This window comes from Rhinatrema bivittatum, chromosome 9 (genome assembly GCF_901001135.1).
Source record: "Rhinatrema bivittatum chromosome 9, aRhiBiv1.1, whole genome shotgun sequence".
In the NCBI taxonomy this organism is placed as follows: domain Eukaryota; kingdom Metazoa; phylum Chordata; class Amphibia; order Gymnophiona; family Rhinatrematidae; genus Rhinatrema; species Rhinatrema bivittatum.
Genome location: NC_042623.1, coordinates 37,132,756 through 37,193,703, shown reverse-complemented (window position 1 = coordinate 37,193,703; position 60,948 = coordinate 37,132,756). Strand labels below are relative to the sequence as shown.

Here is a 60,948-nt window from a genome sequence, read left to right as displayed (position 1 = left end):
TATTTAAAAACTTTTATATACCGGTATTAGTATGCATACATCATACCGGTTTACAATGTAACTTTAAAGGTAGAAATTACAATGAACAGGGAGGGCGAACAAGGAGGAGTATACAAAGAGCAGGAGGTGGAGGAATTAAAGCAATAAATAAAAACTGCAACGGACTATTTACAGGAATATACAAGGCGTAGGCAAGATCTTGCAGAAGTCGGTGTACTTAATCAGGGTAGGCTTGTATGAGCTTAATCAGGGTAGGCTTAATCAGGGTAGGCTTGTATGAGCCTTATATGGTCTCAAAGAAGAATAACAAAATTATCTGTATATTATGGGGCGGATTTTCAGGGCCCTGCGCGCCGGTGAGCCTATTTTACATAGGCTCACCGGCGCGCGCAGAACCCCGGGACTCGCGTAAGTCCCGGGGTTTTCGGAGTGGGCGTGTCGGGAGGCGTGTCGGGGGGCGGGGCCGGAGCGCGCGGCGTTGCGGGGCGTGTCGGCAGCGTTTTGGGGGCGGGTACGGGGGCGTGGCTACGGCCCGGGGCGGTCCGGGGGCGTGGCCGCGCCCTCCGTACCCGCCCCCAGGTCGCGGCCCGGCGCGCAGGAGTCCCGCTCGCGCACGGGGATTTACGCCTCCCAGAGGGAGGCGTAAATCCCCCGACAAAGGTAGGATGGGGGTTTAGACAGGGCCGGGCGGGTGGGTTAGGTAGGGGAAGGGAGGGGAAGGTGAGGGGAGGGCAAAGGAAAGTTCCCTTCTAGGCCGCTCCGATTTCGGAGCGGCCTAGGAGGGACGGGGGTAGGCTGCGCGGCTCGGCACGCGCAGGCTATACGAAATCGATAGCCTTGCGCGCGCCGATCCAGGATTTTAGCCGATACGCGCGACTACGCGCGTATCTACTAAAATCCAGCGTACTTTTGTTTGCGCCTGGAGCGCAAACAAAAGTAGGCTATTCGCGCTCGTCTGAAAATCTACCCCTATAGGTATAATTGGGGAGCAAATACATTCAAGCAGATTATGCGGAAATATTTCAATATTGATATGCACTACATAGCCCATATCATGCACCTATCTCAAATAGCCAACACCTTCTTGAGGTCTCTTAGGAGTGTGAATCCAAATACTGCCTCAACTGCTCCAACTCTGAAAAAACATATCTATCATTTTGATACACTATTATGCATCTACAGGGGAATCTCAGATAAAACTTGGCTCCTCTTGTAATTACTTCATTTTTCATCTGAAGAAAGGCTTTTCTCTTTTCTTGCATCCTTTTAGTAATATCTGGAAATATTCTAATTTGTTTTCCATAAAATTGGAGCTGTTGTTTCCGAAAATACAATTGGAGTATCAAGTCTCTATCAGACACCTGCGTAAATGAAACTAACAGTGTTGCTCTCATTCCTATATTTGTTTCAAAAGATTTTTCTATTATGTCTGATAAATTATCAGTCGGTTTCTCCTCCTGTTCTTTTGATTCCTGTTTTGATGGTAGATATAGAATTTTTGATACCACAGGGATTGTTGTTTTTGAAAAATCCAGTATATTAATTACATAGCTTTTAAGCAAATCTTTGGAAGACATCCATCTTGTCTTTGGAAAATTAAGGAACCTTAAATTAGATCTTCTCAACTCATTCTCAAAAAAGTCCAACTTCCATGCCATAATAGTATCAGATTTTATCAGATTACACTGAACTTCATTGACTTTTTTTTTTTACCTCTAGGTCAATTTCTTTTACTTTCATGTCTATCTCTGTAATCGTTTTTTCTTGGGACTGAACTTTACTCAAATTTTCTTTCACTGTGGTAGTCAAATCAGTTACTGCTTTATTCAGAGTTATTATTGCCTTCCAGATTACCTCCAGAGTAATTTTTACCGGCATATCCATATTCGGAGACAGGAGGTCTTGTATTTCAGATTTGTCCACCCCTACCTCAGAAGGGCATCTTTCCGCCTCCGAACGCTGTTCCTCCTTGCACTGGCCCGTGGAGCCCTGAAGTAACGGGCTCTCCGAAGCACTCGGCCATCTACCGTTGCTTCTTGGGGCTATCGGGGTCCTTAGAGACGATCATTCCTTCAGCGCTCTCAGCTGTACTTCTCCCACTCCTTCTGGGGGTCCCGAAGGCGGAGCTGGCATAGTTGGCGCTCCGGGGCTGAGGGATATTTCAACAGCCCTGGCGTCCTGCGGCTGCTCTCCGCTGGTCTCGCCCGCAGCTCCTCCCTTCGGATCAGGCTGCATGGATCTCCCGAAGGCCTCCTCAGTCCTTGGTTGTGTCTCACAGATAAATTTGGTGTCGAAGTAACATTTTCATGGACCTTAGCCTTATGTTTCGTGTGCGGCATATTTAGAGGTAAATGTTCAGTCTGAAAAAGGCAATTTTTGAGACTTCCTCGGAGCTAGGAGACCTGCGTGTACGCTAGGCAGTGACCAACCATGCCCCTTTTTCTTATCGCGGGTGTTAGGCTTGCAAACTTTATAGCAAAATGATGAATCTAGGGGAATGTCTGGTGGTATGAATCCATAGCCCAAAGATTTAATAGGAACACTCAGTGGGTTCAGTGGCAGGCAAAACAAGAGTGGCAAAAAGGAGTCTTCCCAAAATATTCCTCACTGGATTTTGATATTAGGAACTTCAAATGAAGTGTAGTCTGCCACATTCTCCTGGTAAACTTGGTGTACTCAATCAGTCCAGGATTTGCTCTGGTCCAAGAAAACAAACCGGTAGCCGATCCAAGGTGGCTGTCAGCAAAAAAACGTAGATGGATCGGTGTGAAAAGAAGTTTATTGAAGCTTGCCCGACTCTGGCCGAGTTTCGCTCAAAGAGCTGCCTCAGGGGCTTACAAGCCACTCGATTTGGCTTGAAACATCACAGGGTTAACAAATACCAGAGTCAAAGAAGATAACACAGCAAATTCCTCTGAACTAGTGTTCAAATCAAGTCCAAATGAACGCCCTGCGTTTATCAGCAAATAAATGTGAGTAATTTTTCATTATATCATTTTTTAAATGTACATAAAAACAAATATTACATCTCAATCACAGATGCCTGCGATATTAGGCCAGAACAATCCCAACGTAATCATGTCTTGACAAAGCCGCTGTGTCAGGAATGCAAGTCAGGTGTTTTGCAGACCATCTTCATCACCCTGGATGTTCGTCTCAAACGGATGAGTTGTACGAGACTGAAAGAACATTGGACTGCTTGACAACTGGTAAAACTGACATTTTTCTTGTTGAACATTTTATTCAATATCAATACGGTTTTGATGAGATTCGTTGCTTAATCCTGGAGCAGGTTTATTTGGGATCTCAAGGAGGCAATATTTATTTGTTTACAGTTTTTCTAGCCTGCCTATTTAAACTTTGAGCAGTTTACATAAGAGTAATACATTCATAAAAGAATAAAACAATGAAGAAATCAAATTACAAATTTTGCAAAACATGCAATAAATCTCATAGCATAAAACAATTATGTCTTAAAAATGTAAAACAAAAAACATTAAACCCAAATTGTAAAACAAAAAAAGCATAGCATAAGAACATAAGACATAAATGTAATCATAAAACCTGCTTATACTAATAGACTGTTATGATTAGTACAGCAGGAACAATTAAATCTTGATAATGATTGGTCTGTGTGATTTTAACTTGATGACACATACATATTTTCTATACGTATATGTATGACACATACATATACGTATAGAAAAAAAAAAAGTGTTAAATAAATAAATAAAATAAATATTGAGGATTGCCTGCATTCTTAATTGTGATTGGTCATAATAGCCTATAAATTTCCCTGTGTGTTATCCATTTGATTCGGACATCCAGGGTGATGAAGATGGTCTGCAGCGAGCTTATTAACTTGTGCACATGACACAGTGGATTTGTCACAAAACATGATCATGTTGGGATTGCTCTGGCCTAACATTGAAGGCGTGTATATGTTCTCGTATTTTATAACCTGTGCACATCCAGTCTGCACAGGTTATAAAATACTGTTGCAACTTTGAGTGTACAATATATATGCTTATATGGGCATATGTGAACAGATATTAAAGTTTTCCTAAGGACATAAGACATAAGATATGCCATAGTGGGTCAGAACAAGGGTCCATCAAGCCCAGTATCCTGTTTCCAAAGTAGCCAATCCAAGTCACAAGTACCTGGCAAGTACCCAAACATTAGATAAATCACAAGCTACTATTACTTATTAAATACCATAATAGCAGTTTATGGATTTTTCCTCTAGGAACTTATCCAATCCTTTTTTAAACCCAGTTAATAGCAGGTAATGGACTTCTCCTCCAAGAACTTATCCAAACCTTTTTTAAACCCAGTTACACTAACTGCTGTAACCACATCCTCTGGCAATGAATTACAGAGCTTAACTATGCATTGAGTGAAAAAGAATTGACTTTGGACATATGGTTATAATTTTGCCTACAGATTATGGTTTTAATTAGTTAAGCCATTAGTGGTTGTGATAATGCGGTCCTAAGCTACTGTTTTATGATGGTCCTCCTTATTTCAATTGTGCTGCACAGGGTAAAAAAAAAATTATGTATTTATTCTTTGGGAATGCTAGTATTTTCTGTAAGTATATCCCACAGATTCTGGGGGAAAAAAGGCAGAATTTACTTTATTTGGTTCATCCTGGTGTATATTGCCCTTCTGTGCAGGACATGGCCCAAATGGGTTAAATTGGGTCCCTAACGCTTTGTAGTAAGGAAGATTGAGGAATGGCTCTTAGGTATCAGAAAGCACTGAGTGGTGATGCTTGTTACTAGAAGTTTTGCTGAGGGAAGCTGCCCTCTGATGCTGCCGCTCTGGGTGGGATGGAGCTGACCCTCTGCTGCAGCTCTGCCCCCAGAACTCTGAGGGGACCCTCCACCCCCAGGCTGGGAAGAGAGGGGGTGGGCAGAAGGTTAAGGGACTGTTTTCTGGTGAGGAGGGAGAAAGGCAGGAGAGTGAGAACACTGGGTGGCTAACTCGAGGTAAGATTGCTAGCAGGCTCCAGACTTGCCTGACAGGGTTTACCCCATTTTATGCAGGGACTTGTAGTCTTCCTTTTTCTAGGGAATATTTCAGTCTGGGAAATCAGAACTACGAATTCCTGTATGCAATGGGGTAAACCCTGGACTGGAATAACCCAGTCAGGCAAATCTGGAGCCGTTGACAACTTTAACTGTGAGTCAGGAGAATTTTTATTTTTTTTAAAGAGAATATTGGTGGGGGGGGTGTGTGGGGGAGGGGTGGCTGGACGACTATGGAGAGGGCTTTTTTTTTTTTTTTTTTTAAAGACCAACTTTTTAGAAAATATATTCTTTTAATTGGCTAACTACCTTCTTAAAATGATGTGGACCAGCTTTAGGAGGTCTGACCCATGAGACTGAAAAGGAGATAGAGGGGAAGGGGAAAACGTCTTCCACACTTCTTCATCCCCTCCCTTCCCCATCTTCAAAAATATTCGGGGGGGGGGGGGGGAGGCGAATCCTCCCCTCCCCCTCCCCCGCCACGGAGCCCTGCAGCCGGTCCATGTGATATAAGGAAGGTAGCCAGCCAGCCAGTCCCTGGCATACAAAAGGTTGAGCAACACTGAGCTAGAGGACGTCATCAGCACTCCTGCCATAACACCCTGGGAGCTGAAACCCCAAAGCTTCGGGAGACCGTCGAGGGAAGAGGACGCGCGCTCCGCGGATGTGCGGCACAGCCACCCTTTTCCAGCGCACTCGGATGCTCCGGGGGCAGCGGGCGGCGTGAAGCCTGCGGGTGGCGAGGTTAGGACGAGCCGCGCTCCAGCTGCTCGGGCCAGCGCCTCTCTCTCTCCCCCTCTCCCCCCCGGCCGCCGCGGGATCCGCGCCGCATGTGCCGCCCCAGGATCTGCTTTGCAGTCGGTTGAAGGCATAGCTGGGAGAAGATGGCGGAGCGAGCCGAGATGTTTTCCCTCTCCACCTTCCATTCTCTTTCTCCGCCAGGATGCAGGTAAGACGCCCCCTCCCCCACTGCACGCCCCCCCCCCCCCTCCTCCTCGAGGAAGGTCGGGGGCGGCTGCGCCGTAATCCTCCCTTCCCAGTGCGGTCTCTCCTCCGCATTCTCTCTCTCTCTCTGCGGGGGGGGGGGAGGGGAGCTTTGCTTACAATGAAGCAGCACCGGTTCTTTGCTGGGAGCTCCAGTTGCTGATTTTTTTTTCTTTATCTTTATTAACTGCTGGTTTGTTTGTGTTCGGGAGATGGGGGGGGGGGTGCAGGGAGATCGCATTGCTCTGACCTTGCCCTGCTCCGTTTATTATGGGAGTGGAGGGCTGGAGAGGGGGGAGGACAAGGAACGGAGATTTCCCTCTCTAGCGAGGCAAATGAAGAGAAAAGCACCGCAGGAAGGGGTTTTGTCGTCCTTTTTATTTAAGAGGGGGGGGGGGAAAGGGGCTGGGTTCACTTGCTTGCCTATCTGTAATGGAAAGAAGATCGTGTGCGAGGCCCACGCCCTGCTGTAGCCCCATCCTTAACCCTTTCACCTCTGCTGCTGGCAGGGGGCACAGAAGGGAGGTGGCGGAGATAAATAAGAGGATGCCTGCCTTCTGCCTTCCTGCCTTTTCCCCGTGCACACAAAATGTCATTTTTTTTTTCCTGTTTAGTTCCCAGTCCAGGGTCTGGAAACGTATTCTAATGGAGGGCCGGATACACAAGATGGGGAAAAGCTCTTTAGCACATCTGGCCCATAGATCGATCGTTTCTGCAGGCTGCGAGGAGAGTGCCAGGCTAAGAGCTCTGTCCCGATCAGCTTTCTTGGAGGGAGGGGGAAAGCACATTAACTGCGTGTCTTATCCTGGAAGAGTGCCTGTGTGTATAGCACTCTGCCTTATTTGTGAGTTTATTTACAGGTGAAAAATGTAGAGTTTTGATTCTCAGAAGACACCGAAGGCTAGAATTATTAAAGAACCCTCTCAGTAAGGAAGGCCCAACCCCCCCAGACCAGCTGTGGGGCTGGCATCTGAAAGCACCCAAAGACCCCATTTTCCAAGGCTTTTATCCTTGGTGACAGGATGCTGGAAAAAACAACTGTGAGGACTGGGTCCTAAGGAACAGAAGGGATGGGTGTTTCTGAAATGCTGGAGGAAAAGCAGGCAGATGATGTTGATGTTCGGTGTCTATCTGGCAGTGCAGTGTTCTAGCAGCCATGTTGGTCCTGCAGATCACTACATGCTTTGCAGGCTGTGATACCGTTTATGGGGGCGAAATACGAATTATCCAGAGAGATGTCATCTCAGCTTTCCAAAATCGCACAGATCTATTCTTCAGATGTGTTTTATCAGAGTAAAAGTGTAAAAACAAACAAACAAACAAACCCCCTCCAACCCAGACCCTTGGCATTGTTTCAGCTTTTTCAAGACAGGTTCAAACCTGGCGGTCCTTGAAATCCACCCTCAAGCAGTAAAAGTTTATATCCTGGAATTTTACTTCAGGGGTGGCATATTCTAGATCAGTGTTTCTCAGATGCCAGGGACATCTTCCTTTTCCCTCCACCCTCCCCTGCATTTCAGTCTCATGGTTCAGGCCTCCTGCAGTTGGTCCATATCATTTTAAAGAAGGTAATTAGCCAATTAGAAAATATAGAAACACCGTAATTGATGGCAGATAAAGAATAAAAAGCCCTTCTGGTCTGCCTAGCAGTGATTTTATGTGCATTTATCCAAAGTAGATCCAAATTCCCACATGGATCCCACCCCCAATCCCAGTGTGTCCTATGCAGAAATGCAACTACAGCTCCATGCAAGTTTCCTCATGTCAACGCCACCTCTTCCAGGAGGGCATTCCAAGGCAATCACCACCCTCTGTGTGAAAAATTACCTCCTGCCATTGATCCTGAATCTACCCCCTTGGAGTTTCATATCGTGACCCCCTTAGTTCTGCAGCTTCCTGTGCAGTAATACCTTTCAAGGATTTAAATATCTGTATCTTCTCCCCCCTTGTCTTGCCTCTCTTCCAAAGTATACATATGAAGTTCCTTCAGTCTCATCTCATTGGGCTTCCGATGCAAGCCCCACACTGTTTTAGTTGTCCTTCCCTGGACCATCTACAGTCTTTCTATAGCCTTTGAGGTGCAGCCTCCAGAAATGAGCACAGAACTCCAGGTGGGGACCTCACGAACAGCAAAGAGGCAAAATTACTTCTGTTCTTCTACTGGTCAGTCCTCCTCCTGTACATCCAGGCATCCTTCTGGCTCTGGCCACCACCTTATCACACTGTTACACTAAAAAATATTTTCTAAGAATTTGACATAAAAAATAAAATAAGCCCTCCCCCAGCCACCCACCCACCAATATTCTCTTTAACAAAACTCAAACAAACAAATCCTTATTGCACAGCTAAGATTGCCAACTGGCTCCAGATTTGCCTGACTGGGTTGTTCCAGTCCAGGGTTTACCCCATTGCATGCAGGGACTTGTAGTTCTGATTTCCCAGATTGAAATATTCCCTAAAAAAAAAATGGAAGACTACAAGACCCTGCATATAATGGGGGTAAACCCTGTCAGGCAAGTCTGGAGCCTGCTAGCAATCTTACCTCCAGTTAGCCACCAGTGTCCTCACTCTCCTTCCTTTCTCCCTCCTCACCAGAATACCTTCTGCCCACCCCCTCTCTTCCCAGCCTGGAGGTGTGGGACATATTTACAGACCACAATACTGTTGGATGAGTCCCAATATTCCTTATCCTGGTTAATGAATATTCTCTTTCAGAAAATAAATTAACTTTCCCATGTTTTTTTTATTTTCTGTTCTGCTTATTCCCCTTTACTTCTCCACTTCTCTCTTCCTGTCTTTTCTCGTCTCACTCTGATGTCTCTTTGTTCTCTTGCCTTTTTATTTTCCATTTCAGTTCTTGCTTCATCTCTTCATTCCTTTCCCTCTCTCTGCTCCTGACTCTTCCTTGTTCTCTCCCCCCCCCCCCCGTTTCTTCTTCTCCCTCCAGTCCACCTCTTCTTCTTTCATCTCATGGAGGCAGGAGGGCCGCAGCAAGAGAACTGGAAGGGGAAGTGAGAGTGAGAGGGGGAGACAGAGGGGCTGATTGTAATAAAACACGCGCTAAAGCTGGAGTTACATTTTAGCGCTGGCTTTATCTAACGCACACGTTAAAAACTGGGGTCACCACGGGATGCAGAAAGCTAATGAGAGGCGAATCCAACAGGAGTTAAAAATCCACACTAAATGAAAAATGTACACGGAAATGCAAGTTAAACTGAGAAATTTACATAAATGCAGAAAAGTGCTTTAAAAGAGCGTTGGGGAGTTGAGTGCTTGAAGTGAGCAGAATGATCTGACAGGCAAGGTTGGCACTGGGCATCCCACCTCGGGCATAATCTCATATGCAAGACTATTTGAACAAGGCATGCCAAGTGGCATCGAATGGTAAGCTGCCTAGGGAGGGCACCTACAGCTGAGCAGTGCGGACTTCGATGCTGTGCTTCTCAAATGGCCGTAGTTCCCTGCTCCAGAGAGCTTCCCCTTTCATTTCACTTGACAAAATGGCCTTGCATGAGACATTTGCACAGTCTTGCACGCAAGTCTATTTTGGTGAGACTCCCAACTTCAAGTGCATTTCTCCATACTCCTGGTTTAATGCTCTTAAGTGGATTTTCAGGTTAACTCCTTGACCTGAGATGGAGTAAAAGTTAACTCACATTTCTGGTGGCCATGATACTCTATTGCTCTGCCCATGTGGTAGCGTCTTTCTACCAAGCTGGGCGCAGCGATAGAATAACTTTGGCATCCTGTTCAGTTTTAGGTGCCCGCCCCTCCCCAGAGAGTTTATGCTTTGTTAAGCTACCTGTGGTTGCCCACCCCAGAGAGCTTATGCTTTGATTTTACTTGCTGTTCTCTGCCAAAAGGGCCTTGGATGTAAGAATTTGCTCTCTGGAGGAGGCACTTACAACTCGCTGAACAACGTGTAAGCTCCCCGGGGTGGGCATCTACAATTAAAGTCGGATACATGTTTAGCTGAAGGTGCCCTCCCTGAGAGCACCGGAAATTAAACTCCTGGCTCCGAGGTGGAGTAAACTCACATTTCTGGTGGCCAAAGTTATTCTAGTGCTGTGCTCAGTGTGGTAGAAGCAGCTAGACAGTATCACCCTGGGAACAGCACTAGTATAATATGGCAACCAGAAATGTGAGTTAACTTTTACCTCTGCTCTGACCCAGGAGTTACATTTCCAGCAAATTGTTGAGTAGTTAAATCACAAGCAGATTGTGATAAATTGCAGGAAGACCTTGTGAGCTGGAAAATTGGGCATCGAAATGGCAGATGAAATTTAATGGGATAAGTGCAAGGTGATGCATATAGGGAAAAATAACCCATGCTATAGTTACACAATGTTGGGTTCCATATTAGGTGCTACAACCCAAGAAGGAGATCTAGGCGTCATAGTGGATAACACATTGAAATCGTCGGTGCAGTGTGCTGCGGCAGTCAAAAAAGCAAACAGAATGTTGGGAATTATTAGAAAGGGAATGGTGAATAAAACGGAAAATGTCATAATGCCTCTGTATCGCTCCATGGTGAGACCGCACCTTGAATACTGTGTACAATTCTGGCCACCGCATCTCAAAAAAGATATAATTGCGATGGAGAAGGTACAGAGAAAGGCTACCAAAATGATAAGGGGAATGGAACAGCTCCCCTATGAGGAAAGACTAAAGAGGTTAGGACTTTTCAGCTTGGAGAAGAGACGGCTGAGGGGGGATATGATAGAGGTGTTTAAAATCATGAGAGGTCTAGAACGGGTTGATGTGAATCGGTTATTTACTCTTTCGGATAGTAGAAAGACTAGGGGGCACTCCATGAAGTTAGCATGGGGCACATTTAAAACTAATCGGAGAAAGTTCTTTTTTACTCAACGCACAATTAAACTCTGGAATTTGTTGCCAGAGGATGTGGTTAGTGCAGTTAATGTAGCTGGGTTTAAACAAAGGTTTGGATAAGTTCTTGGAGAAGTCCATTACCTACTGTTAATTATGCTGACTTAGAAAATAAACACTGCTATTACTAGCAACGGTAACATGGAATAGACTTAGTTTTTGGGTACTTGCCAGGTTCTAATGGCCTGGATTGGCCACTGTTGGAAACAGGATGCTGGGCTTGATGGACCCTTGGTCTGACCCAGTATGGCATGTTCTTAGCATTGTGCTTTAAACTGTCTTCCCGTTAACGCACCTCCTTACATTGCTGAGGAATAGCTAATGCCTTCTTTTACTTGGGATTTGCATAGACCTGTGCTAATCTTAGTGCAGGTTGTTAAGTCTGTTTTAACATGCATGTTTTAGGAGTTAAAACCCCTGTTATATACCAGAATTAGCTTTAGCTTTCTTCTGCATGCTAACACAGGAGTAAAAACCTGTGCTAACGTTAGTGCCCCAGAGTGAGGGGAGGGAGAGAGGGAGAGGCTGCATCTGGAGAGAAGGGGGCAAAGCACGTGTCGTCCAGATAAGAGGTGGCAAGAGACACCGTTGGTTCCGCGGCAGCAACATGGATTACACGGGCAGGAGGCAGTACCAAGCAGTGCCAGGACCAGGTTTCCAACTCTCACCCCTTCCTCAGCCCTCCTATTCCTCCCACCTCTCGTTCTTTCACCAGCCCCTCCCATTCCCCCTCTGTCTCTCACGCCAGCGTCCCTGTTGTCAAATTTTAGCTCCCTCTTCCCTGTCATGCCTTACCTCCATCACTCTCTCTTGTCCCGATGCATATCCCTTACCCATTCTCTTTGCTCCTGAGTCCTCACTTTTCTATGTCCATACTGCCCCCTCTTTTCTGAATCTCCACTCCACGCCTCGCTCTCAAATCCCAACAGTCCTCCAGTTCCTGAGTCCCTCTTCTCCCTCTTCTCCCCCTCCACCAACTCAATCCTAGAATCTCCCCACTCTCTGCCTGTCTCCTCCAGCTCCCCTTAACCGAGTTTCCTCTCACTGACTACCCACCCTGTTCCCTCCCCCCCTCTCTACCTACACTCCTTCTGCCTGCTTCCCAGGCCTCTCTAACTCAGCTTGGCCAGCAGAAGCAGGGGATGGGCGATGGCCTGCTTAAGTCTGTTTGAACCATGCAGGAGGTGCAGGTTAGATTGAAGCACCCCACTGCCTGCCGCATATCCCTTCTGACTAGGGAGGGAGGGAGTTAGGGGGACAACAGCTCTGCTGCCATGTTAGGCCCCAGTCGCTTGAAACCTCTGGGGGGTGAGCAGGGAGCAGCAGCAGCAGTTTTTTTTTTCAGCAGGCCTTGCTGGAGGGCAGTGACTTTCTTCGGGAGTGAAGAGCAGTGGCTACCTTTTTTTTTTTTTCCTTCCGCTGAGCTTGGGCCACATGTCAAGCACCAACCCCTCCCCCTCCCCTTTCCTCTCTTAAAGAAGGCAGCCGGAGACCGTCTCTGCCTCTGTGTGGAAGGCAGGTGGGGCAGGGCCTTAAAGTGGACACACGCTGACAGAATCCGGCTGCCTTCCTTAGGATTCTCTCCTCGTCTTCCTGCTTTGAGTCTTGAGACCAGCCCCAACTTTTAAACAAAGGTCAGCAGGGAGGACAGGGGGTGGGGATTAAGGGGACTGTCTTCTGCTGGGTGGCTGACCGGGAGGGAAAAAGAGAGGCAGGGAACATTTTTCTTTCGTTGTCTCCATTCTGCCGTTACCGCCGCCCCGCGGAGCAGCCCAGATTCTGCTGCGGACTGGTGCCGCCCCGCGGGCCGGTGGTTGGGAAACAATGCTCCAGAGGACAGCGGTAGGAATAAGACTGAGGATTTGCAATATTGCAAGCCATGCACCCTTCACTCCCAGGAGGGTAGAGGCAAATGGCGAGGTGATAAGATGACAAGAAGGGGCAGATAAAGGAAACACCACTTTATTTTATTTATTTATTTAACACTTTTTTATACCGACCTTCATAGTAATAACCATATCGGATCGGTTTACATATAACAAGGGTATAACTGAAGCAAAACATAAAGTAGATAACAATAGAGGTGAATAAGGCAAAGTTACATTTAACAAGGAGTAAAAACTTGGACGCTTGATAGCTGGAAGAAGGTAAAGGCAGGAAGTAATTGTAACATAATACAGAAAGAATATGGGTTACAGCTTAAGGTGCTTTAACCTGGAAGTGCCTGAGTCCATCGTTCGAAGGATAGAAGACCATTCGTCCATGTGAGCATAATGACGACTAGTGATTGTCTGGAGGATCAGAGAAGGCTTGATGAAAGAGCCACGTCTTGAGTTTCTTCCTGAACGTAATGAGGCAGGGTTCTAATCTGAGGCTTGACGGGATGTTATTCCAAATAGATGGACCTGCTATTGAAAAAGCTCGGTCTTTTGTCGAGGAAAGGCGTGTGGCCTTAGTTGGGGGGAAATTCAGAGTGCCTTTGTGAATATCTCTAATTGGTCTGTTGGAGGAGTATAGTTTAAAGGGGATTTCAAGGTCGAGTTGGAGTTGATGATGGATAGATTTGTGTATTAGGGTGATTGATTTGTAAAGGATTCTAAAATACACTGGTAACCAATGTAGATTTCTGAGGATGGGTGAAATGTGATCGCCGCGGCTTGTGTTGGTCAGTAATCTTGCTGCGGCATTTTGTATCATCTGCAGTGGTTTGGTGGTAGATTTGGGGAGGCCAAGGAGTAGGGCACTGCAGTAGTCTATCTTGGCAAATAGCAGCGCTTGGAGGACTGTCCTGAAGTCTTGGAAAAATAGTAGTGGTTTGAGTCGTCTTAGAACCTGGAGTCTAAAAAAGCAGTCTTTAGATGTGGTGTTGACCATTTTCTTTAGGTTTAGTCGATTATCAAGAAGAACCCCAAGGTCTCTCACATGCTTATGGGTGATGTAGGGGTTGTGAGGGGATGATGATGGAATATTTTCTTCGTTTGAAGAGATGAGAAGGAGCTCCGTCTTCGAGGCATTAAGGACCAAATTTAATTTATTGAGGAGGCTGGTGATAGATAAAAGGCAGTTATTCCAGTGGTTGAGCGCTTTTGAGATAGATTCTGTAATAGGGATTAGAATCTGCACATCGTCTGCGTACAGATAATGAATTAAATTAAGATCAGTTAGCAATTGGCAGAGGGGGAGGAGGTAAATATTAAAAAGGGTTGGAGATAAGGAGGATCCTTGTGGTACCCCAAGGGTTGATTTTGTTAAGGGCGATTCTTGATTATTAATTTTAACTTTGAAAGATCTGTTGCAGAGGAAAGACTTGAACCAACTGTGGGCTGATCCGGAGATACCGATATCTGTTAGGCGATCCAGAAGGATGGCGTGGTTGACGGTGTCAAATGCCGCCGAAATGTCTAACAAGACTAATAAAAAGGAGTAGCCTTTGTCTAGACCCATTATGATATGATCTGTAAGTGAAATGAGGAGGGTTTCCGTGCTGCGTGATTTGCGGAAGCCGTATTGTGAAGGGTGAAGGATATTGTGGTATTCTAGGAACTCTGAGAGCTGGGTGTTTACCAGCTTCTCCGTTAGTTTAGCTAAGAAAGGGAGATTGGAGATGGGTCTGAAATTGGCTGGTTCATTAGGGTCTAAATTGTGTTTTTTTAGGAGGGGTTTGAGTTCCGCTGTTTTTAGACTGTCGGGGTAACTCCCTTGAGTTAAAAGGCAATTTATGATACTTGTCAGAGGTCCTGAGATTGTGTTTGGAATGAGGAGCAAGAGTTTCGATGGTATGTTGTCTGCTGGATGGCTAGATGGTTTCTGTCTTTTTAATAGGGATTCAATCTCTTTGTTGGATATTGCTTCGAAGCTGTTGAGCTTTGCTCCAATGGAGGATTGAAGATTCTCGTCTGAGGTGAGAGGTATAGTATTTGGAGGTAGAAGGGCGAGTGTATTCAGGATCTTCTGTTGAAAAAATGAAGCAAGTTCATTAGCCTTGGATAGAGCTTGTTCGTTTGGAATAGACGGAGGGGTTGATTTCGTGATTTGAGTGACGTATGAGAGCAGGGCCTGAGCATCATACTGGAGATGATGTATTTTGTTGGCATAGAATTCCCTTTTTGTTAGTAGAATAGAGGTCCTGTAGTGATGTAAAAAGCCTTTGTACGTTGACAGAGTAGCTGTGTTAGGGGTTTTACGCCATTTATTTTCCTTGTGACGAAGCTCCTGTTTCATCTGTTTTAGTTTAGGGGTGAACCAGGGTTGATTTCCTTTTTTTGTAGGATTGATTGTTTTGGAAACTATTGGGCACCATTTGTTAGCCACTGTTTCTGTGATCTTGTGCCATGAAGATAGGGCTGCATCAGGATTGGACAGGTTTAGGTTCATGAGTTCCTTGGAGAGCTGATCACTAAGTATATCGGAAGGGCATGATTTCCTAAATTGAATGGTAGAAAGGTGAGGAGAGGTGTGTGTCTGTTTATCTATGGAGAAGGAGGATTCTATCAGGAAATGGTCTGACCAGGGGATTGGTGTGCAAGAGGGTTCTGATGTGCAAGAAAAATTAGAGTTGATGAAAATTAGGTCCAGGGTGTGCCCTGCTTTATGTGTAGGGCTATTAATGATCTGCGTGAATCCCATAGCACTGAGGATGGTGAGGAGCGCTTCACAGTTTGAGGAGCGAGGTATGGTGTCAGTGTGAAGGTTGAAATCACCTAAGATCATAGTTGGGAGGTCTAAGTTTATATGTTTCACGATGGACTCTGTGAGTGATGAGGGGTCTGTTTCTAGAACTCCAGGAGGAGCATATACAAGCAGAATTTGTAGCTGTTTTGACCTGACTAGACCTAATTCCAATTTGGACTTGGTCTTGATAGTGTGTGAGGAAAGCTTGAGTTCTTTCTTGGTAGCTAGAAGAAGGCCGCCTCCTCTTTTTTTGTGTCTGTGGAAGGTGAAGAAGTCATATACATGAATAGGAAGCTGGTTGATTAGGGCTATATCAGCATTTTTTAGCCAGGTTTCTGTGATTGCACAGATATCTGGTTTTGTATCCTGGAGGTAGTCGTTGAGGATGTGTGTCTTTTTAGTTAGAGATTGTGCATTGAAAAGGGTTACGGAGAGAAGTGTAAGGCCTAGTAGTTGGTTCAATGGTGAGGTCATGATTGGTATAATTCTTTTTTGTATGATGTTGGTGGAGTTGATTATGGAGATTCTCCTTCGGTATTGAATGATTGGGATGTTGTAGGTATGCATGAGGAAAGGAAAGGGGTTCTGGAAGATAATTAGGATCTGATAATTTATAAGACTTTTTATCACACTCTGTGCCTATGGGGAAACAGCTCAGTAAATCAAGCCCCTGCTGGCGCTGCAAACTGTAGTGTAGCCAAGTTGGTACCAGCAAACTAAATCTGCTCAGAAACCAACCACGTTGACACCAGTAGATTGGCGATAGCCAGGCACAGTCTAGCAAAGTCTTGGGACCTCTGTGAAGATGTTCATTTAGGGAACAGATTTGCTGGGTTTTTGCGGTAGTTCAAACTGTCTCTCTAAGCGTGGGGGGGCAGGGGGGCTGCTGGGTATTTATATTAAGTGTGGGAACTTGTCTGCTCATCTATCTGGGACGTGGATAAGAAGTGCTGTTCTGCGAGCAGTCAGGCTTCTCCTGCTGGCATCTGGAATATATAACCTTAATGGCCTAGACTAGAATAATTGGCTGGGCGAACAGATCTTTATCTATCAGATACTATTTTACGATGGCTGGATGTTCGGTCTTAGAAAGAACATAAATCCCTTCCTGCCAAAGTGAGTTAAAAACTTGACTGCCACGAGCAAAAATGAAATGAGGCTCTTGACCAAGGACCAGATGTAAATGGTTTACCCTGCTTTGGGATTACAGCGAAAATGTTTAGTACATCTGGTGCTAAGGCAGTAATATAATCTCTCTGTAATAAGCAACACTCTTTTTTTTTCACTGTCACAGTGGACAGGCACGCTGGCAGACCCCATTCTCTAGAGATCATGAGGTGTGTTTTATGATATGGTAGGAGTGGAAGATCCTCAAGGAACTCTGTGGATGAGCAGCATGGGAAGACAGAGAAAAGTATTCAGAGATCCCCATCGCATGGATATAAAGTGGCAGCTGGTTGGGGAGGGCAGGTGGCTTCCTAGGGGGAACCTCTTATCCTGGGCCTGTTTACTAAAGGAGTTCTCCAATTTTTGTGTCTGGGCAGAAAAGTGCTTTGAACTTCCATGTATCGTCATTTTAATGCAAATAACAATGTGCTTTTTATTAAGCTTTATCAATTATGTTGGGTGGGCTTGCTTGTTTGTTTTTTGAAATAATGAGATTGATTTGTTGCCGAAATTCTCAAAGGTTGGAAGACTTTTCATTCCAGGATTGGGGAGATTCTACTCTTGAAGTGGAAGATCATTGTTCTGGTTTTATCTGCTTTTTTGCCTCTAGGCCACCTCAGGATATCAGTCTAGAAGAGTTTGATGACGAGGATCTGTCAGAAATCACAGATGACTGCGGAATTGGTCTTAACTATGACTCTGATCATTATGAGAAGGTAAATATCCAGGAAGTGATTGATAGCTATGCAATAACAGGTGCTTGCATCAGTTAAAATAAGCAATTCTTTTAAATAAGATCCTTTTAGGTAGTCCGTATTTCTGTCCATTCATGTGAATTCAGTGTCGTAGCATTCATTACCTATACCATAAGTGCAGTAGACACTCTGAAGAGTTGAGTTATGTACTTTCTCCATATGCCCTCAAGACTAAAATTCCTTAAAGGGCTGTTAAGAAATCTTGGTTGATTGCTAATAAAACAAAGAAGAGGGGCACCATCCTATAAATTCACTAATTCATTAGGAGTTTTGTTTTTTTTCTTACATTCAGTGCCTATAGGAAATGCTTTGATGAATAAGGCCCTTAGTGTGTTTCTTTTCTGGCCTGGGTTTTGTGCTCTGCTGATGTCTCTCCCATACTTCTTTCCCTCATAACCCTAGCTCTTTGTTTGGCTCTTATCTGGTCCTTTGCTCAGCTTCTCTCTCCCCTGTACTGCTTCCGCTTGACCCAGGGTCTTTGTTCTGTTGCTGTCTATGCTGATGCCTCTCCTGTATTCCCCAGCCATTTATTCTGCATCTGCTGATATCTCTTCGGTGCTCCCGCCTCCCATCCTTGACTTCTTTGCCCCTGCTAACGTCCCTTGTGCTTCTTCCCTCGGCAGGATTACTTGGTTCTGGAACGGTGTGAGAAGCCTCATCCTATCTGCACCTTCCAGGATGATTTCCAGGAATTTGAAATGATAGATGACAATGATGATGAGGAAGAGGATGATGAGGGCAATGAGATGGAAGCTCCGCCTTCGCCCTCAGTCTCTCCCATCCCATCTCCCTCCTGTGAAGAGACGCAGAAAATCCGTCCAACAACTCTAAATCTGACTGCACCAGGATCCCAGGTGATACTCAAGAATGTATATGTATAGAGCCAGACAGTCTGTGAATGAGAGAGAGAGAGAACGTGTATTAGCAGCTGCTTGTGCAAGACAGTGTGTTAAGGGACTCACTTGTGTGTTTGGCTGGATGTGAGAGAAATGGTATGTTTAGACATAGACTGTATGCTAAAGCATTGTGTGAGGAAGTATATGTTAGACACATTGTGTGTGTGTGTGTGTGTGTGTGTGTGTAAGAGACAAAAAGTGTGTGTCAGAGACTGTGCATGTCTTTGCATGTTAGATGTGACAGAAAGCAGAGACGGGCCTGGTGAAGAGAGACGGAGAGAAGAGGGAATGGAGAAATAGATTGGGTTGGAGAAAAAGAGAAAGGCATGAAAGAAGAATAATGAGGCGAGAGGGAATTTGGGGAAAAGAGAAAAATTAGGGAGTTACATTTTTTTTTAAAGAGGAGGTTTAATCTTTCTGCTTTGCCCTTGTTTATAACATTATGGTCCTCTCAGTGGGGGTGTGTAGAAGAGTGTTAATCCCTCATGTGGTACAGATTCTCAATCTCAGCCAAAGGCTAAGAGGGGGACCTGTCTTCAGCCCATGACTCACTCAGCCCTTATATTTCATCTGAGTCAAAAAGAGGCTGAGAAGTGATTTGAGAAAAAGGAGGGAAGAGATACAGGGAGCTGAGAAGAAGTCAGAGTAGATTAGAGAGAAATTGATGGCGTGAGGGAGAAACACCGGGACAGACACAGTCTGATGAGAGAGAGGAACCTACAGATGGCTGAAACAAATGGAATAAGATTGCCCAAAAGAAAAGAAGAAAGGGCTTAAGTTAAATGAGAAAAGAGAAAATCAAGGAATGGACAAACAGTAGGAGATGAGTGCAAAAGACAGCAGCCAGGAAGCAGGGCTGGAATAAACAGCGCGTACCTTTTATAACCAGAGACACATGCAGGCTGAAAAAGTGACTTTATTTTTTTACAAACAATATTGTGTCACTAGGGTGGCCAACCTTTCAAGTTAATGAAGAACATTTTGGAACCTGTGGAGATCTGTCGTGAGGCTCCACGAAAAAGCAGGGAATTGGATGAAAAGCTTTTGCAGGGCCAAGCTAAGGATTTGGTCTTTTCTTTTTACCAACAGGGGCACCGTTCCTCTGAATGCAGGACAATTGATGCCCTTAGGAATCATTCATGATATCCAAATGAGCTCCAGACTGCAGGAAACGACTTATTTTGCAGCTAAAATGTTTAAAGGCTTTGAAGAGGAGAGCCTACAAATCCTTTATAAATTGCTTTCATGGCTATGTACTTTTTATTTTGACAATTCTACTTTTGATCTGCAGCACAGGGATGTAGCAACTAAACCTTAAAAAAGTCATATAGACATGCTTAGAAATTCATAGAGAAGTGTGCTTATGAAGCATTGCTCTTCATAGTTACTTGATTGCTATTATATAATTCTTTGCTGGTAATTACATACAACTGGGGTGAAACAACTTTATTAGCTATGAAGCTGTCCAGAAATTTGCTGAGATTGCATCTTGGAGCTAGGCCCACAGACCCCTGGCCTTTTTACATCCTCTCCAAAACCAAATCAAACCAATGCAAATCCTGCAACTGGATATGCTATGACAGCCTCCCAATTACATATTCAATTTATCCAAAGACTAAAACAAACCACAGAGCAAGTTTTAGGTGGCAAAGATGCCAGTCAGAATAAAAGCTGTATTCATCAATGGATTTCTTCCCATTTTATCCTTTATGGCAAAAATGAATCCTTGCAGCCCTGAGTCCATAGTCTAGATTTTGGGTGGCATTCAGCATTTACAACACTCGTGGTTTGCCGAGCTGCTCAGCAGGTCAGTCAAGCACTCTGATGGTTTGCTTAAGGTGTCAGAATCCCCAGCAAATTCAATGAAAATATCCCACAGAATTGTGAGAAGCCTTGGCAAGCCTGGATCTGTCCTTAGTAATGGATTTCTGCCGTAGACATCAATAACATTAACCCTACCTGTGTTTGGTCTACAACGCACTGCAACAACTTCCTGATTACATCCTTAGAAGCATCCGCCTCTAATCATTGGTGTGCAATGATAGGTGAACCGCTGCTGACCTTTTTCAAAACAACGGGGCATCATCGAAGATTAAAGGGTAATAGATTTCACCATCTTCAGAAGTAGGGACGTATCATTCAGAGCAGTGCTATTGGGGGCAATTTTCAAACTGTGTACATTGGGTCAAAGCAAACATGTACTCTTTATCCACAGGTTTTGCATCAGTTTTCCAAGTGAAAGTACACGTGCACTCTTGTGTACAATCTTGTTGTGTGCACAAAGTATGCACAGTTACCTGCAGATGCTGCTTCTGCAGGGAGGTTTTTGCAGGAAAGGTGCATGCCAATATTTGACAATGCTGTCTGTATGCATACTTTTCCTTCCCCTGAACTAAACAAGCCTCCTATCAGTGCAGCTAAAAGTCTGCCTGTTGGGAGTTGAATTTCGAAACCCATTTTACGTTCATAAAACCAAGTTTTTATGTGCATAAAGGACTCCTACAAAATAGATCCAGGCTATCTATGCATAAAAATATGCACATAAGCCCGTTATGCAAATTGCAAGCAAGCATTTGGGGGGTGGTGCTGGAAGTTGCACACATGCTGTAAATTTTAAGCAAGTTAATCTGTGCATGTACCGGGCCAATGACCTGAGCAATAGAAAGGCACATTTATGAGCAGAAATTTGCTCTGAAAATGCTGGCTACATTTTTGCATTTGCAAGTTATGGGCTGACTTTAGTCCTGCTCGCCCAGTTTTAAAATTACGCTCCCTGAGGGCAACTTTCAAGCTATGTGCAAAAGTATAACGTCTGCGGGTCCTTTTCCCAGTGGAATTACCCATGTTCATGGATGTGCGTCACCATGGGTGCACGTGTGTGCTGGCACTGTGCGCAGAGAGGGTCAGCAGTTTTCAAAGAGCCCATCTCCATGCATCCAACACTGTTTTATCCAAGGAAATGCAGTTCAGGGAGCACAAAACAGCCGATTAATGTGGGTAAAATGCTTTTTTCACCCAAGTGCATCACTTTGAAATTTATCCATCCCAGGCATTCTTTTGTGGCATTGGCTACACCACTCAATAAATTCAAAAGTAAGTTGGACAAGATTTTAGAGGGAGTAGAAACTGATAGGTGAGAGGTTATAGGGAAACGTGCCAGCCTGATACTTCTCAACCCATTGCCTTATTTAGGGTTGGAAAAGAATTATTTCCATTGTTGCAGCATTGGGTATGAATTCACACTGCTTTTTGTCTTCCTCTGGAATACCACATAGGTGTGATCGGAAGAACGTTAGACTTATTGACCTCTGGTCTCCTTTCAGCCTAAACCTGCTATGTAATTATGTTTCTGCCATCTTTGGTATGAAGCTAATACCATAGATCAGGGGTGGCCTCCTCCGGTCCTCGAGAGCAACGAGCAGGCCAGGTTTTAAGGATATCCGCAATGAGGGAGATCCAAGATGGCATCTTAGAGGAAAGTTGTGTGGAGCTCCAAACGCTGCATTTCTTTTTTTTTTTTTCCTCTGATCTTTGCTATGCCGCATACAGAGTGGAAGGGAAGGGTAAGGGAAGGCCCCTCAGCATCTTCCCTACCCATTCCGATACAACAGCGCTTCGATGGCTTCTTCACGCCAGCAGACGTTAAATCACCGGGTGAAGCGTTCTCCTGCGCTCATGGACAGTCCAACCTCCTTGAGCCCCAGAGCTCCAGTAACTCCTTCCCCTCCTCTTTGTGCTGCGATTTTGGGACCAGGCTATTTACCACGGCGGCTGGAAGGCAGTCGGATTTTGCAGCAGCTGAGGCCGGCTCCATTTTGTAAAGCCCGAATGTTGAAGAAGGACGCTCTGCAGGTGTTTTGTGTGTCAACAAAGTTCGGCGGTCGAAGCGGGTCAGCAGGATTCTCCTTTTGCCTCCACCCCTGCAGGAAGAGAAGAACCGGTCGGTTTTCATGGTGCCATGACTTCTAACCCCCCTGGAAGATGCGACAAGCGCCATCTTCAGACCTGAACTGGTTAAACCAGCAGAAATTACTTGGATTGAGTTCGGAGTGGCCTTGTTTCTTTAGAAAAATCGATCACCACTTTGGTCTGAGTTACTACGGATATATATCATCGCATACAGGTTTCAGACCTTTTGGTCTCCTCTCAAAATTCATAGTTAGAAGATTTAGATCAAAAGACGAAACAGCTTCAGTGGGTTCAGAATAATTTGGTTCAAGGAGACATTGTTAAAACTAAAAAGCTGGAAAATCTGGAAAATGCTCTCAAATATTTAAATTTGAGAGTTTTTTGAATTTCCCTAGAATGAATCTCATTTCACCGCGAGACCAGTTTAAAAAGTATCTTACTGATGTTCTGAAAATTGCCTCTGAAACATTCCCTCCTATTTCTAAGATTTATTTTACTTCTGTTGGAAAGAAAGAAGATTCTGGTCAGGGTATCAAGCCCTCATTACAGTGCCTTCAGATAGTTCTGCTTTTCTGGAGTTTTCTGGAGATGTCCAGATAATTGCCCGTGGAACTCTTATTAGTTAGTTTCATTTTTCTTTCTGACCGTGATATGATTCTCAGATTATTTCTTTGTAACAGAAAGTTTTTGTATTTTGGTCAAAAGATTTGGATGTACCCAGACATTGCTAGATCTACTCAACAACGGAGAAAAAATGTCTTAGCTTTGAGTTAAGAAGTTAGGCAAATAGGGGCACAGATGATAATACGATATCCCTGTAAATGCATCCTGAAATGTAATAGTGCAAGATATGTACTCTTTGAATCTTTACAGCTGAGAGTATTTTTAGATTCTCATGTGTCTGTAGATGCTGCTTCCTGATGTAGTTATTGAGGAATAGTCTGTTTTTTTTCTTTTCTCTTAGTTTTGCCTTTTACCATTGCCTGTTAAATAATATGCTCCATAGAGCCTTAGATCTCCCATATTACTGGGTACTAGGGCCTAGGGTAACTTTGTTAATTTTCCTTTTTGATTTTGATAATGTAATTTTTTCTTTATTGCTTTTGACCCTTATTTCAGTGACAAGTGTATTGCTGTCTAAATATTTTGATGTTTAATAAAATATAAATAAAAAAAAGGATATCTGCAATGAATATGCATGAGATAAATTTGCATGCACTGCCTCCATTGTATGCAAATCTCTTTCTTGCATATTCATTGTGGATATCCTGTTTGTTGCTCCTGAGGACCAACCTTGCCATAGATCATATCAAAGCTGTTTGAAGTATTTTGTGACTCTGGAGAATTTGTTGGGATGAAGTGGGGGAGAGAGTGTAATAGTTAACATTTTGTCAATTACAAATTCAACTTCTAATTTGTAATCATTAAAATCCTTTAAACTGACCCTATCCCTAGTGCACTGGGCAGGGTGAGGAATATCGCTGAGGTGGGCATGAGGTGACAGACAGTATCTCTAAAATGTGAATAAGAGAAGGAGTGGAGTGGAGCATCTTTCTGAGCTGAGGATGGGACGAGGAGACTCTTTGAGCTGTGGATTGGACAAGGCATGGCCTGAATAGGACAAGCATGTCAGCAGTAAGCATGGGATGGGAAGGGGCATATCACTTTAAGATGAGAGCAACATTGGAGTGTGTCCCTCTGAGCTGACAACAGGAGGGGGGATCTCTCTAATCTGAGAAATGCTGAGAATGGACTGAGGATTGTCTGTGAGCTGAAAACGGGATAGGGAGTGGCATCACATGAGACTGGGGTGAAGAGCGATTCCAAATTTAGAATGGGATGAGGAGCCTCTCTCCAAGCTGAGAATGGAACGAGTTGTCTAATGAAGATTGTCTTGATGACTTTCCCTAGGATACGCTGAATAACAATGGCGGATTTGTCCCTCAGAGAGCGACCTGGCAGGAAACGCTCCTTCACTCTTCATCATCCTCTTCTTCCTCACATAATGGTGAGTACTCTGGGTCGTGGGATTCCAGCTGGACAGTAGGAGAGGAAGAGAGAGTGGACCATTACTCACTCATTGCTTCAAAAACCAAGACAAAGAACAGAACAATTGAACTGACAAATGAGTCATGGGCCAGAAAGACTAAAGGAACAGATTAGAGCAGAGGATCCCAAACCTGTCCTGGGGGACTCCCAGCCTCTCAGGTTTTCAGGACATCCACCATGAATATGCATTAGGTAAAATTTGCATGCCATGGAGGCAGGGCATGCAAATTTGTCATGCATATTCATGGTGGATATCCTGAAAACCTGACTGGTTGGAGGTCCTCCAGGACAGGTTTGCAACCTCTGGTTTAGAGAACAGTGAGCTGGAGTCTAGGGGTTTTTACTAGGTCCCATCAAAAAACAAGCATTGAAGTATGAGAATGAACTGAAGGGCAAGTCATTGAGGGGATATTCCAGCATCCAGGTGTCCATTTACCTTGCCCCAAATAATGGCATGGATGAAAGATGTATGGTCATTCCAAGGTTTTCCATGCCCTTTGCTAGTATTGTAGCCTACTGGGGAAGGTACAAGAGGTCACAGCATGAGGCGCCATGGTGCTAGACTCAGGTACAACATAAAAAATATTTATTTATGGAAAATGTGATAGATGCATGGGATGTCCTCCTGGTGTAGGTGGATGAAAGAAAACCAATAATGGAATTCAAAGAAGCAAGGGACACACACACACACACACACACACACGATCTTTGGTTGCTAAGACGTGAAGGGAATGCCATAGATTGTGTAGGATCTACGGCATTGCAGCAGGTGGACATCTGTTGTCATATTCTTTGTATCTATGTAATAGGCTTTTTTATAGCCTGGGTCACTGTGAGGGCAATTCTGAATAGGCAGCATGCTTTGCAATATCCATCCGCATTTATAGCCTGTACCCATTGCAGCCAGTTTTTAGTGGCGGATTTATTATTTTGCTCTGTTGGTGCTACTGCACCCCCCATTCCCCACCCTCCAGAAGGTCAGACTACAGGGAGCAAAACATCTAAGGCACAGACCCCCAGTTTCCTGCAGCAGTATTCAGAAAATTCTGAAGCATATTGACAAACATTTCCTTCTTTTATATCACACTATATAAAAAAAAGGTTTTCCAAACTTGCTAGTGTCTGTAGAATTTATTTTGTTTTCATTACATGAGGAAAAAGGATCTCAAGTTATCGGGGATAGGGTAAGGAGAAGGAAAGGATAAGAGGACTGGGGATGGGGAGAGGAGAGTGAGAAGAGAAACTGGGATGGGGAAGGTCAAAGAAGAGGAGAGGAAGATAAGTGGGAGAAGACTGGGGGGAGGGGGAATCGGAGAAGGAAGGATCGGGGATTAGGAGCTGGAAGGAGGAAGTCCAGGATCGGGAAAAGGGAGTTTTCAGGATATTGGAAATAGAATCCGAGAATTCAGATTTCAGTGGGGGAAGAGGGAGGGTCCCTGCCATGCTCCGGTCCTGCTCCCAGCCCCTCTCCTCATCTCCTGTTAGCCTCCTCACAATGACCCCTTTGCAGCTGGATCAGGAAGCAGAGAGCTGTTCTCTGACGAGTGAGATTCCGCACAGCTGGAAGGCAGCAATTCTTCAGCCAGATGTTTGCTGCTGACAAATCCAGGCCTGCCAACTTTCAAACCACCTGCACTGTTTCTCTTCGAAAAGCAGTAGTCACATAGAGATCAATATTCAGTGGCCGCAGTGCGGCTAAAGATAACCTTTACCCGGTTATCTTTATATACTCAGTGGAACTTCTCTGGTTAAAAGGTGCTACAGAATATCCACCCAAATCTAACAGGTCCAAATTTAACTAGCTAGATTTACAAGCTTTGTCAGTCAGCTCTGAAAATGAGCGCTAGCCAATTAAGTAAAACCAAACCAACCAACCTTAAACTCTGCAGTCCCCCTTCCATCCTTGCATTTACAGAAGGAAGTGCTGTGGCCCTGAAGACCTCCCCCCCCCAAACCTCTTCTTTGTTTAAAAAGTACTGCAGCTCAAAGACCCCTTTCCCTTCCTCAGTTCTTTAAAAAAAAAAAAAGTGTTGAAATCCCATGTCCCAGAAGTCTAACCCAAGTCGGGTGAGAGGAGGACATAGCCTTACCTCTCCCCTTCTCAACTGAATAACAAGTGCCGGTAGCACTGAAAACCTACCAGCACTTAGTGTTCATTTATTCATTGCACTGTCAGAAAGGAACCAATCCCTGTTCAGTACTCAGTTTTTTTTTGGTTTTTTTTTTTTTAATATACAAGTTGGGAGAGAGGGAGAGGAGATTAGGGAACAGGAGACTTTTATTTATTTATTTTTTTAATGTCAATAGGGAGTGTGGCTGGCCAGACTTAGGACTGCTTTTTCAGCACTTAGATTTGTCTTGCCTAGGTGGCTAGTGCTGAAAATCAGTGCTAGCCGCTTAACTTTCTCCACCCCTGGCCCAGCCCTGCTCCCAGGCCAGCCAGAAATTGGCTAAATGTAGCCTCCTATTGAAATTTAGGAGGCTACATTTAGCCTGTTAGCTCTGCCAGTTTTTAAAGGCAATGATTTAGCTGGCTATGGAAGGACTTAGCTGGTTAGATCCTTTTGAATACTGACCTCAGGGTATGCATGCTGAAAGCGCCTCCATACTTTACAACTGCTGTTTTTGTGGGAAGCCAAGCAGGGGCAAAACAGCATTCGCATACTTGTAAATCAAATGTACTTCCCTTCGCTAAGCACACCTATGGGAATACCTCTAACAGGCCTAAACCTACGTACGCTGTGGAAGCCCACCCACACGCTTTTAGCTGAGCAGAAGAAGGCTAAATGGCTTTGTAGATTCCCCTTTCTGTTTGTATATTAATATACATGAGATAAGCAGACTGAGTGCACCCTGAGATATTGTATCCATGTGAGAGCATGCCTGGAAGGCCCAGGCTGATTTGGGTTTGAGGCCCTGTCTGTATTCTTGGAAGGGACAGCTGGCCGGAGCCTGAGTCACTGGATCTATAGGGTAACCTCTCTGGCAGAAACAGGCTGGTTAGGATTTACATCAGTTCAAGCCTCGAATTTTTAAAGGTATGCAGTTGTCCATCCAAATATACAGTTATTTGTGTAATTTTAAATGCACAAAAGTGGTCTGAATTTTCAAAGATCTCACGATATCATTATGGGAGCATGCCTGGAAGAAAGAAGCTGGTAGGTGCCTAGGTCACGATCTATATGGTGGCATATCTGGGAGGCTCAGGCTGGTTGGGGCATGGGTCACTACCATATCTGTAGCATGCCTGGGAGGGGCGCATGGTTTAGAGGCCTACATCATTGTATTCATATGGGAGCACACCTGGGAGGGACATCAGGTTGAGGCCTGGGTCACTAAATTCCTGTGGCATCATTCTTGGAAGGGCAAATCTATGGATTTCTGTATTTTGCTTATCTTGAGATTTAAAAAGCAAGCATTCAATAAAGAGAGTGAGAGGAATGCCCTAAAAAAGACCATTTCAAAATATAACATTTCCTGGATTCTTCACTATAAAGAAATCATTACTTTTGATTAACAAACTTCAGTTTTCCGTAACAGCTTGACATTGTACATGGACTTAAATGATGGGTTTCATGAAGAAACCCACATGGGTGGTTGTTCGCATCAAATCCAGATGCATCTTGTTACAGTCTACAACTCAAACTTCTTAAATATATTTGAAGTTGTCACACACTGGGGTCCAAATAGCAAAGGCATTCCTCTCCTGCTCCCTTACACTCCTAAGCCCCTCTCTTCCCCAGTGTTTGAAATTGACAGGGGAACCATTTTTTCATCTTCCCTTTGTTTCTTTCTTATTCCTTTCTCCTAGTCTTCCTTGCATTGCTTTCATTCTTTTATTTGTTCTAGAATTTTATGAATTTTCTTCATTCTTTCTTTGTTCTATTTCTATTTATTCCTGCATTTTTTCTATTTGCTATGCTTTACTGTTGTGCTATTTGTTTCTCTTTCTCTGTTTTTCTCTTCCTCGTTCTTTATTTTCCTTTGTTTCCTTCTTTCACTATTGCCCCATTTTAAAATCTTTTCTTTGGGCATCTCCATGTTTATCTCCCTTTTTACCATTACTGTATTTCCTCCTTTCTCGTTCTCTTCTCTTTATACAGTCATTTTCCTCCACTTTTTTCTCTCCTATTTTCTGTCTCCTCTTTCTTCTCTGTTTTTTTTTGTCCCTCACCTCTCCCTCTCCCTTCCCTGAGAACATAGGTGTTGACTCCGAGGGGTTGGATGTCCAGAGAGGGGATGGCTGCTGGAGAAAAAGTTGGGTCTGTAAATCTGGAAGCTCCTGGTCAAATGTGGTCATTTCCTGTTGTTCTACCCACACTGAGATCTTCAAGTCTTCATTCTACACTCCCTGTGTTTTACGCCACAGTCCCACTTTCCAGTTTTACATACTCTAATTAATCTGTATTTCTCATGACCTGCTCATATGGACCCCTTCCAGTTTTATGCACTGGATGCTAGGCAAGGTTTGATAACTTTTATTGGATCAACAATGGTGGTGTTGTACGTGAGCTTTCAAGGCTAGACAGGCCCCTTCTTCAGAGACCTTCTCTTCTCTCATAAATTCATGAACAGCATCATCTTTGGGTAAGTCTTACATTGACCCAATAGAATGGATCACAACCTGCGGAGAATCTAGTTTTATCCAGGGCCTATATGGCTACTAGTCTTGCACAGTTCAGGTCTTCTGTTCTTTGTGACATAGCCCCTCAGTGGAACTTTCCAGCCTTATACACTTCTCAGACTTTCCCACCAAGTATATCCCCATTTCTAACAGTTGTATTGCTAAGGATCCTATCCCCAGTCATACCCTTCCAATTCTACCTCTTTAGTGGGCAAACTTCTGTACTACTTCTGTTCTTTGCAGACACACCCTTCTCTGGCTGCTCAATGCAGGGAATTTTCCCAGTGCATAGTCCTTTCTCTACTGCACTGGGAAATTTCTATGCTTTCTTTCTAATTTTGTGAAACTTCAGTGTACTCCTATTTCAAGCACTCCAGCAGGCAATATTTTCAAAGATGGCTCTCCTAATGTCTGAACTAAGTGATGTTAAAAGTCTTGGCACACAAAGTCAACACTTGAGTTACAGGAAAATCTCCATTAACCAATGTTTATTTTGAAAAGAGAGTAGTAGAGATCAAGGAATATGACTTGAAAATCTTCAGGTTGTGGTAATATTGCTGGTGCTTGTGTGACATGAGATCAGCAATCAAATTACTTGTTTTCCTCTTTTCCTTGGTGCTCAGTGCTCTCTGGCACTGAGAATCATCTGACTGTATACAATGCTCTCCTGGGGCAGAACCAGAAGAGAGACCCACCCCTTCTGGAGGTCTAACCATGCTCTTTGTTTTCTATTTCTCAGGGCATTTCTCCCCATCTCATTCTTGTGTCCAAGATGGAACCCACTCAGAAAGTCAGAAAGCTCTGGCGCTGAATACTGGATCAAATGCCAAAGGGGATGCAGGGCAGACCCTGGCACCACTAAAACCCATCTTCTTTCACTTGGAAAGCAACAGACATGGTTCCTTAGAACAGAGTAACCAAGAGCAAGAGAGTGCTGGGGAAGATTATAATATGAATATCATCTCTTCACCATCCTCACCACATTCCCCATCTCATCCCAGCCAGGTGTCTCCTAAACCATGTCTCTTTCCAACAGGGTCTTTCACTCACCATAACATGTCTACCAGATCTGAAGTCATCAAGGATCTCCAGCACACTGATGCCCACCATGTGCCACCAGACCCAGCCCAACTTGAAACTTCTGAAAGACAAACAGAGCGAGATCATGCCTGCAATACAAAGGAGAACTTGAGGAAGCAAACAAAAGAAAATCATGCAACAAATCCGCAAGCCTCAGAAAGTAATGTGGGTCTGGATCACAATCTCTGTAAAAACTCTGACACTAGCTCTCCTGTGGGCCTTGTATGTCAGAGAAGTTCTTCTCTGTCTGAGGAAGAGCCTGAGATACAACTTGGAGGAAGTTCTGAACACAGCAAAGTAAAAATGCTCTTGGAGAAGAATACTGAAGAAAGTTCATCACAGAGGGGATATATGTGCCTACAAGGGCTTACAGAGGAGTTTAGTTCAGAAGGAGAAGTACCTCACTTTAGTGGAGGTGCCAGTATGCGTGGACATCCCTCAGGTTCTTCCAATGATACCTCTTCTCCTTCTTCTGATCCAGGCATTGAGGCAGATCTCACCAGCAGAAATTCCAAACGGTTCTTGCCATCCTGCCATCACAGTGAAGACCTGAGCTCTCCTGGTTCTGATTCAGACATAGAGGGAGAAATTGAGGCTGCATTTGCCAGCAGTGACCATTTGGTAAGCAATATGATATCGTCAATCTCTGAGACAGAGCTAGACCTCAGCAGTGACAGCAGCAGTGGACGGTCTTCTCATCTCACTAACTCTATTGAGGAGGCCAGTTCTCCAACATCTGAACCAGAACTGGAAGCTGAGCTGGAGGCTGAAGGTTTCATATGTATCAAAGACTCATTGCTTTTGGCAAACTGCAAAGATAAAGAAAATTCAGATATGGAAGGGGAGGTCCCAGAGATTGGTATTGCAGATATAAGTATGGTGAAAAGAGACAGTTTGTCGGAAATAAAAATTGAGGATTACTACAACAGTATGAACGCCGATGATGCTTCGATGCCAATTGATCAAACGGACACATCTGTTCCCTGCCCACTAGATGTGAAAATAGATCCAGATCACAGCCTGGAGAGCATCCGCAGGTCTTTCTACCTTCCCATTGGGCCCAAACTCATGCCAGATGTGGATGATGATGGAAACAGTGAATATGATTCTGATTCAGAGTCAGAGGCAGACTTGAGTGAGGACTCAGACTCACCGTGGCTACTTAGCAATCTGGTCAACAAGATGATTTCAGAGGGTTCTTATCCCATTAAGTGTCCGGATGAATGCTTTCAGCAGTCCAACTCTCTTTGTGACACCATATCACCTGCTTCAGACTTGGAGACAGAAATTATCACTGAAGACCTGGATCAGGATCCAGACCTGAGAGATTCACCAGTAAATGAAGAGGCACCCATCTCAGTATGCCAGGATTATATCAAGGAATCAGGATGCTGTCACAGCATAGAGCTAGTAGATATGGAGACTCTTCGTAGCTCTATCCAGACAGCAGATAATGACAATCTAACTTGTATAGATCCCATAGTGAAGTTACCCACTCCCACTGATGATCAAGAGCCCTATTTGTACATGAGCAATCCAACCCATGACACCATCATACCTGTGTTTTCTGAACTCTCCATCTCTGACAAGTCTGGTGACTCAAGAGGACTAGTGAACTTTGGGTGTTGTACTGAGCCTGTCAAGAATTTTTCCTTCAGGAGTATGATGTCCAGCACAGAAAGTTTAGAGATCAAGTCCAGAGAACCTGCTGCCCAGGTACAACCAACACATGGTGCAGATGAGTGGACCATTGATAAAGATCTTGACTCTGGTATTCTGGAAGACAATGACTTTATAGATGACATGCGGATAGAAACTGTAGGCCGAGAAATGGCCAAATCTCAACTGACTCTTGATGTTTCCACAGCTAAAACAAACAGGTGTTTCAATTTGACCTATTCAACTGATGAAGATGATGTCCCCTACTTTGGTAGCCTTAAGAACTCTCCATTTGATGAGAACTGTTTGAATGATCCTCATAACTTTGAAGAGGACTTGCAAGATCTGCCCCCACCCATCATGCTGGGATCTAGGCAGCTGGATGAGTCCCTGGCATATGACTCCATCAAGTATACACTGGTAGTAGATGAGAACACACAGCTAGAGCTCGTGAGCCTGAAAAGATGCACATCAGTGCTGAGTGATGACAGTGAGATTTTACCAGCCTGTGACTTCGAGGAGGATGAGTTTGGGGAGGGTGTAGATGTGCAAGATGGGCGATCCTCATCAGAAGACTCTTCCCCAGAGGCCAACATGCAGTTCTCCAAGAAATTCCTCAATGTATTTGTTAACAGTACATCCCGATCATCCAGTAAGTTTCAATTCTAACATTCTCTCATATAATTATGACCTCTTATTTTTGTGCCAATAAGGTGAACATGTCTCATTTAAATGTAATAGTCTGTGACTACTGACATCTTGGAAAAAGCAGGGACTTGCACTAACAGCTGTAAGATGTAGCAGTGGTTAAGATTGATAGAAATGGGGTCAATGCAATAACATGTGGGTTAAAACCATGTGCTGAAATTCTTAATGCAAAAGTTAACATTTTTTAACTCCTGATACAGTAAAATAATGTTATGCTAATGCACTGACTGGAAAATGTGCACACAAACCCGAGTTAAAAATGTTTGCTCAGCACAGGCTGACCGCACTTTTTAAACTCTGGAAACGGAAGAGTCGGACGTGATTTCTGTGAGCAAAACTTGGGTTTTATGCACACAAAACTTATGTGCACAAAACATGATTTGTACGCATAAACTATTTGTACGCAGAAACTATTGTTTTGTGCATGTAATTCTTATTTATGCACTGAAAACATGCTTTGTGTGTGCAAAGCATGTTTTGGATGCATAAATCCCAATTACACGTCTCAATACCAGAACTTCAGCTTCTGCTATAGATTGACACAAGCACTGGAAACTTTACTCCACCTCTGACCAGGAGTAAAATTTCCAACACTAGGAAAACCTGAGTTAAACCAGCGCTCCTCTCTGCATTTGGAGGGGTAATTGTTAATGTCTTCATTTGATTGGGATTTGCATGCAAAGGCGCTATGCAGGATGCAGTTTTACACACACATTTTTTGTACACAAAACTCCTTGCTGCATCTGGAATAACATTTGCACACACACACACAATGTGCATACAACTGCTGGTAAAACTGTGCGCTATGTCTTGCACACCTTATTACATCAGCCTCAATATTAGGAAAACCTATGCGGCTAACTCTGGTCGGGCTGTAGGCTGTCCTAAAGTTAGCCGGTTAGATATACCCGGCTAACTTTAAGATAGCCGGGTATATTCAGCAGCACAACCATCACTGAATATACCCTGCTAGTCAGCTGGATATGTTTATCCAGCTAACTAGCCAAGCCGCAGAGCAGCTGAAAATGGACCCCTATATGTTTTATAAATGAAACCTTTGCACTTCTGTAGTGAGGTTCTTCTGTACCTGCCAGGCCACATCTGCTGTGCTCACTGAACAGAATCCTGCTACCACACAGTGCAAGGTGCTGTGCCACTGAGGGACTCTGTCAGGAAGTGACGTCATTAAACAATGCCTACTCTGATATCTCATGATGTCAACTTTGCACTTGGTTGCAGGTTACTTTTCTGATCAAAGTTCAGGCCGTGCAGGCAAATCCATCTCTTACATATTTATTGTGGGTCTCCGGAAAACCAGGCCTGTTTGTGGCTCTTGAGGACCGGAGTTGGCCATCCCTGGTCTAGAGTAATGGGTCTAAAGTACATGAAATATAATTTTAGATTGTTTGGACATCTCATGATCTTTGAAAATCGATTTTAAGTCAGTTTTCAAAGTATTAGAAAGAAAGATCAGCTAACAAGTTGCAAGTGATGCCTTTTTATTGGACTAAAGTATTACAGGTGTTCAATGTATGTCATCAGAGGGTCAGAATTTTGAACTGACCTCATGAATGGAGCATAATGTTCTGGAGCTAGGCACAGACCTATTAAGTTAATTCAATATAACCCCCGTTCCACTTGGGGTCACCTTCCTAACCTTGGGGAGCATTGAGATCACTCCCCAAAGTGGAGGATCAAGTTTCTGGGGCCGTGAGTTGGGGGCAGGATAACCTGCAGGGCCAGTACTGGGCAGAGGGCACTCCACATACACAAACAAATATCCAGCCAAAAGTTGTGCTCCAAAATAAAAAGAGTTTACTGTAGATTCTTCAGAATAAAACACATTGACAAGCACCCAGGGCAGGGGCGGCTCAAAGCAGTCTGCTGCCTGAGGCGAGGGGAAAAGAAAACGCCCCCCCCCTCCCGAAAGCAGGGTGCAGGTCAAATCACCAAGAGAGTGGGAGGTGAGGGAAATGGATCCCCGTTAGAGTCTAGCCCTTCTGGTGATTTGAAATGCAGGAGAAGAGGGGAGACGGGCGTCAGGGCTCCCAGAGGAGTGGCAGATAGCGTGCTATTGATATTTCCAGGAAGTTGGTAACCTTGTCACGCTCCCAGGAACTCTACCACCTGCCTCCCATCTTCCACAACATGTGAGCCCTGGGGAGGTGGGAGAGGGTGAATGGTTTGTGTATGAAGCCTTCTCTCCAGGCCGGTGCAAGGGTATTGGCCACTTAGGCAAATTTTACAGCCTTGTGCCCAGTCCCCTCCTCTCCCTGGCCCTCCCACACACAATTACAAATAACGCATTTATAATAACAAATTTAACATGAAATACAGTCTTTTGAGGTGAAAAATCACTTACGTCAGGTATATTATATTTACATGCACTGTTGCGCTGTCAACCAGAAAATCCTGCAAAAAAACCCAAGACACTTGCAACACATATGGTATTAGGCCTATTATAAAGTGTGAGCTTGGCCCTCAGAAAGCCATAAGTAAACTGAATTACAAATTATAATATAGTATATTTTTATAGTATACCAAAACAGCACTAACTGCCAGCACTTAAAAACAGTATCAACCCTACCCATTAATACAACACTGCAAATATTACACCAGGTACTAAAACACTAATACACCTCCTATTAGGAAACAAAACAAGCTAGGCTGCTATAGATCCCTTCACAGAAGCTAGATACTAACAGAATACCTCACCATGGTTTCACGTGCAGAACACAGTCAGACACCATATATAGAATAAAGAGACCATAAATAGAAACATCCAGAGAAAAACTGAACTGGAAACTGCAACAAGCCAGACTGTATGCAGTGCAACAATGGAAAAACCGAATCATCACCATTCCTCATAAAACAAATACAATCACAATGATGTTTTATATCTTTTATTAAAAATATACTAAGAAAATGAATATTTCAAAACAGCTAACAAATACAACATTCAGTAAACTCACATAAAAATTGTTAAAACATTGCCAAAAAATCAATAAAATATTTAAAAACAGCAGACACATCAAACACCCAATAATTACAACTAATAAGGATAAAATAAATGTCTCACTCTCCATACCTGTGAACGTTTGATTTCTAGTGGAGGAGTGGGAGGACAGGAGCTGCACACAAACTTTGTCCTCTGTTTCATTAACACACACACACACACTTGCTCACACTCTCTCATGCTCACACACACGTTCTCTCCCCTCGGGAATGCACCTCCACCTATAGCCCATGCAGTTGACAGGACTCCTCTTTCCCCCTGGGATTTGGGCAGAGGCTGCTCCTGCTTTCTTCAGGCCACAAGGGCCAAGGCTGCTTCTGCTCCTTCTGGCTACAGTGATTGTGCCTCCTTCTTTCCACCCACGTGGGCCCATGCGACAGCTTCCTATGCTGAGCCCACAAGGGTGGGAAGTACAGGGAGCTGCAATCGTCACAATCCTGCGCCCACTGTACCACTCCAGCCACCTACTTCTACTGGCCTGCACGCTTTCTCATTCACATCCCCAGAATACATGTTTGCTCCTCTACTCTTCCCACCACTCATTCACCCCTTCCCCCCTCTCTCTCTTCCCCCTTCCTCACCCCTTCTCACTCTCATCTCACTCCTTCTCTCTTAAGCAATCCCCTTCCTTGCCTTTCACTCACTCATCTTCCATTCCCTTCTGTTTCTATCCCCTCCCTTTCACTCATTTAGCTAAGCTCAGCTCCCTTTCTCTTCCCTTCCTTCCCCTGTCACTGAGTGTTATGGTTATTGGTGTTTGGGTGGATCCTTGGACACCGTGACAGCTGACCACGCCCACGGGGGGCAGTCCCGTGAGGGACCACGTTGTCAGGCTAGACTCTGGACACACAAACACAGATTGAATCTTTATTTTACAGTTTTGGAAACCACCAGAGGTGGCAGTAGTGAGTAGTAGATGTTGAGCCCGGCTGGACAAGTATCCCACAGGACGCTGGAACAGCGGATCCTCTGCTTGGCTGTGCTGTAGTGGAAAGAGACTGAGAATTATGAGTACACAGTGAGACATACACAGAGTCCCAGGTAGAAAAGGTGAAGCTCTGAGACAGGGAGAGCAGGCCCTCAAGGAGCGAGTACCTTATCCCTTAGAGCAGGGAGACTCAGTGGTATTGTACTCACACAGCGGTTCCACTAGACGAGAGGTCTGGCACTGGAACAGAGGGCAGGCCCTCGAGGAACGAGTACCTGATCCCTTAGAGCAGGGAGACTCAGTGGTATTGTACTCACACAGCGGTTCCACTAGACGAGAGGTCTGGCACTGGAACAGAGGGCAGGCCCTCGAGGAGCGAGTACCTGGTTCCAGGGAAGCAATAACTGTGGAATAGATGGTAGTTGTACTCACCTGAGGCAACCACCTCTCCCTGCCTCATGGTAAAACTGCCCCTGATCCAGTGGTAAAGGTCATCAACCTTACATTTCACTCTTTAAACAACCAGAAATTTCTTCTTAATACTCACCACTTTTCTTCTTTTAATAACAGTTACTTCTTCTGGTGCTACAATATATCCTCTTAATGTAGCCTCTTCTAGTTCCTCACTCTCCCCCCAGGCCTATCATGGTGCATTTTCCTTTCCATTATTATAATTGTTACTCATCCCGTCCTGTTCAGCTCAAGGAAGAAATTCTTCTGCTGCAGCTGCCGCAGGATCCTCCGAGCCCCAAGGCAAGTTCCCTCTGGTACAGTTTGTCATCCTGGGCCCGATAAGTTCTTACCCCAGTTAAGCACAAGTTTCTTCAGCTTTCCAAACCAAACTTTACAACACTTTAGCTCTTCCTTCAGGCTTCCTGAGATTTGGGGACAAAATCTCCGCCCCACTCCTGCTACTCCCTTCCCTAACCCTGGGAGAGGATCACAGCTCCAACTTGTCTCTGGGCTTCCAAATCTGGAGCAGCCCTAGACGCGGTAGAGTCAGGGCTTTTATCACTTTTCCTGTTGCCCGAGCCCCTAAGGGCTGTACCCCACTGTCAGTCAAGAAGGCGTGTTGCACCCTCTGACCAAGAGATGACCTGCAAGCACTGGAACATTCTCACTCTGCTTCCACTGCAAACATTTGCCCCTTAAACTTCCTGTGCACCCTTTACAGCTTCTTCCCAGACCATTCAGATTTCCCATAAGGGGAGAATATCCACTTTACCATAAATCTTTTAGTAGTTTAAAATGCTGTACACTCTCTGGCCTAGGGGTGCCACACCAATAAGAAGGCATTGCTTGCAAACTTGTTTGTTTGATTTTCTTTTCCCACATTTTGAAAACTGACTTCCCTCTTTCTTATGTAAATGATTTGCGTATCTGAGCTCCAGAAGACATTTTCAGTGTGAAGTTTGGACAGGTGGAGGGATGAACATGCAAACCCCTGTCCTCAAGGGTTGCACAGAGATCTGGGAGCAGGGTAATCGAGCTATATGAATGGGTTCTAGACTAAATGTTCGCAATTGGAATATCTTTGCCAATATCCTGCAAAGTAGACCAGGGCTGGGCATCATCCTGTGCCAGAAGCATTTGTCTTATGTTTTAATGTTTGAACTAATGTGTTCAGTGCCTTTTAATTAGCATAATTTGTACATACAGCAAGAATCACATTCAAAATAGCCCTCCAGAAGCATTATTGAGCAAATCAATACAAACAGATAAACTCAGATCGGAAGTTTGTCTATATGAAAACTCTCCGTTTTGAAAAAAATCAACAAGCACCAGTCTATAACGTATGAAATATTGATAGCTAGTACAATTAAATTGATATGAAAAACACCATTGCATTTTATCGTTTCTTTCTCTCGCTTTTACAATCAAATGCTAATCCTATCATGATGGCAAACACAGTAAAACAAAAGAATGAAATATGCTGAGAAAAGCAGTTCAAAACTATTTTTCCTAACGGAAGTAAATTATTGCCTCTTTGGAAAGCATAAATGTGTAGCTCATGTCCCAAACAGAAGCCCGGGCCTGATTCCCTAGGATCTTGAAAATTCTGGGAGTTCAGAGACAGGCATAGGGCCTGGAAAACAAACCCTAAAGCAAGAGGCCTGTGGAGCTCAAATCGTATTCATCCAGGATTCCCAAGGGGATCTTAAAGGAAGGCGTGTGACGAAAGACTACTTTACTCTCAGGGTAGCAGAGGTGTGCAGCGGCCTAGCGGCAGAGGCCGGAGTAACCGGAACCAAATTCCAGCGTATGTGGCACAGATACAGAAGGGCGGTGGTGAGGGCAAGATAGGAAAGATGACTGGAGGCGGTGACCCGGTGTGGGAAGGGTGGGGGATCTGGACACATCGGATGGACAGAAATGGTTTTTATCTACTGACAGCTTCTGTGTTAGTGTTACCCTTTATCATAGAAGAACTAATGTGTCTCACACAGCCCAGAGTAATACAGACCGAAAGTGACAGCCATTAGCTTTGTCGTATCTTTTTTGGGACTCGCACAGCGAAGATCTGACATGAGTGATGTGCAAATAGAACCAATAACAGGAATGAAAAAGAAGCAAAGATCTTTTATGATATCCTTGGGCTGTGTCCTGGCTGGTGGAGCCCAGCACGTGGGAACCGCCGGGCCCACACCGACAGCAGGCAGACACACTCAGGGCGGGGCAGAAGAAGGCTTCACCTACATCGGGCTCTTCCCCCGAACGTTTGGGCACTTGGGGTTCTGGGGCAGTCAGGTGGCATCGAATCATAGCAGAGGTCAGGGCAGGCGGCAAGCAGGCAGGATCGGTATCCAGGATGAGGCCAGGCGACAGAGAATCTAGCCGAGGAGCAGAGGGTAAGGCGGGGGCAGGGACTCAGAGACCAGGCAAGGAAAGGATAAGGATAGAACAAGACATGGCAAGAGCAAGGAGAACACAAGGACTGGAACTGAGCAACGAGGACCTGTTGCTGAGGCGCCGGCATCCTTAAGCGCACGGTTTAAATGTCTGGGGATTGCTAACGTTGTTGGTCAGTGCCACGGTCAGGTTCCTGCCGCGGGCCCTGCATCTGGCGCTGGGGCGCCCACGTGCCTAGAGAGAAGGAGGCAGGCTCGGTGAGAGTGGTGTCCCCTGGGCCCACCTTCTTTTAGGGGCTGAGCGGGACGGGAATTTAGCTGGCCAGCAGCCTTCAGAAATATCCTAGAAAACTGAGGGTAGTGAGGAAGGATTTGGGATTGATTTCTCAATAATTGCCCATAAGGCAAATGGCCTGGTACACAATCCACAGAAATACTGGGTGGTAAATCATTTATGCCAATGCACAGTGAGTCCAATGCAATACCGTGCTCTGCAGCTAGCACATGGTTTAACACGCGGTTGGACACATGTTTTGGATGTGCATCCATAACCCCGATGCAATATGGGGATACGTGCGTCCAAACCACCGCTTAGCTAATAGTGCTCATCGCATGCAAATTCCATGTAGATGAGGCTATTAGCTAATACCCGTGATGCAAAAAAATTTCCCACGAGGCCAAATGTGCCCATTGCAATGTAGCAAATTTTACACCAGCCCAGGGCTCAAGGGCTCATTGAGAAAAACAAAAAATCCTGCTTTCTTTGATACCCCCTATTAGTATTGTTGCAATACTAAGTAGGAGGAACCACAGAAAGCAGACTGCAGTTAAAAATAAATAAATAAATAAATAAAAAGTCTTGGGTAAAACAAAAATAATTCTGGGTGCCCAATATAAATGCACAAGATACATGGCCTGAAACGTGTATACTGTGCCAATAGTGGGAGAAAACGGGCGCTCGTATTGAGCATCCGTTTTCCCAACCCGCACTGACAGCCACCTCTCCTGTGAGCCCAATGCCAAGGAGGCTCCAGGGATGCACAATTTTCCCTGGCACCTTTTCTGCATGACCCCCCTCATTTAAATATTGCATCGTGCACCCAGGAGAGGTGGTTGGGCGCGTGTTAGTGAAACATTTTCTCCACACAAATATTGCATCGGCCCCGATGTTCCCAGAATTAAGCCTGCGGTCAGCCAGTATCAAGGGTCCATGATAGGAACCCCTATCACATTAAGAGTCCTTGTGCTATCACTGACAGGATCCCCCAGCACTGTGTATGACAGTAAGAGCTATTCACACATACCCCCAAGCCCCCTTGTAACTGGTAGGATTCCTCAGTGTAGGATTGCCACCTAGCTCCATGTCGTAAGGAATGGGCTAATCCAGTCCTGGGTTTTACTCCATTGCATGCAGGGACTTGTATTTCCAGTTGTTCTATTGATTTACCCGGCACAGTCAGAACTTCAGGCACGGTGACAGGTGGCAACCCTACCCCAGTGCTCTGTGTCACTCACAGGATCCCTTGGTGCTCTGTGTCATACTAAGACTTGGTGACGATTGGCACACCGCATCCCAGACTCATGCAGCGCTGTGCAGAGACTCACGATGCACAGTCCCTACTCCTTGGGGCATATAATCTAATACAGTGATACGTTGTCTGATTTGTAGGCACGGACTCCTTCGGTCTATTTTCTTGCATGATAAATGGAGAGGAGAGGGAGCAGACACACAGAGCTGTATTCAGGTAAGTCTAGGAGCTGGTTCACATGAAGCCCCTTCTGTTTGAAGTGATGTCCCTCATCATGACCACCCTTTTTTCCTCTGCTTGTCACTAAGCAACGGGACAGAAAGTGGAACAGAGGGGTTTCCTGTCATCCCTCGTAGCTCAAGAGAGTTGTTAACGACTGGATCTGTGCACCGCTGCACTCTTCCTCTAACCCCGCCCCAGTTTAGAAGAGCTGGGGAGGGGTCCAAGACAAAACCGCGTAAGAGAGGGGAAAAGGAGAGGGAGAGTGATTACGGTTCTCTAAGGAGGTAAGAGCAAAGAGGTTCAGCATTGGGAAAATACAAAAAGCACAGGCAGAATTATGCAGAGAATCAAAAGGAGGCAGGGAGGCAGTTTGAAGGGCAGAATGGCCCGCTGACCGAAATCTCATCCCAGGTGAATTATCTACAGTTCCCACCGCAGGGCGCGGCGACTGTTGAATCAGATGTGAGAATTACTGCAGATAGCTTGGACCTGACGGCTGTTTTTGCAGGCTTCAGTGGTGTCCTTCCCCTCAGAAGATAAAGGCTTGGCGGCTTTCGCCGTATTTCAGAAGTCAAGATATTACTTTTTGTGGGCCAAAAGAGAGGGCTTTCTCCTCATGTGTTGCACTGTTATTCCTTCAGCTACATCAGCGACTGGTTGCCTTAGGTGCCACTTTCATCTTCACTTTCTTCCCATCATAATGGATACATTTGCAGGTGAACTTTGTCTGTTTTGAGCCTTCCCATTTACAGCCTATTTTCACTTGATAAAACCGTGTTTGGTTGAAATTATCTGTTCCTGGTGGGCCAGATTGGAAAGGCAGGGTTTGTGAAGTAAATATATGGCTTGACCAGTGGTGTCGACTGTGGCTTCTTTCTTTTTGTTGTGTGTAGTTTTTGCTTTTACTTTGCTTGCCCTTTTTAATGTGGCCTGGCCATATATCATGAAGATGGGGGCCTTTTTTTCCCTGTTAGTGCTGCAATAATCTTGCAATTGCTTATAATATATCCAAGCATATTCTGAAAATGTATTAAACGAAAAAAAAACAACCCACAATTGCCCAACTTTATTTAGATATATAAGAAATGTTTATGTTCATTAACATTTATTGATCACCAATATAAAACCCATATCAAAATTGGAATAACATAATGTTAAATGAAATAAAGATACAAAAGGCTAAAATCAGACTCATAAAATGGAGTCTTAAACAGATTCATAACATATTAAGCAATCAAAAGCAAACTTGAATAAAGTAGTCAAGAAGTGCTCTGATAGATGTGAAATAATTCTAAAGAAATTATAGAGGAGTACTTACAGAGACTGGAATACATCCCAGGATGCTAAAAGAGCTCAAGAGTGTTAGTCTAACTTGAGTAATGGGTCAAACTATGGAAACAATACTAAGGATACAATTCGGGCAGCACCTTGAAACAAGAAGATTATAGGATGGCAGTCAACATAGTTTGACAAAGGGGAAGAGCCTGTCGACCCAGCTTGATTTTCTTCAGTGACGTGACAAAAGTGGTGGATCGGGAAGGTGCAGTAGATGATACCTATGTAGGCTTCAGTAAGGCTTTTGATGCTGTTCTACGGAGAAGACTGGTAAAGAGCTGGACGGTATGGGCTAAGGCCAAGAAGTTGTAAATTGGCTGCAGAACTGGTTAAGCAACAGGATTCAGAGAGTGCTGGTGAATGGAGTCCATCTGGGGAAAGCAAAGCGACTAGTGGCGTACCTCAGGCCTTGGTTCTAGGGCTGGTTCTTTTTTAAATATCTTTTATTAGCAACTTTGTAGAGAAACTTAAGGAAAAATCTGTTTGTGAAAGATACAAACATTTCCAATAGAGTAGACATGCCAGAAGCTGTGAAATAAAAATGAAAGGGGACTTGTAAAGACTTCATTTGTCACCTATCAGTTAGGACAAAAACTAAAAACTGTAAAACAAGAAAGAGATCTAGAAGCAACTATTTTTGAAGATCTCAGCATAGTCAGTCAATGTAATAAAGCAAGTGTGGAAGCTAACAGTATGCTCCGTTGCATAAACAGAGGTATAGAAGGAGATATTATTACCCTAGCATAGTTCATTAGTGAGACCCCTCCTTGAGGCAGTTCTGGAGGCCATGGAAGCAGTCCAGATCAGGGCTTCTAAAAGTATATGAAGCCTGCAGTACAAACCCTACACAGAATGGCTTAAGGTGCTCAAAATGTGCTCCTTGGAGGAAAGAAGAGATGGGGATGTGATAGAAACAGCCAAATATTTAACAGATTTTACTAAAGAAAGAGGAAGATGAATTTTCCCTTAAACAAAGAAATTCAAGGACAAGAAGTTATGATCTGAAGTTGGAAGGAGGAAGTTTTAGACGCAACAAGAGAAAATAATTCTTTACTGAGATGCAGATAGGTGTCTGGAATAGCTGACCGCAAAAGTGTTGGAAACCGAAACCATTGCAGAATTTAAACCTGCTTCAAACTGACATAAGCACGGTGGTAAGAGCAAGTGTGGGGGAACAGAGTGAAGAAATGAGGAAGGAGGCTTGAGTGTTTACTCAGTCAAATGAAACTTTAGAGCTTCATAGAGCAGAGAATACAATGTGCAAAGAGTGGTGAGATGGCAGCATCAGACTTCCAAGAAAGGTAAAATAACTCGCATGGAATGGCCACTGTTATAACCCTAACATCGGTGAGCACATGGTAGTCCAGATGTTTTAGACAACTGCCTCAATAGTCTTGGTTGTTTGGATTGTTTTAAGCTTGGTGGTAAGACCTTGGAAGAAGCCTTGGCGATGGATTTAATTATGGGGCTAATAAGTACCAAAAAGGAAGACAACATGGCCTGAAATAACCTAGTAGCAGTGGTGGTGGTGGCCAGCAGGCTTGGGACACTCATAGAGATCAGTGCTTGGAATATGGTTGAGGGACTGGGTAAAAGACATTGGAGGAACTGATATTGGTTTAAGTATGAGAGTTTGTGTCCATCTATTCAAAGTGAGTAGAAAACCAGAGAGGAAGACAATTGGTGGACTGGATTGGCCAGTCTGTCCACCATATATATAAATATAAAAGAAAAGGGGCTGAGTAAGAAATTCCCAGAGGAAACCAGTTATTGAAAAAAACCAAACCATTTTGGGGAGGGCTTTTCATGATCAGAATAGTGAAATCTTATACTGAAAAAGGAGTGAGTACGTGCTCATCACCGGAGAGGAGCAATTTACACAAAGCACGATGGGTGGCTACTCAGAGGGACATAGCCAGCTAGATCAAAGCCTTTGAAAATTGGCCAGTGTAACCAGATAAATGTAGCCCTCTGAAGTTCACTAGATGATGAAATGAAGCCAATCAAATTGTGGGCGGGCTGGGGTGGGGCCAGAAAGTTAGGTAGCTAGAGGTTTGTTAGGGAAAAAACCAATCTTGACCAGACAAATTTTAGGGGCTGCAATAAGAGCCCTACATTTGTTCAGCCACGTTCCCTTAGAATAGCCAAGTAAAAAAAATAAAAATACCTGTGGAATCCAAGCTGTTTTCTTCCTTTCTCCAGTTCTTTAAAAATTAAAAAAAAAAAGTCTTGTGGGTATCTCAACCCCCACCCCGTACATCCTTAAAAATATAAAAATATCCAAGGGGTAGTGTGTTATATGGTGGACATTATACATTTTTTAAGGGTTTTATATGCCCCAAAAAACATTTTTTTAAATATTTGAAATATTGGAGGGAGGGAGGGAAGTGGCATTATTCCATGGAGAGAGGGTGGTAGTATTATGGGGGGAGGTGTTGCTTTAAAGAGGATTTAACCAATTAGTGTCTGACTTTCAGCACTAACCAGCTAAGGTTAGTCGGGGAAAACAGCCCCAGTAAATCTAGCTGGTCAGATTTTAACTAGCTGTATTGACAGGAACATTCCACTGAATATTTGCCTATAGATAAATTTTTAAATTATCTGAGCTGTTGGACAATTGCCCCCAATATATCTGCAGCATTAGGAATAAAAGTGTCTTCCCTGATGAGTCACACCGATCCCTAACCTATTTCAATTCCTCAGCAGGGGGAGATTGGATAATACACAAAGGGGAATATTTACAAGTACAATAATTTATTAACTTCCCCTCTGTGGAAGTTGAGACCCTCATACTCTTTTGAGATAGTCCCACTATGAATTCCAGAAATAAAAGACTTAACGATTCCTTTCTGTGCTGCTTAACATCCTGACTCCCTCTTATCTCTTCCCCCTCTTCATCTTGAGGAATTGGAAGGGGAACAGCGTCCATCATTTTATATATATATATATATATATATATATATATATATATATATATATATTTATATTTAAAATCATTTATACACCACCTATACAGACGTTATGTGAGATCTAAGCAGTTTACAATATAATAAGAGCAGAGTACAAAATTCGTAAATAAAGTAAAGGTAGACGAGGAAGAAGTTAAAATATACAAACATCATAACAGTATAGATAGAATAAAATATAGTTAACAAAATAAAAAAATAGGGAGAGATGTAGAGCTCATGGTGTTGTGTAGGATTTGTTAAAAATAGAGGCGAATAGACAAGTTTTGAGCGTTTTTTTTAAATTCTTTGTTATTTGCTATCAGTCTAATGGAGTCGGGGAATAAGTTCCAGAGAGTAGGACCTGCCATCGAAAAGGCATGTTTTCTAGCATTCTTAACAGTAGGAACTTGTAATAAGCATTTGTCAATTGAACGTAATTGGCTTGGCGGTTGATAGAGCCTTAAGGAGAAACAGAGCCATATTGTAGATGGGTTGTAAATTAAGTTATGAATTCTTGTCAGGACTTTGAATTGTATACGTTGTCAGATCAGAAGCCAGTGAAGGGCTTGGAGAATTGGAGTGATGTGCTTTCTGCGGTTTGAATTAGTAACAAGACAAGCAGAAGTGTTTTGGACCAATTAAAGGCGATGGAGTACAACATCAGGAGGACCTAGGTAAAGTGCGTTACAGTAATCTAGTCATGTTGAAATCAGGGCTTGTAGAACTGTACGGAAGTTAGTGTAAAATAGGGTTTTTAATCTTTTCAACATGTGGATTTTGTAGGATTTTTTTTACTATTGCATAGATATTACTAGACATTGATAAGTTTGGATCTAGAATTACTCCTAGATTACAAGCGTGATTTGCAATTGGAATTATACAATTTTCAAAAATAAATTTGGGAGGTGGACAGTAGGAGGAGTGAGGAATGGTAGATAGATAAATCATTTCAGTTTTTGAAGTGTTTAATTTGAGGTGATTATGAGATAGCCATGAATTAATGGTTTTGAGATATAGATGTATTAGTGAAAAAGTGTTTGACCAAGACGAAGTATAGGGTATAGCGAACTGGATGACGCCTGCATAGATTCTAAAATGTATTCCCAGACCTGCAAGCAATTGACAAATCTGCACTGGGAAGTAAGTTACTCTGCTGTCTGAATTTGTTCTCCATCTCTTTCTCACTTTCTTTTTCCTCTCTCGCTTTCCTATCTTCTCTACTATTGGTGTTTGATTTTTCCTATATGTTTTCATTCTCTTGCATTTTTTTTTGTTCCTTTTATTTGATTTAACTAATTTTTTGTATTATCTTGCTTTTCTATTTCTCCTTGTTTATCTTTGGCCTTCCCCTACTTATTCTCTCTGCCTTGTTGCCTCCTTTTGTCACTTGTAATGTCTCTTCATCTCTCCTTCATTCTCTTGTCTGCATGCATTTTCTTTCTTCTCCTTCTCTTCTCTCCTCTCCTTCTCTTTCTCCATTTTCTTCTTTCCCTTTCTTTCCTGTCTCTCTGTTTCCATCTTGGCTTTCTTTTCTACCTGTTCCTTACTTCCTTTTTTTTTCCCTCCACTTGAACTCTTTCTCCTATTCGCTACTTTTCTCTTCCCATTTTCTCCCATCAGGTTCATTCCTCGACATGAGGATGAACTGGAACTGGATGTTGACGATCCTTTATTGGTGGAACTTGAAGAAGATGATTATTGGTATAGAGGTTATAACATGCGAACTGGTGAGAAAGGGATCTTCCCAGCTTTCTACGCACATGAGGTCGTCAGCCAGACGAAGGAAGTCTCAGGTAAGAAAAGCTCTCCTCCTGAACTCTCCAGCCAACAGTGCCTTGATAGTCTTGTCATAGGAATGAATATATGAGTCTCTTGACCCTTGTGCTTCATGTAATCTTAGCATGACCTTTCAACATCTTTATATATTTCTAACTGAAATTTTCTGCCTCTTTCAAAGTAATAAATGTCATGATTCTATGTTCCAATAGTTGATAAAATCAGTGATAGTGAATCATTACAGCATCAATTAATGACATAGCAAAATCTTTAAAATTAGGCAAAGCAATTGGACTGGCAGCTTCGTATGACCAGGCATTAAAATCCTTTAAGACTAGGCCCTAACACTATCACAAGACTACTACACCAAAATAATTTTTATAAAAAGTCACAGAACAAAGTCCCCCATTTTGTTTTCTACCTGCGTTCCATTTTTTGACTCCGACCATCTTTTAGATTTAACTCAGATAAATACTAGGCAAGCTGAAAATTCAGGACTTCTTGTTTCGGAACAGTGAAAATATTTATTTTTTAAATTAAAAAAAAAATTCACCAATTCTGAAACTGCACCCTTGCTGTGCTGAAGTTATTTTTTTCCTGCTGCTGCTTTAGGACTACAAACTGAAAGGAACATCCTGGTCTTCAAGCTCGTGCTGCCTCTGTGACTTCTGAATGCAAAGAAACTGATTTTAGTGCTACTTTAGGAGGGCAAGTCAAGCCTTTGTTAGAAATAACCACTTAGCACCACAGCCACTTCCAGGATTTAAAAAGCGGTTCGTTTCTGTTTGAGAGGCTACTCTGCCTGCCTAATATTACTCTTAATAAGAACCTGTCTGTGACATTTAAAGTATTGAACGGGTTAGGCCTTGAGTATTGGAGTAAGGTCCCAATTTGTGCTGAAGAGAAGCAGGGAAGGAGCTGCTGTCCATTCCGATGGTGGCAGAGCACATTGTGGTTAAAACCCGGACCTGTATCTTCTCTGGCTCTGCGCTGCCGATACAGATCTCGATTCAAAAACAAGTACCCTCCTCCATCCAAGACTATCTTTTGTTTCGTTGAAAGTGTAAATCCCTGGTTATTTGAGAAGAATTTTGGGGGTGGAGGTAAATAGAGCATCATATAGAGAACAGGTTAGGTGAGGATAGAATGCCCAGTGATGGGGGGAGAATATTTAAGATGTGTGGTGCATTGGATGTGATTACTGTTGAAGACTTGAGTGATAGGTTATATAAGGTAAAAGTGTATGGGTCTGTGTTTTATACTTTTGATGTGCAGAAAATGGTAGGGTTTTTTTTTTGTTGATCTGTGTGTTGATTTTCCTTGATTCAGATGTAAATTATATATGTTTTTAATTGTATCTATGTCCATTAATTTATGACCATTTTAAAAGATGTATTTATGGAAATTTGGTTGTTGGAAAGCACCATGGCTAGTTACGACTGAAATAGTGGCACAGAAGTTTGAAATTTTAATTTAATATGGCACCTCACCTTGAATTCATAAAGAGAACAGTAATGGCTGTATAAGGCCCTATAAATGTATACACGCACACACGGTAATAATTGAAAAACAACAGTTTAATAACCCATTACCGGTGACAATTTGGTTTCCAGTCTGAAATCTTCATCAGAGTTATAATCCAAAAAAAAAAATCTTGCATGCATTAGATAATTTATTTATTTTTATTTACCAAACACCTCATTGGTTCTGGACATACCAGCAATCCCTAGACCCAAAAATATTATTGACCCCTGAATCCTGCGGCACAATTCAAATGTGATGCCTTCACATTTGAATTGTGCCGCAGGATTCAGGGGTCAATAATATTTATTTAAGAACTTATTTAAGAACAAATCAAACCTTGCTCTGTTTCTTCAACTGGATTTTGAAGCATCCTGAAAGTGACTGCATGGCGGGAGGAATGAATTGCACACTGTCTCTCTGGTGGGTTATTGAATGGGACTGGGGACTGTGATTTGGAACTGCCATAGGGAGATCCCCACTGCATGTCTCCATCCTCTGCTGTAACTTCACCTGCAGACTGGGGAGTTTCAACAAACAAAGGGAATGCGGGATGGGCGGCCTTTGGGACAGACCTTTTTCATGAGAGAGAAGGGCAGAATTCCTCACTTATGGAAGACTTTGTGCCGGGGAACCTTGAAGAGAGCAGTTGTTACTCCAGTTTTAAAAGGTGAAGATGTGGACTCAAGGATCTGTTCTAATTATAGACCGATAGCTAAGTTGACTTCCGTAGCGAAGGTATTAGAAAGGGCCGTAACATCGCAGGTTTCTGAGTTTTTGGAGGATGCAAAGAAACTGGACCCTGCTGCAGCTGGGTTCAGAAGGGGTTGCACCATTATGATAGATATGATGGACTCTGTGCTACCCCCTTGGATAAAGGACACACAGTTTTGCTAGTTCTCTTGGACCTGTCAAGTGCATTTGATCTGGTGGACCATGCAGTTCTTGTATCACGTTGTCAAACTCTAGGGTTAGAGGGACAAGTTTTAAATTGGATAAGAAGTTTTTTGCAAGATAGGATGCATTTGATACAGTTTCAAGGGTCTCGCTCTTGAGAATGTAGAACAGTTTGCGGAGTTCCTTAGGGATCTTTGCTGTCTCTTGGAACCCTAAAGTCTGTGGTTTATCCCTAGTGGTAGCAGTCATTGATTATTGGGGTCTGTCCAGTGTTATGATTCAGAGGCTCCAGGTAGTACAAAATATGGCTGCAGGAATTGTTATGGGTAGGAGTAGAAGAGAATCAACTGCACCCCTTCTACTGAAATTACATTGGTTGCCAGTGAAATTGCACTGTAAATTTAAGCTTCTTGTATTGGCTTTTAAGATCATGCGTGGAAATTGTCCCCCTCATATGCAGCACAGATTACATTGGAAAACTTTGGCTAGAAATATATGTGCACAATATAGCAGCCAACTTCAGCTTCCATCAGTTAAAACCTTTCGGCATGTTAAGTTAGAAGATAGATTATTCTCTATGATAATCCCCAAGGTTTGGAATGAACTTCCTCCACTGATTAGGGAAGAGAAAGATCTTATGCGATTCCGTCGCCAAGTAAAAACTTGGCTGATGATCTCCCAGGTATGATTGCTTTCAGGGGTGGATTGGCCTATTGGAGGATTGGGCGTTCCCTGGTGGGCCGGTTGCACTGATCACGCGGTCTTCATCTCTGTTCCTGCTGAGATGAAGCCGCGGAACAAGTTCTTTTGCGGGGCCACGACACCTGATGCGGCCTGAGGGAGGTGTCCACAGGGCTGTGACGGAGACCAACTGATGTGGCCTGAAGATAGGCCTACAGCCTCGGCAGAAGGACGCAGCTGGCGGTTGCAGGGCTGCGTCCTCCCACTTCCCCTCCGGCAGTAAATGAGCAGCAAGGGCACAGCCAAGGCTCAGAAGAAAGGAGCATGACTGAGAGCTCTGTGTGTGTGTATGGGAGAGAGTGCCAGCATTTGTGTATGAAAAGACAGAGCCTGAATGTGTGTATGAAAGATCGAGAGCCTGCATGTGTGCATGAGAGTGAGCCTGCATGTGTGTATGAAAGAGAGTGAGCCTGCATGTGTGTATGAAAGAGAGAGAGCCTGCAAATGTGTATGAAAGAGAGAGAGCCTGCATGTGTGCATGAGAGAGCCTGCATGTGTGTATGAGAGAGAGTGAGCCTGCATGTGTGCATGAGAGACAGCCTGAATATGTGCATATGAGTGAGTGCCTGCATGTCTGTACGAGAGCATCTAGATGTGTGCATAACAGAGTGAGAGCCTGCATGTGTCCATGAGAAAGTGAGAGAGCCTGCATGTGTGTATGAGAGAAAGAGAGTCTGCATGTATATGTGAGAATCTGCATGTGTATGAGAGAGAGAGTACCTATGTGTGTGAAGGAGAGAGAGAGAGGATAAAGATTGTGTGGCCTTCTTCAGCCAAATCCACAACAATCTCTGGGAAATCAAACGATGCCAGGTATTTATTTCTTTAATGGTATGGAGAGCTGGAGTTTTTAAATTATTTAATTTTTTATTATTTTAAATTTTGGGGTATTTCATGTGTCTCTGTTTAGAAATATTTTATTGATGTTTGAGAAATATTAGAACAAATTTATGTGGCTTTTTAAATCATTAGGGGCCCAATATTGAAAGCTGGCCATTTAAGTAACTTGGGGCCTCATTTTCTAAAGTATCGCAGGCCTGCGATACTTTAGAAGATGAGGGGCGGGCCTGCGCTAGCCGGCAGCGATCGCACCGTCGCGATCACTGCCGGTTTCGCACCCAATAGCGCCACCGTAGGAGGTGTAGCTATTGGGAGCGAAATAGGCAGCGAAAAGGCACTTACCTTTTCGCTGTGCGCACCGTCATCGCGGAGTCGGCCCCGGTGACGCCCTGACTCCTCCTCTTCCGGGGCCGACTCCACCCCCATTTTGGTATCGCACGCGAAAAGGGACATTTCGCATGCGAAATGTCCCTTACCACGTGCGATACGTTTGGAAAATAAGGCCCTTGGCTAGATATAACTTATCCGGCTAAATTACATGTTATACTTGGTGTTACGGCTATGCGCTGAATATACGCATATATATTTGTACTTAGCCATATCGGTTATAACCATCTAACGTAGCTGGTAAACTTATGCGGCTAAGACCGAATAATGCTAATTAGTTGCATAAGTTATGCAGCTAAGTCGCTCCACCCACAACTTATGCAGATAACACTAAATATAAGCTCATATTCAGCAGCTGCTACTTAACCACATAAATCCTACTTATCCGGCTAAGTAGTGCTGAACGCACCTTGAATATAGGGCACCCTATGTTTGTCAGCTGTTTTGATATATTCATTCTTTTCATGGTTTTAATATTATGAATGATGTCTTATATCTCTTGATTTTATTGCTTCATGTTTTGTGAGTGATTGTTTCTGTTTTTCCATTGTTGCACTGCGTAATACAGTCGGGCTTATTATGGTTACCAGAGCATGTGTGTGAGCGAGAGAGAACAAGTGAGCCAATGAGCATATGTTTGAGCAAGAGGACTATTCAAGCCATTGGGCCTGTATGTGAGTATAAAAGAGAGTGACTGAGCCAGTGAGCATGTGTGTCTGAACAAGAGCGTGAGTGTGCGACACAGTGAGCATGTCTGTGAGAGAGAGCATGTGAGCAGTGAGCACGTATGAGAGACAGCGTGTGATCTAGTGATCATGTGTGTGAGAGAATATAAGGGAGTTTGTGTGAGAATGAATATGTGTGTTAGAGAGAGAAGAAAGTTGTGCATATCTCCCACCCTTACTAATCCATGACAATCTCAGGGTGACTGGAATCTAAAGTTTCCAGAAACAGAAAGCAGGGGATTTATTTTAGCTTTAATTTTAATTATTGGGTGGTGTTTGCTGTGTCTATTTTGAAATATTTTATCGATGTTTGGTAAATTAAAAAAAACAATGTTATATGTTTGTAATTACTGGGGTTCTTTTCATCAGCTGTTTTGAAATATTTATTCTTTTATGATTTTGGTTTACTATTATGATTGATGCTTTTTATTTCTTGATGTTATTGTTTGATGTTTAGTGAGGAATGATATTTGTTTTTCCATTCCATACAGAGTCTGGCTTGTTGCGGTTTCAAGTTCAGTTTTTGTCTGAATGTTTCTATTTATACTTTATTATCTCATCATTTTGTATTTGGTGAGGGTCTGTCTGTGTGCTACATGTGTGACTAAGGTGAGGTATTCTGCTAAGCAGATTTGTGGGGTTGCCCCAACCGATTTGCATGGATGGAATGGGGGTCTACAGCTTTGTTTACTCACTGCTGGTCTACAATATGCTCTATTTCTTAGTTATTGAGGAAGTTTATTTTGAAGATATTTGAGCTTAATTCTGCCAGGTTTCAGAGTTGACTTGGCATGTTAATGCATGTGCTGCAGAGAGAGTGTACAAGGGAGTCAGATATCCCGTGGGCCGGTTTTGAAAAAAATCCCCCGGGGCTGATATCTTCCTGCAGTCATCCCTGATTGCTTTTGTACTGTTACCAGTAATTTTATAATTGGAATGCTACCTCTGATTTATGGTAATTTTAGATGTGTCTTGTAAGCAATGTTAGCTCTTTCCATTATTTGGAGGATGTTTTGTTTGGTTTTGTGATTTTTATGTTTTATGATATTTGCTTTGTACATCACTTTGGAAGCTTTATCGTAAAAACTGGAAAGCGATTTAATGCCGTAAATAAATACATAGATAAATTCCAATGTGACTGAGAAATCTCTCAAAGAATAATTTCAGATAATTGTGTTTGAAACGGATCCCTTTTCTATCCGCTGTCACTCTGTATGCATGCATATGATTGCAGGTTTGAAGCGAAATCCTTCTTGGGTGGAGAGATTCAATGTGCAGTTTCTGGGTTCAGTGGAGGTCCCATACCATCAGGGGAATGGGATATTGTGTGCAGCTATGCAGAAGGTAAGGCTTTTCCATATTGATGACCTATTCTTAGCTCCGCTGAGCCCTGCATTCATTTCCCTGCTCTTTAGGCATTGGAAAGGATGGTGCCCAGTGAATAAAGAGCCTTTCCAATTATTCCTTCTTTGAGGGAGTGACCAAGGCCTGAACACATGAACCATTTCTAATATTTGTTGAGCCTCTCCAGAATCCAGTTAGAAAATAGGGATGTACAGAGAAAAATAATTCATTATCATTTTTTGTTTCGTTTTCGGAAGGTTTTTGTTCCACGAATTTCAGTTTGCGGAATGTTTGATTTGTTTTATTCATGTGAAAAAACTGAATCAAACATTAAAAAAAACAAAACAAAAATAGCCAAAAAAACCAGAAATGGGACCAACCACTGACCAACCCAGAAACATTTCAGGGCCAGGATCCCCCTTGGCTCCCACTTACCTGGTTCGATGGGGATCCACAGGTGAGGCCTAGGCCCAGCCAAAGCCTCGTGTCCTGGGCCATGACCTACACAAGGCCAATGCTTCAGCCTAGGGTAGAGCCATGGCCCAGGCCCAGGCTGAGAACTCGACTTTGCTTAGGTCTCAGCCGTGATCTCATCCTCAGCATACTCAAGGCCGAAGCCTGGGCCCAGGCCCAATGCCACAACCTGGCCTGGAGGCTGGGTCTATTCGCCAGGGCCTGGACACCTGGGTCTCTACCTAGAGTCAGGCCCAGGCCCGAAGGCCAGGCTTTGGAGCAAGTCTGACGACTTCTTTTCTTTTTCAACTGACGCCATCTACTGGGGTCATGCCAAAATTAATTAACTCTGGCACATTCACCCCACTTGATGGCGCCATCTTGGCCACTTGGGTAAGCATTTGAATGATTTACATTCTTGAGTGTTTTGGCTTCCTAGTTCTTTGCAAATGTTTATTTCCAGAAATGTCCAATTGTGATCATCACTGTGCCTCCTTTAAGGAGTTTTTACAAAACATATAAACTTGGCTAAGCCTGCAGGCAGTGTGCAGCTGTTTTGGATTTTCTGTATAAATCTGCAAATTCAGGAAGATTGTTTTATCCTTAGCTTGAAACCCTTTTCTTGGGAATTTCAGATTGCAACCACAAGGAAGATGACGGTGCATTTGCGTCCACCTGCAACCTGCGACCTGGAAATAAGCCTACAGGGTATTAAACTGAGTCTAAATGTGAACGAGTATAGCAGAGAGGAGGAGGTAAGAAGACATGAGCCAGGAGTGTGGTAGGGCAGGGCAGTTTTCTCACCTGAAGGGTTGGGTCCTTGTCTCTGGTATTAAGATCTCCCTTTTCTGAGGAGTTTGCATCGCTGTCTCTTGTGAGGGGTTGCATCCTTGTCTCTTGTATTGAGATTCAGTCATCTGAGCAATTTGGATCCCTGTGTCTTATTTGGAGATCTCTCCGAAAGGCTGGATCGAGTCCCTTGTATTGAGTTTACTCTCCCCTTAAAGATTTTGGTTGTCTTCTTTTATGTAGAACTCTATCCCTCAAGGGATTTGGGCCTCTAGTCCTTGTGGCAATCTCTGTGCAAGAGGCAGGATGCAAACCCTTAGATGAGAAGGACCTCCTCTTAAGAGGCTTGGGCCCTTGACGCATGTGTATGTGGATCTCTCTCAGAAGGATTTGGAGGAAAGGGGTATGGTTGTGTGAACAACTGAGTGTTTGTATATTTATGCAGCAAATCTGCGCACAGCACTATCTATGTGTGAGAGGGTAATGTGTGTTCCAGTGTCGATATGTTCACAGCAGTATCATTCATGAGGTCCATATTCAGCCACTATCCAGCTGAGCAAGTTAGCCAGATAAACATATATAGCTAACTTGGCCGTGATATTCAGTAGCACGGCCGCACCACTGAATATACCAGGCCATCTAATAATTAGTTAGTTGGATAAATCTATCTAAATTATGATAAGACTGAATATTGGCAGTTACTCAGCTGAGTTAGCTGGATAAGTAGCTCCACCCCAGAACGTTCCCCACTTAGCTGTCTAAATATTTAGCTGGATAGATAGTTATCTGGCTAAGTGGTGGCCGCTGAACACGACCAAATATCGAAGCAGTGCCACTTAGCCGGCTAAGTGGTGCTGAATATCAATCTCATCGTTTCTCTGTCATGATTTTGTTATGCTCTTTTCTTTATTGTTCTCTTACAGTTTGAGAGATGCAGTCACTTTTTCCAGATGAAAAATATTTCGTTCTGTGGTTGTCACCCTAGGAACAGCTGGTAAAAACTATTCCACATTCCTGTCTCCTAGCCTTTAAATAATTTAAGGTGTTCCTTTCCTCTGTGCTGTGTCTTTCCCTGTGCTGGCCTCTTTCCTTGTGGTGAGGTTTCTCCTGTGCTTGGCCTCCCTTCTATGCTGAACTTCTGCCTGTGCTTGGCCTCCCTTCCTGTGCTGAACCTCTGACTGTACTCTGCCTCCCTTCCTGTGCTGAACCTCTGCCTGTGCTCGGCTGCCCTTCCTATATGGAGCCTCTGCCTGTGCTCGGCCTCCCTTCTATGCTGAACTTCTGCCTGTGTTAGGCCTCCCTTCTATGCTGAACTTCTGCCTGTGTTAGGCCTCCCTTCCTATACTGATCCTCTGCCTGTGCTCAGCCTCTCTTCATATACTGAACCTCTTCCTGTGCTTGGCCTCCTTCTATGCTGAACCTCTGCCTGTGTTCGGCCTCCCTTCCTGTGCTGAGCCTCTACCTGTACTTGGCCTCCCTTCTATGCTGAGCCTCTACCTGTACTTGGCCTCCCTTCTATGCTGAACCTCTGCCTGTGTTCGGCCTCCCTTCTATGCTGAATCTCTGCCTGTACTCAGCCTCCCTTCTTTGCTGAACCTCTGCCTGTGCTTGGCCTCCCTTCTGATGCTGAGCCTCTACCTGTACTCTCCCTCCCTTCTATGCTGAACCTCTGCCTGTGCTTAGGCTTCCTTCTGATGCTGAGCCTCTACCTGTACTTGGCCTCCCTTCTATGCTGAACTTCTGCCTGTGCTTGGCCTCCCTTCTATGCTGAATCTCTGCCTGTGCTCAGCCTCCCTTCTTTGCTGAACCTCTGCCTGTGTTCGGCCTCCCTTCTATGCTGAATCTCTGCCTGTACTCAGCCTCCCTTCTTTGCTGAACCTCTGCCTGTGCTCGGCCTCCCTTCCAATGCTGAGCCTCTACCTGTACTCTCCCTCCCTTCTATGCTGAACCTCTGCCTGTGCTTAGGCTTCCTTCTATGCTGAACCTCTGCCTGGTACTTGACCTCCTTTCTATGCTGAACCTCTGCCTGTGCTCGGCCTCCCTTCCTATACTGAGTCTCTGCCTGTGTATGATCTTATATGGAGTCCTTTCCTATTCCTGGCCTTTCTCAACATGCTGGGTCTTTCCCCTGTGCCTGGCATTTCTTGCTATGCTGAACTCTTCTCTGTACCCAGCGGAGTCTTTCCTAAACCGGCCTCACACCAAATCTTTACCGTTGCCTGGCCTGCCTTCCTGTCCTGAGCCTTCCCCTGTACCTGATCATTCTCCTTACACTGAGCTTTTGCCTAGACCTTGCCTCTTCTCCTGCACTGAAGCTTCTGTTGCTCTGTTTGATCTTGCCTCCTGGGTCTGGTTTCTCCTCTTCAACCAAGCCTCTTCCTGTGAATAATGGAAAATGTCCTTTTTTACCTCAGTTACTTTGGATTTATCACCAAGCATCCAGTGCTGAACCGTTTTGCCTGCCACGTCTTCGTTTCTCAGGATTCCATGAGGCATGTGGCAGAATCCATTGGGTAGGTCTTGGTCCTCAGCTGCCAGTTAGTGTGAATGAGGCTAATGCATAGTACATAAGAAGGAATTGCTAGTAGAAAGAGGGAAGTGATATTATCTCTCTGTAGGTCTCGGGTAAGACTCCACCTTGAGAACTGTTCAGTTATGGAGAGCACAAAAGGACACTGACATTGTAGAGGGAGGGGGAGGGCCTGGCCTGTACCATATACCGTACAGAGATACTGAAAGAGTTTGAGATGTACTTTTCTAGAGAAGAAAGACAGGAAAGAGGTGATAGGATATAAATGTTCGAATATCTAGCAGGTTTCAACGAAGTACCTGAAGGAAGCGTTTTCCATAGAATGAAAAGTGCAAGGGATCCTGCTCTGAAGCTGAAGTGCACAAAAGGAGTGTGAGGAAATACTTTTCCACTGGGAGGGTGATGGAGACCTGGAACAGACTTCCAGCAGGGATTTATAAGAACGAAAACAGTGGCAGAATTAAGGAATGCATGGGACAGACGCAACGGGGACCTGAGTGGCAGAGGGAGGTAGAAGACCACAGATCAGCAGACTGGGTGGCCACGTGGGTCCTCTTCTGCTGGCAGCCATGCCTCTTCTTTGTGTTGAAACTAGCAGTCACCACTTATTGCCTGTGCCTACCATTTGTAGTCACGTGTGGCAAAGCACTCGGCAACAGTACACGGACAGCAATGGTATGTACAGCTGGTGGGGGCCTAGGCGGGGTAATCCTGATCTGTGTGTGTACGAGGGAAGGTTACCCACAGAAAGGTGCCCTGAAACTTGAAGGACCTAGGCAGTCTGACACCGCTCTAGAAGTAGGCGTATGGGAAAATATAAAGTATATGGGTGCGTACACTCACAGAGGTTTACCTGCAGCAAAGGGAGCTGAGAAACGTCGTCCTGTGCTGGCTGTGCGCGTGTGCAGATGGGAAAGGGCAGGCCACACCCGTGCACGTGCGCAGAGCAAGGTTACTGCAGAGCAGTGCATATAGATGTGGGGAACACTGCATCAGTGCCCCCCCCCCCCCCAGAGCCTTTCATGTTCCTGCTGGAGCCTCCTCCTGCCGCTCTGCCCAGGTTCCTGCCGCTCTCTGCACTAGGACCAGCTGGAGCCTGAGAAAGTACAGCCTTTCTGTCTCTCCTTTCCTTTGCAGCCGAGCTTTCCAAGAATATTACCAGGAGCACCTGGAGTATGCCTGCCCCACAGAGGACATTTACCTGGAATAATGAGGCACAGACAGGTTCCCCAGAATATCAAGCTTCAGCAAGTAGAAAGGAACTACATGCCCCAGCTCAGAGACACAGGGAGATGAGGTGGAGGGCACCCACGTGATCCTGAAATTCCTGTCTGCACAACCAGACCTACCAGCACAATCAACTGAACCTATGAACATCTGCACATGACATCAAGAACTGTGGTCCAGGGTCTTCCCAGCTAACGATGAATCCGTCATCCACCCAGAACCTCCATACCACAACGCATAGGTGACAGTGCCCATTCAGGACCTCCTTACTATGCTTCATCGTTTGTAACTTTTATTAGCCATCCAAAATCTTCTCCTGCCCTTACTGCAGCTCACAATTAGATCTGTCTACTATTGCTTACGGCTACCATCCTCCCCCTCGAGCTCTCTTACAGCAACCTACAACTTCTCGCCCTTGCAGCAGCTTACAGCTTCTGTACCAATCCAAAAGCACAGTTTGTCCCCTTCCAGTGCTTCCCACTGCAGCTCACACTATGCAGCCCTATCCAATGCCCCCTCTCTCCAGGTCAGCTTACCAGTCCCATCCAGTACCCCATAACACAACTCTAGGTTATATCTTTATCCAATACTCCCTCCTCTACCGAAACGGACAGTTTCTATCCTTATCCAGTACTTTCCACTTAAACTCACAGCTCATAACCCTATCCAAGGTTCTTCTCCCTCCACTGCAATTCATAGCGTCTGTCCTCATCCAAAGCCCCCTACCACAGCTGAAAACACCTCTCCTTATTCAGTGCCCCATACTGTAGCCCATAGTAATAATCTTATCCAGTTCCCCCAACCCCTCCACAAGACTAGCCCTCCCCACCCCTGCACATCACTGCAGCTTATAGCTTCAATCCAGTGCCTCCTCTCCACTGCAGCTTTACAGTTTCTGTCCCCATCCACTTCCCTCTACTGCAGCTCACAGCTTCTGTCTCTTCACATGATCTCTATGCTGCAGCTCACAATTTTGTCTCCACCCAGGTCTTCCCTGCTGCCAAGCACAAAGTCAGTCTTAAGCAGTAACGGCAATGACTTTCCTGAGAACTGTCCAGCTGACAATCTATACAGTTTACACCTTTTGTTCTCCCACCCTCCACACACTGCCACGCCAATTTCTGATTCTTCATCAAAGACTTCTGTTCTACAGTGCACAGCTTCTTTCTCCATCCAGTTCTGGTGCACTGCGACTCAAAACTTTTCTCTCCATCCAGTTTCACTGCACTCAACTTCTCTCCTCATCCAGAATCCTGCATTGCAGAACACAGCTTCTCTCCCCATCCAGAATCCCGCAATGCAGTTCACAGCTTCTCTCCCCATCCAGAATCCTGCACTGCAACTCACAGCTTCTCTCCCCATCCAGAATCATGCACTGCAACTCACAGCTTCTCTCCCCATCCAGAATCATGCACTGCAACTCACAGCTTCTCTCCCCATCCAGAATCCCGCAATGCAGTTCACAGCTTCTCTCCCCATCCAGAATCCTGCACTGCACTCGCAGCTTCTCTCCTCATCCAGAATCCCGCACTGCACTCACAGCTTCTCTCCTCATCCAGAATCCCGCACTGCACTCACAGCTTCTCTCCTCATCCAGAATCCTGCACTGCACTCACAGCTTCTCTCCCCATCCAGAATCCCGCAATGCAGTTCACAGCTTCTCTCCCCATCCAGAATCCTGCACTGCAGTTCACAACTTCTTTCCGTATCCAGAATCCTGCACTGCAGTTCACAGCTTCTCTCCCCATGCAGAATCCTGCACTGCCGTTCACAGCTTCTCTCCTCATCCAGAATCCCGCACTGCACTCGCAGCTTCTCTCCTCATCCAGAATCCCGCACTGCACTCGCAGCTCCTCTCCTCAACCAGAATCCTGCACTGCACTCGCAGCTCCTCTCATTCCGAATCCCACACTGCAGTTCACAGTATCTGTCTGCCATCTGGGACCTTCATATTGTAGAACACAGCTCTTATCTCCTTGCAGGACCTCCCCACCACAGTACACAGTTTGTATATATGGAGTGACTCTACTGCATGTCAACAAGAACTCTACCCTGCGAACGGCCCATCCAGAACTCATTATTACGGGACTAGCCTGCTGCACAGCACGGTTTTCTTTTCCCCACCCTATGGTGTACCCGTTTGTGCTGTGTATTTAGTGAAAGGTTGTGGACTTTGGTGGCCCGGGGTATAGCTGGAATGGAGGTATCTGTTCCATGGGTGACTGTGTCATGAGGTGCAACTATATCACAAGAGGTTCTTTGGCAGCCCGGTCGCTGTCTGTTTCTGCCTAGAGAAAGGTTAAATACTTTGCTGAAGCAGTTATATATGTAATAATATTGTATGAAATCTTTCTCTCGACACTGCTGTATATTGCTGTACGTTTCACCATGTCTGTGTGGGCCCAACTCCATTTGCTAGGCCAAGACTTGTGTGAGGGCAGCAGGGGAAAGGGTGAGTACATTTAA

The 60,948-nt window shown here is 44.3% G+C and overlaps 1 protein-coding gene across 3 annotated transcripts; it reads left to right on the top strand.

Moving 5' to 3' along the window:
- The first annotated feature begins 5,521 nt into the window (after positions 1-5,521).
- On the top strand, positions 5,522-58,529 carry LOC115098963 (C-Jun-amino-terminal kinase-interacting protein 2-like). Of its 3 annotated transcripts, XM_029616154.1 has the most exons (12): positions 5,522-5,982; positions 17,356-17,461; positions 18,124-18,354; positions 24,217-24,313; positions 29,718-32,369; positions 40,888-40,963; positions 46,873-47,045; positions 53,374-53,483; positions 54,572-54,691; positions 55,649-55,719; positions 57,140-57,238; positions 58,393-58,529. In XM_029616154.1, the coding sequence occupies exons 1-12, from the start codon at positions 5,918-5,920 to the stop codon at positions 58,463-58,465; spliced, it is 3,873 nt and encodes a 1,290-aa protein (XP_029472014.1). In that variant the 5' UTR covers positions 5,522-5,917; the 3' UTR covers positions 58,466-58,529. The 3 variants fall into 3 exon arrangements, 2 of the variants coding, with proteins under 2 accessions (XP_029472014.1, XP_029472015.1); XR_003858655.1 differs by lacking the exons at positions 53,374-53,483; positions 58,393-58,529 and having other exon boundaries at positions 57,140-57,206; XM_029616155.1 differs by lacking the exons at positions 53,374-53,483; positions 54,572-54,691; positions 55,649-55,719; positions 57,140-57,238; positions 58,393-58,529 and adding an exon at positions 47,641-47,753.
- The last annotated feature ends 2,419 nt before the right edge of the window (positions 58,530-60,948 follow it).

What these genes read in the sequence shown, in the direction of transcription:
- LOC115098963 (XM_029616154.1), top strand. Translation starts at nt 5,918, where the DNA reads ATGGCGGAGCGAGCCGAGATGTTTTCCCTCTCCACCTTCCATTCTCTT. An exon ending in ACTCTGATCATTATGAGAAG is followed by an intron (nt 17,462 to 18,123) that starts GTAAATATCCAG and finishes TTCCCTCGGCAG; the next exon opens with GATTACTTGGTTCTGGAACG. An exon ending in ACACACAGAGCTGTATTCAG is followed by an intron (nt 40,964 to 46,872) that starts GTAAGTCTAGGA and finishes TTCTCCCATCAG; the next exon opens with GTTCATTCCTCGACATGAGG.